The following is a 72,089-nucleotide window of genomic DNA, read 5'->3' on the forward strand; positions in this document are numbered from 1 at the left end:
CTTTTGTAACAGAAAATTCGGTCCCTGCCCGCCCAGTGCTGAGTAAGAGTAATGAGGACAACCTGGATATGTTCCAGTGTCTCCTGCTTTATGGTCTATGGAAACCTGAATAGAATTTGTATCCTACTGTGTGTGAACAGCTTGTAAATCTTTATTATGTTGAATTGGTTCATAGTGCTTTTCATGTCTACTAGATCCTTCAACTGAAATGGCAACCCACTCTACTTGCCTGGAGAATTCCTTGGACAGACAGGCCTGGCAGGCTGCAGTCCATGGGGCTGCAAAAAGTCAGACACAACTGAGCAACTAAGCATCAACAATACCCTTCTACTTTTCTGTGTGTCCATTCTATTAATTTTTGAGTGTTTGATATTGAAACTCTAACTAAAAATCTTAATTTATCTTCTTAAAAAGATAATTGTAATATATAGTGGAACTAAATGTAACTTTGTTCTGTATTTTCCAAGTCTCTTATAAATGTGTTATCAATACCTTCGTAATTTAAAAAATAACAAAAAAAAGAGTAATGAGGATAAGGTTGTGAGGACAAAGGAAAGAGAAATTCATTAATTTGCTGGCAAACGAGGAGGGTTGCAGACTAGTATCTTGAAAACTACCCTCCTGCTCTCTGAAAGAGGGTAGGTCAATTAAGGAGAATTATGAGGGTGGGGGTGGCAGGGCTATGTGACCAAGGCTTCACTGAGCAGGTGCAACTCTTCTTAACATTCCTGTGATTCATGGCCATTGTGGTTGTCTGCCTTCAGTCAAGACACTCCGAAAGTTTTTCTGCCGACCACTTGGTCCTAAGCACCTGTGACTCAAGATAAGAACAACTAGAAAAACAGGAAAGAATTTGTCAGCATAGTTAGCAGAAAAATCAGCATATGTACATTATTTGATTTAATGCATGAGTTAAAAGAGGTTAGTTATTAAATTTTTAACTCTGTAGTCAGATACACCTTCTGAATGCCGTGTGACTAAGTACACCAAAGGCTTAGAAAACTTTCTATTCTTTGATTCAGTAATTCTTATTCTAAAACAGTAACCTCAAATAACTGAGTCAAACAGAAATGAAAATACAAGGCAGTTTCTTATTTTGTTTAAAAAAGCTATTAAAATATAATTTAAAATATTGGATACAAAAATAGAGTGTACTTTGAATTATATTTAATATTTTATAATAAAGGCACTTATAAGTGATTAAAAACAAGGCACAAATCTTTATTTATAATTGGAACCCAATTTTGTAAAAATGCATATGCATAATGAATAGAAATACACCAAAAAGTTAACAGTTGTTATATGTTATTTATAGAATTATGGATAATGTTTTTCTTCTATATCCATTTAGGCATTTTTCATGATTTTTAATATAGAATTATGGATAATGTTTTTCTTCTATATCCATTTAGGCATTTTTCATGATTTTTAACATAAGATTCTGTTACTCTTATAATTGGGAAAATAGTCATTTATAAGAGGAATCTGAGGCTCATATAAATTTATTTGACAAGTAAACTTTCCATCATCACACTGATGATGTTTTCATGTTTTTTCCTAAATTCTTAATGTTTTTCCTAGATTAACACTTTTGTTTTGGTTACTTCCTCTCATCAAAACTAGATTTAATGCTTTAAAATGTTTTAGATAATTTCAATGGTGATAAGGAGAACTAAACACGTGTTACTTATTCCAGGAACAGCTATAGATTTAACAATATTAAAAATGCCTTTGCTTTCAACTAAATGTTGAAGAAGAGAAAGAAAGTTCTCTGGTGGGCAGGTTGCTTATGAACAAACACAGGTCAAGTCACATCAGAACATAATGAAACAATTAAATGTATATACTGAGCTTGGCATTGTTGAGAATGTGAACAAAAGTTTGCAACTGCATTTTCTTGTCTCCTTTCATTTGTACTCATTGTCACAAATCATAGAGAAAACTAACTTGGAACTCCAAAGGAAGGGACTTCCCTGGTGGTTCAGTGGTAAAGAATCTGCCTGTCAATGCAGGAGACACAAGAGACGCAGGTTCAATCCCTGAGCCAGGAAGATCCCCTGGAGGAGGAAATGGCAACCCACTCCAGTGTTCTTGCCTGAAACGTCCCATGGACAGAGGAGCCTGGTGGGCTACAGTCCATGGGATCACAAAGAGTCAGACGTGACTGAGCACCGAACAAAAGGAAGAGTGTTGAAATGTTACCCCGTTGGGAAGAAGGCTCTGAGGTGCTCATCGGTCCTTTCCGTTGAATGACGGAGTTCCCCCAGTTACCTTCCTGAATATATTTTAGCTGAATGTAATGAGCTCCTCCTTCTTATTAATAAATTATTCCCTTAAAATAAGACTCTTTGCATGAAGATACTAGATTCTGGAATTAGAACATTGAGTGGAATATCAGTGCATCATGAGTCAGATCATGGGACTGACATGTCAATCAATGATGTTTTCCTGGAGAAAATGATGGTTCCCCCTCCCCCACACACCCCGCCCCCATCTCCCAGCCCCCGTTAACAAGGCAGACTCATGGTAGCATAAGTGGAAGTCAGATTTTGCGAGATTATTTTAGGTTTCCTCCGCTTTTCCTCTCCTGCATCTTCACTGCTGTTTTCAGATTTCTCCTTCTTTTAAAGCCCTGCTCATCATTTTCATGTTCATCCTTCTGGGTTTGTGAGTCTGTCCTTGGTATCAAATGACCTACAGAGAAGTACTTGCCCAGGAGGTACACTCCCCTTCCGCTGGCATTCTCTGACTATGTCTGTCTCATCAGAATTTTACTAAAATGCAGTTTACCACATAATATAATTGAGTAACCATGTGATTCCACTGTGAATCAATAAGCACATTGTGGCCAGAACACAGGACAAAAATATCACTACTGTGTTGATACAGCGGATTCTTCCAACCCTTTTCGTACAGTTTTACCAGTGGATGAGAAAAAGGACTAGTTAGAGCAGTGGGAGTGGTGCTTCTAGGTGAATATTCCTTCACAGCGTCTCTCCCCCTTCTGCCCCCCCAAAAATTATTTATTTTTAAATCCAAAGTCTGAAAAAAGGCAATTGAGAAATCAGGAAAATTGAGAAAGTTACTATCATTCTGCTGCAGGAATTAAAGCATAATAATCACCCAACATCACTAATTACTGTAAGGTATAGTTCGGGCTGAGGCAGAAAAGAAGGAGAGACGACTTCAATGGAAGTAGGCAACCTTTATTCAGGCAAGGAGGGGCAACAGTCGGCCTAAGGACCAGGCTGAGCCCCAAGAGAGATCAGGGAGGCTCCATATTTATAGGGAGGTTTGTGGAAGCGATAAGGGAAACGTTAACCAGGCGGGATGTTTTGAGTATTCTTTAGTTGAGATGGCATTTGTAGCTGGGCAGGGGGTGATAAGTCTTCTGGGTGGGTGGAGGGGGTGGAAGGTTTCTGGACAGGGGATGATAAGTCCCAGAGAGATGCAACCGGCCTGGAGCATCAGGGCAGGACTAAAGTTCGGTTTTGTTTCCTCCGAAGTTAGATGATTCAGCGAGGGGCCTTTGAGACTGTTGTTCTCTATTCTAGGCCCAAAGACTCCTTCAGTTATCAGGAAGTGCAAATCAAAACCTCCAATGAGATAGCACCTTACAGCTGTCAGAATGGCTATCCTCAAAAAGTCTAGAGAAATTCTGCAGAGAAGAAACCAGAGGTTACCAGCGGGGAGAGGAGAGAGGAAGGGCGAGGCAGGGAAGAGGAGTAAGAGGTACAAAATATGCGCCTTTTATGCATAAAATAAATCAGATGCGAGGATATATTGTACCACACAGGGAAAATAGCCAAAATGCTATAATAACTTTAAATGAAATACAGTCTACAACAATCACTGAATCACTATGTTGTATGCCTAAAACAAATATAATGCTGCAGATAAACTACACATTAATTTAAAAAATAAACAAAATATAATTTAATTTAAAAATAAAGCATAATGATCAATGCAGAGAGGTTACCGGTTCAGAGGGATCCACTCAGGTCAGGAAGAAAGTGGGGACCAACCAGGAAGTGTGACGTGCAGAGTCGGAGGTTACGTCTGCATTTCTGACACCAGAACTACTGGGAGAAGCACAGTCATGATCTGATCAGTCCGTCTTGATGGGAGCTTTCCCCGCGTGTGTGTTCACGGCCCCCTTTGCTGTCAACAGTGAGTCATTCTTGCAAGTAAAGGAAGCAGTCATTAGTTTATATGCATAAGATACTTTATACAAACCCTGTGAGAGATGTTCCAGGAAATAACAAATTATAGAAAAACAAGTCCTTAACCTGGAGGTTTTGACACGATTCTGCCTAACGCCTCTATTTGTACTGGGAGACCCGAATGCGCACTTATCCCACTACCGCCCAGTCGTGTCCCTGGAGCGTTTTCCAGTGTCTGGCTGTTGTCTGTAGTCAACAATAGTGGTGGTTTAGTTGCTCAGTCGTGTCTAACCCTTACTACCCCAGGGACTGTAGCCTGCCAGGCTCCTCTGTCCATGGGACTTTCCAGGCAAGAAAACTGGAGTGGGTTGCAATCTCCTTCTCCAAGGAATCTTCTTGACCTGGGGATCGAGCCCAGGGCTCCTGCACAGAGGGCGGTCCTGTGCATCGCGGGTAGATTCCTTGCTGATTCAGCCACCGGGTCATCCGCTATAGCCTACAGTACTTAGTATACACTAAAATACCTAACATTTGTAGTTATTAAGCAAGTTTTAGGTACCTGAACTAATGAGTAAATAGCACTAAGAATGCTGAAAATATTTTAAGGATGACTTATAGCCTTATACTTTTCCTAAAAATTCCCAGGAATTTCAGTTTCCCGTTCCCGTGTGTTGAAGACCAAGGAAACCATACAGGGAGTGTTTGCCCAGGCACGTCTGTGTTATCCAGTTACAACCGCTGCAAGGGGAGGGGGCGCCGGCTGGATAAGGAAGTCATTGAACGCAAGAGATTATCATACAGCAACACACCTTGGCAGTTTGCTTTATGGGTGTTGGCTGGGTTCGAAATAACTGGAGTACACCCTCAAGAATCAACACAAGAGGTATTTTTATAACAATTATCTCTTTCTCTCAGCAGTGACTTTGAAAACCACATAAAATCACGGATTCTGCCAAAGAATGTTCAAGCTACCGTATAATTGCACTCCTTTCACGCGCGACTAAGGTTATGCTCAATATCCTTCACGTTAGGCTTCAGCAGTATGCGAACTGAGTCATTCCAGATGGAGTAGCTGGGTTTAAAAAGCAGAGGAGCCAGAGATCAAATTGCCAACATCTGTTGGCTCATAGAGAGAGCAAGGGAATTCCAGAAACAACATCTACTTCTGCTTCACTGACTGTGCCAAAGCCTTTGACTGTGGATCACAACAAACTGTGGAAAACACTTAAGGAGATGGGAATACCAGACCAACTTACCTGTCTCCTGAGAAACGTGTATGTGGATCACGAAGCAACAGTTAGAATCTTACATGTAACAATGGACTGGTTCAAAACTGGGAAAGAAGTTAAGCAAGGCTGTATATTGTCACCCTGCTTATTTAACTTATATGCAGAGTGCCGTGTGCTTAGTCATTCAGTCACGTCCAACTCTTTGTGACCCCATGGGCTGTAGCCCGCCAGGCTCCTCTGTCCATGGGACTCTCCAGGCAAGAACACTGGAGTGGGGTGCCATGCCCTCCTCCAGGGGACCTTCCCCACCCAGGGATGGAAGTCAGGTCTCCCACACCGCAGGCGGATTCTTTACCGTCTGAGCCCCCAGGGGAGCCCTACGTACAGAGCACGTCATGCAAAGCCCTGGCCTGGATGAGGCACAAGCTGGAACCAAGACTGCCGGGAGAAACAGCAACAAACTCAGACATACAAATAAACCACCCTTGTGGCAGGAAGTGAAGAGGAACTAAACGGCCTCTTGATGAGGGTGAGAGAAGAGAGTGGAAAAGCTGGCTTGACACTCAACATCCAAAAAACTAAAATCATGGCATCCAGTCCCATCACTTCATGGCAAATAAAAGGGGGAAAAGTGGAAGCAGTGACAGATTTCATTTTCTTGGGCTCCAAAGTCCAAAGTCCAAATTCCAGATGGTGACTGCAGCCATGAAATTAAAACACACCTCCTCCTTGGAAGGAAAACTATGACAAACCTAGACAGTGTATTAAAAAGCAGGGACATCACTTTGCCAGAAAATGCCCGAATAGTCAGAGCTATGGTCTTTCCAGTAGTCATGTACAGACGTGAGAGTTGGGCCATAAAGAACGCTGAGCACTGAAGAACTGATGTTTTTGAACTGTGGTGTTGGAGAAGACTCTCGAGAGTCCTTGGACCACAAGGAGATCAAACCAGTCAATCCTAAAGGAAATTAACCTTGAGTATCCATTGGAACGACTGATGCTGAAGCTCCAATACTTTGGCCACCTGATGTGAAGGGCCAACTCATTGGAAAAGACCCTGATTCTTGGAAAGACTGAAGGCAGGAGGAAAAGAGGGCAGCAGAATATGAGATGGTTGGATAACATCACTCAGTGGATGTGAACCTGAGCCAACGCCAGCGGGTAGTGAAGGACAAGGGAACCTGGCGCGCTGCAGTCCGTGGGGTCACAGAGAGTCAGACAGAACTTAGTGACTAGACAACAACAACGGAAAATAGTACGTGTTTTAAATGTGATGGTGACCATTGCTTGGGCTTCTCTCTGCCCACTGGTTCCAATTTGTGAATTGCCCTAGTTTCCTTTTTTTGGTTTTAATCCAGTCCTCATGAGAGGGAAAGGTATGGCACTCACCGCGTTGAGCAAAGGAGGCTATTCAGCAGAGATGGATACAATCTTCAGAGACATAGACCACACACTTGGCGGATCTTTATGAAGCAACTTTAGAAACACCATGTTATGCCAGCACACAATTCCATCATTTAGGATTTAGAGACGGCGGAGGGAAAGGAAGAATATTAATCAGTCTCAGCATCAGCTACAGACTCGAGGACTGTGATGACATTCTTGTCTTAGTTTTTCCCTGAGGTGACTGTCCACCACCTTGAAGCGGGGGAGGTCTCAACCATGGTGATACTGCCCCCAAGTGGTCAAAAGTTAGTGCTTCAGGATTGAAAAAGAGAAACCTTTTAACTGTGCCTCTCCAAAGCTCAAAGCTGACTCATCGGAAAAGCCCCTGATGCTGGGAAAGATTGAACGTGGGAGGAGAAGGGGACGACAGAGGATGAGATGGCTGGATGGCATCACCGACTCGATGGACATGAGTTTGAGTAAACTCCGGGAGCTGGTGATGGATGGAGGCCTGGCGTGCTACGATTCTTGGGGTCGCAGAGAGTCGGACATGGCTGACCGACTGAACAACAAAAAGCTCGGCCCAGTCTGACAAAAATCTTATTTCGTAGTATTTGATTACATGGGAGTAGAGAGAATTGAGAATAAAACATCTATCAGTTCAGTTCAGTTCAGTTCAGTTGCTCAGTCGTGTCCGACTCTTTGCAACCCCATGGGCCACAGCACGCCAGGCCTCCCTGTCCATCACCAGCTCCCGGAGTTACTCAAACTCATGTCCATCGAGTCGGTGATGCCATCCAGCCATCTCATCCTCTGCCGTCCTCTTAAAGGCTCCTTACAGGGATCCCTGGGTGATGACGAATAAAAGGATGAGGATCACTGCTCTCGACGGACTGGACTTATACTTCCCTTATCAGTATTTTCATTGTTTTACAAAAAACGATTCCATGGAATCTAAAGACATCGAACCTGGAGATCTATATTGAGAGGGCACGGACAGATGTGAAGCAGCACAAGAGGCGGACCGTATTGGACACAAGCCTTATGTTCCCTCTTCTTTCTGACGACGTAGTTCTCCTTCCAAACGCGGCTGCCTCTTTCCAAGCTCTCCCGCTGACTGGCGCCCACACTGAACCTGGGCCACACGTGATCACGCCAGTGCCCCTCAGCTTCTGGACTCAGATCAACAGTCGTGCTGAGGAATATGGTTCCCGACTTTCTCTGTGGCCACCGAAGGGCCAGGTGATGCAGCGTGAAAGTTCAAGAGAGTGAGGTCCGCGTGGGGCCAGCCTTGGCCGACGGGAAGCAAGAGAAGAAAAGAAACAGGGTCTGCAGCTGTCCCTCTCTGCTCTCCCTGGACTGATCCTAGCTGTGCTTTCTCCTCGCAGAGGAGTCTACCTTAATAAAGTTTATCTGATGAGTAATTTTCTCCAGCTCTTGCCCCTCACTGTGAACACTCACCCTTGCAGTAATTCATTTCTCTGCATTATACTGCATCTAGCCCAGGCTCCGTTCCTTCTCTTGTCCTCTTCTTTACATCATGGGATTTCATCTTCCAAATAAAATTTTAAGACTTAGATTCTTCCTTCAGGCTCTAGAAATGAGAAGATCCATGCTAAGATAGAAGTTATCATCGTCCCTTCAGGCTGCTGTAACAAAATGCCATAAATCGGGTGGCTTATAAACAACAGAAATGCATGGCTTACAGTCCTGGAGGCTAGAAGTCCATGGCCAAGGCTCTGGCAATTCAGTGTCTGGTGAGAGCCTGCCTCCTGGTTCACGGACTGCCATTTCCTCGTTGCATTGTCATGAAGTAGACGGGGCAAGGGAGCTCCTTCAGACCTCATTTATAAGGATGCTAATCCCATTCCTGAGGGCTCTGTCCCATGACCTAATCAGCTTCTAAGACCCTATCTCCTAATGCCATCACCTGGGGTCATGCTTCAACATGTGAATTTTAAGAGGACACAGACTTTCAGACCATAACATTACTGGAGAAGGAACTCAAAAATATGCCTCATGGACAAGTTGTAGAAAAAAGGATTCTGGTTCCACACACATTTCTTTCCTAGTCATAACCAGACAGATGATAGATAGGTAGATAAAATAACTTGCCTTTGCCTTTTTCTCCATCACCCAGTTATTTTGAACATTAGTCATGAATTCAATCAGTCTATAGGTTAAGTCATTTCCTGTTAAGGGGGAGTGAGTGTTCTTGCTTAGGGTGAGAAATCACTGAATTATATTATGAAGCAGATGCAGTCATTAGAAGTAGGAGTCTATGAATTTTGGTTGTGTCTCTGGTTATATACCCTCCCTTTCTCCTGTCTATCTCAGGGTCTGTATTTCCAGCCTTCCCACTGTATCTGTGAACAACTGAATATCAGTGCAGTCTGTTTCTTCCAATCCTAAAAACCCAGAGTTTATTTCTTTAGTTTGCAACTGAGAGCCCCGAGTGCTGAATCCCTTCGTCCCCAGATACCCTTCCAACACCAACCTTCACTCAAGTGGGAAGGAGACTGTGGTCTACCCCCTTCCACGAGAGATGGCGTCTCTTTGGAGTCATAATCCCCAGTGCAGGAATTACCCTCAGTTCTCAAGGTATTTACTGTTTCCCCTCGATTAGGCACTAGAGAGGAAACAGAAGGAAATCTCAAAATGCTGCCAGTTCACTGGGAACATAAGACACGCAGCAAACAGTTCAGTTGCTACAAAGAGCAATAAGCACCTAAGTCACAAACAGGAAATCACAGGTGGGAAGAGGCGCCTGAAGACAAACAAGAAAACAGGGCGGCCGGCCTATTCCCCGTGCACCTCACCGAGCCTGGGATGCGAAAACAGCCCTCTGTTCTGAGGAAAACCCTCCAGGGACACTGTCCCCAGGGACCTAGGAGGAGCTCACTGTCCCACATGAGCCCGGCGCCGTGACTGATCCGCGCTGCACTTGGGGAAAGAGCCTGGTTCCGGGAAGAACACGGGACCTGCTGTCTGTCTCCCCTGCAACCCTGCCCCCAACAAGCTAAGCTGCTGGGTCTAGAGCCCAGTGGCGTCCTGAGGTCCGAGCCTCTTCCAGAGGTGAGCCTGGTTAGACGGCAGCATTGCTGCTCTCGACTAGTTAGGCAGGCGCCCCGGGGACTCGGGGCGGGTTTTGCAGGACTTCTGGTGGCAAGACAGGTAGGGCAGGAAGAGGAGGTTAGAGACTGTCGCTCAAAATACACACTTGCTCGTGCTAGTCAAGCGCAAACCAGCCCGCGGCTTCACCCTCCCAGGACCCTCGAAGGCTGCTCCGTGTCTGGCCCTGAGGTTGGGTAGAGATGCCTGCTGGTCCTCTGTCTCTCTTTAGTTTGGCCTTGGCTCCTCTCTCCTACATCGAAGCCTCAGTCTCTCTCTCCCTCCATCCCCTCCCTCTCTTTCATCTCCAAGTCACGCTTCTATGGGCCAGAGAGGCGTCGAGACCCTCTGCAGTCCCTGCCCCCTTTCAGTCTTCCAGGGCCCTGGGGTGGAGGCTTCTTTCTTTCTTTCTTTCTTTCTTTCTTTCTTTGTTTTCCGGCCTCTTCATGGAAAGAAAAGCTCGTGGAGACTTGGCTCTCTCTCTAATCTTTTAAGGACAAGAATTTCGGGAATAAGTGGAAGAGAGGGAAAAGTGAGAAGGAGGAATCAGGAAAGACAAGAGCAGCACGGCTTGGCTCTCCAGGCAGTATTCTCCCCGGTAAGCCGCAAAGAGAGCCGCATTGGATCCAACCTCCCTTCCCTGACCCGGGGTGGGACCTCGGGAGGTCTCAATGTCTTTCTGCTTGCTTCTAGTTTTTAAAAATTAGTTTTACCTGGTACTAAAGGCCTACTTCACCAGGGATCCAAAAACCCAACCCGATTAGAAACTTCAGTTTCACGTCCTTCGCAGCCTGCGTCCTCCCTTCGGAGCCGAGTCGGCGCTGCAGCGTGGGGTGTGGCGCGGGGAGCCGTAAGGAGAAGACTGGCAGTGGAAAGGGGGCGTCTTCTCTCCGCTGCCGTGGAGTACTCGGGGGTGGCGAGGTGTGGGTGGCAGGCCGGCTCCATCGTGAGAACACTTGGGATTCTTCAGGGGCCTTTCAGGGACTGGTCCACGAAGCATTTCCTTGACAAGGGTGATGAGTGTTCTCCCTGATCTCTCTCTGACTGCCGTCTCCTAGGACAGCCCCTCCCTGACCCCTTATTCTATAACCTCCTCTACCCCAAAAGGCTCCTTGCTGGTTGGAGTCCCCGCAAGGAGGCTTGAGCTCAGCGACTTCCCGCAGCTACCACTTGGCCTGTGGGCAACTCACGCTGTGTCCCGTGTGAGGACAGATGCAGGACGGTCCTGCCACATAAGCAGTGAGCTGATGCACGGAGCCCCCATCTTCCGACAGAGAGGAAAGCCGAGACTGTAGGTTCTTAGGTGTCCCCTGAGCTTCTCCATCCACCTGACACCTAAGCGCGAACGAGGTGAAAGTCTGGTCTCCCCTCCATGTACACCTCCTCCAAGAACAGTTCTTTTGGGGGAGAGTCCCCCTAACTGGAATGGGAAGGAGCACCCACACGACAGTATATTCCCGTAAGGGTTCCTAACACTTAGCTGTTTCTACTTTTCCAAACTCGTCACTTTAATGACTCTTCAAAAGGATGCAAGTGAATAGTGGGAAAGGTCTTGGGACCAGTTAGTCCATTTTTAAGTAATTCCTTCAGGGCTAATCTAGCACCTTCGGAAAACAGAGCATACATCGCTTATTGTCTCCAATTCAGGGCATCTAACCACATTGGAGCCAACTGTAAAAATCACATTCGGAACCATGTTAGAGTTTAAAACATATTCATCGAGAAATATCTATCATGTCCCAACTTTTCTTTCTAAGGCATTTTCTGAGTCTCTGCACTGCTGATGGAGTTCCTTATTAAATAACCTTTCTCCTTCATTCCCCTTCAGCCTAGAGGGAGTGTCCACCTCCCTGCCATGACCCCAGTTGAATGGTACCACACTGGGTTTTCGTGTGGGGGTGAAGACTTTGCGGACCTTTCTCCAGATCAGCAGAAATACGCATGAAGGAAACCAAACGAGCATCTCCGAATTTCTCCTCCTGGGACTCTCCAGCCAACCTGGGAAGCAGGAGCTCCTCTTTGCACTTTTCCTGGCTATGTACCTGGTCACCGTGGTGGGGAACACGCTGATCGTTCTGGCCATCAGCTTGGACCCTTACCTTCACACCCCCATGTACCTCTTCCTCGCCAACCTATCCTTGGCTGATGTTTCCTCCATTTCCACCTCAGTCCCCAAAATGCTGATGAATACTCAGACCAAGAGTCCATCCATCTCCTATGAGAGCTGCATCACACAGATGTATTTCTCCATTGTCTTTGTTGTCACTGACAACTTCCTCTTGGGGGTCATGGCCTGTGACCGCTTTGTGGCTATCTGCCATCCTCTGAACTACACGACCATCATGGGACCCAGGCTCTGCCTTTGGCTGGCCGCCATCCCCTGGGCCCTCAGTAACGCCGTCGCCCTGACACACACCCTTCTGCTCCTCCGATCTGTCTTCTGTGACGGCCACGCTCTCCCGCACTTCCTCTGTGACTTGGCCCCGCTGCTCAGGCTGTCCTGCTCGGACACGACGGTCAACGAGCTCGTGCTCTTTGTCGTGGGCTCGTCGGTCGTCACCCTGCCCTTCGCCCTCATCCTCGTCTCCTACGCCTGCATCACCCGGGCTGTCCTGAGACTCTCACGCCCAGAGGGGCGGTGGAAAGCCTTCTCCACCTGTGGCTCTCACCTGACAGTCGTGTTCCTCTTCTACGGGACCATCGTGGGGGTCTACTTCTTCCCCTCGCCCTCTGACCCTGACAACAGAGACAAGATCGGGGCGCTGCTGTTCACCGTGGTGACCCCCATGATGAACCCCTTCATCTACAGCCTGAGGAACAAGGACATGAAAGGGGCCCTGAGGAGACTCCTCTGTGGGAGAAAGGGCTCTCCCTGTGATGCCCTGAGCGTCTGAATGCCTTTCGTCCCCACTGCAAAATGGATGATTCTGCTCAGAGTCCATAGCATAGACAGGATGGTTTAACTTTTGATGAGCTTTCAGAAATCTGTCTCCTATTCCGAACTCTGAGGGTTTGGGGCTTTTCCACACAGCACTGACTTTTCTAAACAAGACCCTTAACCCCCATGGTAACTCACAAGAGTTCTACACATCTTGATTATAGTCTGTGTTACTACTAACTTTGGAGCAAACTATTTATAAATTAAAAAACCGATTTGTAATTTTTTAATAACAAGCACATGGAGTACCTACAATCTAGTTGTTCCATCTTTGAGGACTGTTATCATTAATTCCTTTGTTCAATCTAGCTTTCTCAGTGCCAGCTTTCTCATAGTTTGTTTCACCAAATTTGCTATTCACACAAGATGTTTAATAGTTATAAAAATGAAGAGGCCCATGTTCAAATAATTTGGGGCATCTTTGAGGTAAATGGAGCAAAATTTCTTAACTAGATGATTTCTCAGAGACTTTAGTACAGTATAAATCCCCAGGAGGTTAGGTACGCAGCATTTCTCCAAACTAAACTCATGCTGTCATATAGGATACGGTTCATCACAGAGATAGATGGGACTGGTGTTGTGAAAACCACATTTTGGGGAATGCATGCCAATAGAAAACCAGACAGCGTGTGTACAGAAGACCTGATTCTAGTCTTGACTGTGGCCACAAGCAGATGTGAGACTTTAGGCGTATCAGCTCGCCTTCTTGACCCTAGTTTCTCATCTGCAAACTGAGGTCACTGATCACCGTTGCTTCCAACTGAGGGTGCCTACAGGGATTTTCCAAAGTTCACACTGTCAGACGCTGCAATGCCTTCTCTGCTCTATCGCCTGCAGTGGTCTTGGATTCAGATTCCGATCAAACTCACAAGATGCACGAAGAGTTAAGCTTTAAGCAACCATCAAGACAGGATGCAGGACAGCCATGCAACACACAGTGACAGCCAGGTAGAGATCTCGTGAGGCACAGACCTGCCTTCTACATACCTCACTCACCCCACACTTGGAATAATGATCATGAGAGAGAAGGCAGTGGGAATGGACCATCGTGAGAAAGAGCTGGAAGTCAAGGAAACTTTATTTATTTGCTTATCGCATAAAGGCCCTCAGGGGTGTGCACCTAGGCCCCATTTTCTGGCATACAGCTGCATCTCATCAAATAAGGTTGCTCATCAATCACAGACCCCCCCCATGACCAATTTAAATAGATGCAAGTGCCCTTGTCACCTCAAAGCCATTTCAGCAGGACTTTCGAGTGTCTTGGATCCAATATAGACCTTTACAATTCTCGAGTTAGTTGCAAGAGGGATTTGATGGCATGTCAAAGCTCAGACTTCTCCAAGGCTGAGAGGAGACTGCAAATCATCTTTGACAGCTTTCCCTCCGAACCCTTGCCTGGATCTATTAGCCCAGACTCCCGGGAAGGAACCTCAGTTCCCTTGTATTCCGAAAATGCCTAAGTTGCACTCCAGCTCCAGAATTTTATGAATGTAGATGCCTACTGCCTAACGGACATGTCCATCAGACATCCATCTTAAAAACACCTTGTGGCCAAGGAGGAGAGTTAACAAAACATGAACAGCGGCCGTGGCAGGCTGTGTTTTCCAAGAATGGACGCGACAACATTTCCGTCCCACGTGCTCTTGAAGGACTGGCCACTTCCTCATCAAGAGGTGGAGTCTGAGGCCCTCCCCTGAAGCTGCAGGACTGTGGGGGTGGCTTTGACCAACAGAGGATCCCAGAGTGGTGCTGCGTGATCCCCGAGGCTCTTAGAAAACCCAGTGCACGCTCCTGTAGAATGCACTCTGGGGCCTGAATCAGCACGGAAGAAGCCCCTCTATTCTGAGGTCGCCCTGCTGGAGAGACCGGAGAGTCAGAGCGAGATGCGCAGGGTGGACCAGATGTTCTAACCAACACGGCTCTGAGTTTCCCTGCCAGGCACCCGCCACGCGAGGGCGTGAAACTCCTGCTGACCCCGGCCTCAGCTCTGATGGCAAAAATGTCATTGCATTTCACAGCTCTGAGTGAAAACTGCCTGGCTGCACTGGCAACTCCGAGAACTCTGAGGGATAACAATAAAACGACGATTATTACTGTAAGTCCCTTACTTTGGGGCTTTGTTATACAGCAGCATGTAACCAAAATGTCGGTTTTGTTTGATGGGATAGAGTGATTAATATCATATCCTATATCGTTTGGGGGTTTCCCCAGCGGCATGGGTGGTAAAGAACTCGCCTGCCCTTTCAGGAGATGTAAGAGACATGGGTTCAGTCTCTGGATCAGGAAGTTCCCCTGGAGTAGGGGAAACCTATTCCAGTATTATTGCCTGTAAAATTCCATGGACAGAGAGCCTGGCAGGATACAGTGTGTGGGGTCACCAAGAGTTGGACGTGACTGGGTACACACATACCACACCCCCGCCACACACACACACACACACACACACACACACACACACACACATTATTTCATTTTAACATTTTACTGTAGCCACCATTTTAGGAACAAAAAGTGCTTTTTTTATATTAAGGAAGATAAGCTGTCTTGCCTATTAAGTCATCGTGGATACCATGGTACCAGAATCTTCTCAGCTGCATAAACATCAATAAGGCAGAGCTATAACTTTGTCTCTTTATTCTGGTTTCATCGAGCCCATGTTTGATGGAATAAGTACCAAGATGGTCAGACCTCCGTCATTTGGTTTGAATTGGGCCTCATCCCCACGGGCCTGTCCTGGACCTCTATAACCTCTGTCTTATAGGTCCTACAGAAGGTGCGTTCATTCTAAGATATCGCTCCATCTGCAGTGAGTAATGGAGACGCTGAGTTGGCTAGAAACAGACTTGAATGCAGGTTGGAAGCTTGCCTGAAAAATTAAATGAAGATTAAGTTTGGGACACAAAAGACAATTGATTAAGGAAATAAGGAATCACAAACTTTTATGAAAACCTTGACAGGTTTTCACAGAAGAAAGGCATAAATCTGTACTTAAATTCTTGTATTTCCCTGAATCATCCCTCTATTTGTCATTTTCAGCAAACATCTATTATAAACCTTCTTTTCACCAGGCTCTGAGTCTGGCCCTGGGACAAAGAATGAATAATTCAGTCTATACCCTTAACACACGCACAAACTAAAGAGAGGAACTGACAAAAAATTTAAATGATTTTTAAGATTTGATAAACAGACACAATATTTAGTCAATAATCCATGTCATTAAATTTAGAAAGCATACAGATTTTGTTCAAAGCACAGATAAACTGAACTTTATGCCGTAATTGTTCTTTTGTGTTAGTCTTACTTGAGAAAAGCTGACTTGTGGTTCTATGAATAAATTAATAAAAACCTCTGCTATTTAACTGTAGGTAACAGAAATGCCTCAGAAATGTGTAGGAAAAATTCATATATGGAGGAAGAATAATTTGAAAAACCTACTGTATAAAGTGTCAGTAAATGTCCATATATTTATTCACTTAACAAATAATTTTAGTATTTAGTGAGAGTCAAAATAAGGCAGCACCACTGCTTTCCCAGCTCTTACTTTATAATGCATGAGACGGACAATGAACATATAAATAAATGGCCATACTATGAGGCAACTAGAAGGCCTGTGATAAGAAGTGAAGTGGGATCAGGGGACAGACAGTGTCACAAGCTGGAATAGCTGTTTTAGGGAGGGAAGTTCAGGGGTGGAGGAAGGTTTGTCTTAGGTGTTTGAGCTGAGACCTGAATAAACTTAAGGAATAAGCCATGAATCATCTTGAGGAATAACATTCCAAGAAAAGGGAAGAGCAGATCCTCTAATAAATAAAAAAAGATCCTGATATGAGAGCATGTCTGATATGTTGAAGGAACAGTAAGCGCACTGGACCAGGGGGAACGGAAGGCACATAGATACAGTCCTGGGGGTAGCTGGGTACCCAACCTGGTTGAATCTTGGAGTCATGGCAAAGAATCTGCATTTTATTCAAATACCTCCAGCACTTAAAGCCACGAGACGGGATGAAATTACCCAAGGAGTGACCTCAGTGGGAGAGGAAGACCTATGACTAAGTCCTGGCTGACTCTGATATTCAGAAATAAGGAGCCGGCAGAGGAGGCTGAGCAGCAGCCAGGAGGCAGGGAAACAGCAGAGTCAGGACGATGGAGGAAGGAGGCGGAAGCTCCTCCAGAGAAGGGGGTCACCCGCCTCAAACACCGCAGGGGCCACCATCGCGCCCGAAACCACGCATCCCCATCTGCGCTCCCCAGTCCACACTGCTCTCATCCTGAGCCATCTCCCCACCAGATCCACATCCTCAGGGCTGGATTCAGATTGGGGATGCCTCCTTCAGAACATATTCCTCAGAAGATGGAAACACCTCAGATTTCTCATTTGCCTCTGTCTTCCTTCCACGGCTTATGCCTCTCTGTAGTTTCTTTTTAACAGAGGAATTTAGATGACTCAGAATGACGAATCCCATTTAAACTGGCCTATGACTTTAGGCAATGCCCTTGGTGACCTTTTTAATGAGCTAAGAATACTCTGGAACATCTTCTACTTTCTTTGATAATCAAAGGATTTCTCACTGTGATCAAGTACAGTTCCTCTTAGAAACACAAGAATTGTTTAACATTTCAAAAGCAATCAATGTAGCTCACCATATTAAAAAGCAAAAAATAAAACTGTGATCATGCTAATGGATGCAGAAATTGATTGTGGACAAAATCCATTATTCATCCTTGGTTTTAGGTGGGGGAAAATCTCTCAATAAACTAGGAATCAAAGGGAGCTCCCTTAACCTGGTAAAAGTCATCTGTGAAAAATCTGCATAATGAAAAGTGAGAGACTAAAAGTGAAAGTGAAGTCGCTCATTCGTGTCCGACTCTTCAGGAACCCCCCCATGGACTGTAGCCTACCAAGAATGTTGGAGTGGGTTGCCATTGCCTTTTCCAGTATGGATGCGCGAGTTGGACTATAAAGAAAGCTGAGCACCAAAGAATTGATGCTTTTGAACTGTAGTGTTGAAGAGACTCTTGAGAGTCCCTTGGACTGCAAGGAGATCCAACCAGTCCATCCTAAATGAAATCAGTCCTGAGTGTTCATTGGAAGGACTGATGTTGAAGCTGAAACTCCAATACTTTGGCTACCTGATGTGAAGAGCTGACTCACTGGGAAAGATCCTGATGCTGGGAAAGATTGAAGGCGGGAGGAGAAGGGGATGACAGAAGATGAGATGGACTGACTCAATGGACCTGGGCTTGGGAAAATTCCAGGAGTTGGTGATGGACAGGGAGGCCTAGAGTGCTGTGATTCATGGGGTCGCAAAGAGTCGGACACGACTGAGCAACTGAACTGAACTGAACTGAGGTGATGGATGTTAACTAATAGTAGTAATCATTTAAATATATATAATCAAATCATTATTTTATACACTTTAAACATATACTATATGTCAATTACATCTCAATAAAGCTGGAAAAATTACAGAAATAAAAATAACAAAAATATATAAAATAAAATAATATGCCACAGGCTCAGAGAACAGTGCTCAAGGAGAACTTATGGTAGCAAATTTGGAATTAAAACACAGAGAAACATTGTATCAAAGGTTCTAGCCAATATAGTAAGGCAAGAAAAAGAAAGTCACTTAAATTAGAAAGGAAAAAAGTATTATTTATATGATTTTCTAAGTAGAAAATTCATTGGAATCTGCAAAAAACTACTAGATTTAATAAGTAAGTTTAGCAGTGTTGTCTGAGCAATATAAAAAATCAATAGCATTTCCACAAGCATGGAACAGTTGAAACTGAAATTTAAAAATCAATACCACTACAATTGCATCAAAAGTAATAGAATATTTAAGGATAAATCTGACAAATGAATTGAAAAATCTATACACTATAAAGTACAAAACACAGAAATTAAAGAAGGCTAAAATAAAAGGAGATGCATCATGGATCAGAAGAATCAGTATTGGTATTATATCAATTGTCCCCAAATTGATCAATCAGATTCAATGAAATATCAATCAAATTGCAAAAGACATCTTTGCATAAATTGAAAAATTGGATTTTGAAAATGATATGGAAATTCAGAGGGCCTAAAATAGTTAAAATGATTATGAAAATGGCTGAAGTTGAAGGACAAGCACTGCCTCATTTCTGACATTAGTATGCAAGCCAGTGTGGTACTGGAGTAAAAGCATAAACTTATATCACTGCAACAGAAGAGTCCAAACATGGGCCCACATGCACGGACAACTGATGCTTGACAAAGGCGCAGAGGGAATTCAGTGGAGAAAAGACAGTCTTTTCAACAAACGATGCTGGAACATCTGAGTGTCCATATGCAGAAGTGTTCATTTCAACCTAAACCTTGTTTCATATACAGAACTCAACTCAAAATGGGTCCTGCACATAAACGTAAAACCTAAACTATAAACTTCTAGAAGACAAAGGAGGAAATCTTTGTGACCATGGAGACAGGCAAATATTTCTTAAATATGATACCAAAAGCACAATCTATAAATGACAAAATTGATAAGTGGGACTTCATCAAAATGAAAAGCATTTACTCTCTGAAGGACACTGCTAAGAATAACACAAGCAACGATGTAGGAAATGGGAGAAAATATTTGCATATCATATATCTGATAAAGGACTTGTATCTAGAAGTATAAAGAGCTCTTACATATTAATTATAAGAAAACAGAAAGCCCACTTAAAATAGGCAAAAGATTTGAACAGACTCTTCACCAAAGACTTACTAAAGGCAAGTGACCACATTTAAAAGTTAAATATCAATGTAATTACTCATCAGAGAAATGCAAACTAAAATCACAGTGAAGTTCCATAGAAACCCACTAGAAGGCTGACATTAAAAAAGGATGGCCATACCAAGCACTGAAGAGGATGTGGAAGGCGTGGAAATGCGAGGTGATACGACCACTTTAGAACACAGTCTGCAGTTTCTTAAAAAGTCAATGATACACCTCCCATATGGTCCAACAATTCTCGCCCCAGATAGTTACCTGAGAGAAGTGAACGTGTGTATCCATAAAAGGACTTTTCAGGGATGCTAACAGCAGCTTTTTAAAAAAGAGCCAAACCAGGAGCAACCAAAATGCCGATCAATAGGTGAAGGAATAAACTAACCGTGGTATATTCATGCAATGAAAAAGCAATAACAACGGATGAACTGTTGACACTCAGAACAATACTAATGCATCTGAAAATAATCATGCTAAGTGAAAAAAGTCAGGCATTTCATTTATATAAAATTTATATAAATTTTAAGACATTCTAACTAATGGATAGTGAAAAGAGCAGATGAGTGGTTGCCTGGGCTCATGAAGGGGTGGGTGGTGGGAAGCGGCACATTCAAGAAAGTGGGATGGGGCAAAAGGAACCTTGAGGAGGAATGATGTGTCCATTATCTCTATTGTGGGGACCGCTTCCTGAGTGTATTCACATGTCAAAACTTACCAAACTGTACACTTAATATGCAATTTATTGCTTGCAATTCTGCCTCAGTGAAGCTGTTTTTAAAAAGTTTTGTAAATCAGAAGGGATTTCAGGCACATCCTTTGAGTCATATCTGATGAAATGATAGATGAATAGGTAGATAGATATAGAAAATAGATATAGATAGATAGATATAATAGATAGATGATAAATAGATAATGAATAGATGATGATGATGAAGATAGATGATAAATACAAGAAAATAATAAATTACATTTTTTAATGCTGTTAAACGGTAGGAAAGAGCAATGATCCGTGTTTCGATCATTCTGAAAGGAATCTTGAATTCTTGGACAATCACTAAAGACTGGAAAAGAAGATATGGAGATAAGTTTGGCGACTGTTTGGAGACCTCATGAAAGTGAAAGTGAAAGTGTTAGTTGCTCAGTCCTGTCTGACTCTTTGTGACCCCACTGGCTGTAGCCCACCAGGCTCCTCTGTCCATGCAATTCTCTAGGCAAGAATACTGAAGAGCTGTCATCATTCCCTTCTCCAGGGGATCTTCCCTACCCAGGGATCGAACCCAGGTCTCCTGAATTGCAGGCAGATTCTTTAGTGTCTGAGCCATCAGGAAGATAGTTCGGAGACCCCATGATAATGAACCACTTATTGGAGGAAGCTTTGACTCCAGAGGTGCTCTAGAAGGTCTTTAGAAGTCAATAGTTCATCTGAGTCAATCCTGCTCTTTCTGAGGGGGCTGCAAATTCTCCGATTCGCATCACTGCCCTACAAGAAGGCAAACATCAGTTCCCTGAATTTCATATCTATGTCAGTCCATTAGACGCATCCACACCAGCCCAGACCTACCAAACATTGAGACCAAGAAAGCAACTGAAATTCAGATGCCTCTGAAGCAAATTGCAACTGAGTACTATGGCCTGGAAGAAAGAGGAGGGAAAAATACAGAAGGGTGAATATCATTTAAGAGGACAAAAATACAGAAGGGTGAATATCATTTAAGAGGACATACTTTGGACACTTGAGATCACATCTTCCCTGGTCTGTCAGTTTCTTGATACTTGGGCAAGTTACACAATCTCCTTGGGTCTTAATTTCTCCCTTTTGGAAATGAGGTCAGTAATAATTACTTTCCATTAAATTTGTTGGGAGGACTAAAATAAATGATTCATGTAAAGCTTTTAGCCTAGTGTCTTCTGTTAGCTTAAGTGTGCATTTAAATTTATGCCAGCTTGATGGCTAGTTTAAAATCTACTAGTGAACTCTTTACCTCAGAAGGTGTCTGGATCCAAGGCTAATCCTGGCCCAGGAAATACTGTTCCAGACGGTTCTGAAATGAAGATGTCCACTGATCAGCTGTGGATCCCTCCACCCATCGGTACACGTGCACTGTGAGGTCTGGGACAATCACCATGAAAGTGCTGTTTATGAATTCACGTTTATGCTTATGAACGACACCCAGCACTTTCCCACCCTCAACATGCGCCAAGCTGTGAGGACAAATGAGATGCACGTGAAACCTGGCCCACAGTAAATGCTCAGTAAGTCTTACTTCACAGCTGAGAAAGAAGGCTGATAAGCCTTAACGAATCTGAAGCCATAATGGGCTAAGAAGTGACAGACTAGACACTTTGGTACCAAATTCTGAGCTCTTTCCACAATACAAAAATGCCTCTTAGCACCTATGAGAAAAGCTGATGGGTCAGGGAACATCACATGGCAGCTAATATTTGAAAAATGATCAAGATGCCCTCCATGGAGTTGCGTCACCCCAAGTGAAGTGATTTGCACAAAAGCGCGAGCAAAGGCTGATGTGTGAATTCAAATCTCTTGGCCACAGCTGTAATTTTCTCCCAGTATCTTCTGAAACATGTCCACCCAACTCTTTTCTACAATTTTTGTTATTATGTCCTTAAAATGAAAGGTCCTAGAGTTCAGAAATCACCACCTGTTTAATCTGTGCACTTCATTTTCTCATACACAACTGTATGCACACACACACACAGCCCACATTGACACATACTTCCATATTACAAAGTACCAGCATATCAGGGCTATAAAATAAATGTTGCTGACTGCCTTCTACCTCTACAGACTGGCCTTTTATCTTTTCTTCACCAGGTAAGAGGAAAAAGAAAATGGCAATAACAATAAATTCCAGACTGAGTAATTACAGAGGGTGGGAAATAGATCATAGTAGGAGACTGTGTGTGTGGCAGTGATGGGCTCAGGTTTTGGGTGGGGTGTGAGGGAACCTCACTCTAGCCTTTGCTTGCCGACTTCGGCACAATTACTCAACTCTAAGTCCCCAGGTGCCTCCTACACCTATAAAGAAGGAATAATAACAAAACATGCTTCACAGTGTTTTGGAAAGAATTAAATCAAATAATTCCTGGAGCAAACATCACAATTGCTGGAAGGTGATAAATGCCTAATAAATCTGGATCATTGCTATCTATCCATCATTATCATCACTAATATTCATATTATTATCATTCAAAACCCACAGAAACAATAAGAAGAGAAATAGTGAAAACATAAATGATGGGGTTTGGAAAATCCCTTTGGATCAAAACATAGTTGCATTGGTAGATAGGTTTTTTAATTTGTTTCATTCATCAGTTGTGCCAGGCAATGCATTACAGTCAACAGATGCTAGGGAATAAGATCGACATGGTTCTTACCCATTCATGCATTGAGTACTCAAAATTATGGTCCTTTACATTAGGTAAACTCACTTGGCAGATAAGAAAACTCCGACGGAAGAACTTGGAACTTAAAGGTCGACACTGGAACCTTAGATAAATTCATCCACTCAACAAATAGTTACTGAGAGCTTTTTGTGCGGTGGGAGCTTTGCTAAGCCCCAGGGGCACACAGAAATGAATCTCACAGACAAAAGCGTTTCCTCTCACGAGGTTCACTTTCTAGTTCTGAGGACCAGACAGTATCAAATATTCATAACATAGCGCATCAGATCCGGACTAGTATTATGTGCGTGTGTAGTCAGTCACTTCAGTCGTGTCCCAGTCTTCTGGACTCTTTTGGACCCTAGGACTGTAGCCCACCAGGCCCCTCTGCCCATGGGGTTCTCCAGGCACAAATACTGGAGTGGGACAACACCATGCCCTCCTCCAGGGGATCCTCCTGACCAAGGGGTTGAGCCAGCATCTCCTGCATCCTTGCAACATCACAGGCAGACATTTTTTACCACTGAGCCACCGGGAAAGCCCTGACAAGTGTTGCATGACACAGTAAATCAGAAAATGGAGATGGAATGTTAGGTGCAAGTTTAATAAGGTTATCTGGGGAAAATCTCCCCAAGTAGGTGATACTTGAGGGAAGACGGAAAAGGTGGAGCAAGTAAGGAGTGACATAGCTGATGAAGGCCCTTCTAGAACCTTCCGGAAACCTTCGATCGGCCCAAGGATTTCAGGACCGCCTCCTTGACCTCCTTGTTCCGCAGGCTGTAAATGAGAGGGTTCAGCATCGGGCTCACCGCCGTGTAGAGCACGGACACCACCTGGTCGGCCTCCGAGGACTGGCCCGCGTTGTCCCGCAGGTACATGAAGATGAGCGTCCCAAAGAAGAGCGCCACAGCGGCGAGGTGGGAGGCGCAGGTGGAGAAGGTCTTGGCCCGGCCCGCGGGGGAGCGCATCCACACGACGGCCAGGACGATGAACAGATAGGAAACCGAGATGACCAGGATACAAGCGGGCATAACCAAAACGGCGAACACAATGATCACCACCTCCTGGGTGTAGCTGTCCCCACACGAGAGCTTTAGCAGAGGCGGGAGGTCACAGAAAAGAAAGTCGATCTGGTTGCTCCCGCAAAAGGAGAGCGTGAAGGCGGTGACCGTTCGAATGAAGGCGCTGGAGAAGCCCGCCGCGTACGCCGCCGCGACCAGAACCCAGCGGGCCTTCTCGGTCACGATGGCCACATAGAGCAGGGGGCGGCACACGGCCACGCAGCGGTCGTAGGCCATGATCGCCAGGAGGTAGCAGTCCATGGACGCGAAGAAGGTGAAGAGGAAGAACTGGGCGGCGCAGCGCGCCCTGCAGAGGACCACGCCGCGTTCCAGCAGGACCACCAGCGCCTGGGGGACGACGGTGGACGAGTAGCAGATGTCCACGAGGGCGAGGTGGCCGAGGAAGAAGTACATGGGGGTGTGCAGCCGGCGATCCTGGCGGATCAGGAGGATCATTCCACAGTTCCCCAGCAGAGTGAGCAGGTAGAAAGCCAGAAAGGCCGCGAAGAGCGGAAGCCCCCAGGCGGGATGGTCAGCGAACACCGTCAAGAGGAATTCCGTCACTACCGTGAAATTCCTCCCAGGCATCCATTCAGCGGTTTGCGGGTGAAGGCGGAGACCCCAGCGCTCCATCGGGGGATCCCTGAAGAGACGTTCAAGCCATTTTAAAGAAAGAGATTTAAGCTGAGTGTCCAATAGGTAAAGCTCTGGACATCAATAAACTTGGCAGCCTACTGTGGAAATGGACACATACAGAGCTCACTACCGTATAGGATAAAAAGTCACGAAAGCTTCCATCACATATATTGACCACAACTTATTTGTCCTTTCATCAGCCCATGTACATCTAGGTTGCTCCCACGCCCTGGCTATTGGAAACAGTGCTGCCATGAATACTGGGGTACATATCTCTTTTTGATTATTGTTTTCTCAGGGAATATGCCCAGGAGTGGGTTTGCTGGGTCTTAGGGTAGATCTGTTCCTAGATTTTTAAGGAGCAGAAATCAACACAACAGTGTAAAAAAATTTTTTAATTTAAATTTAAAGACTATTGAATGCTTCCCTTATACTAAGAATGAAGATCAAGTAATTAATCTATGTCAGCTCTTTTTTTAATTAATTTTGATTGCAGCATAGTCGCTTTACAAAGTTGTGTTAGCTTCTGCTGTACGGCAAAGTGAATCAGCTCTGTGTATACCTATATCCCCTCTACAAGCCAGCTTCTATTTATTTTTAATTGGAGGATAATTGCTTTACAATGTTGCGTTGGTTTCTGACATACAGCAAGGTGAATTAGCGGTAAGCATGCATTTGTTCCCTCCCTCTTGAACCTCCCTTCCACCCCTCACCCGATCCACCCCTCTAGGTTGTCACAGAGCACCTGATTAAGCTGTGTTATACAGCAACGTCCCACGAGCTATCTACTTTATTACATATGATCATGTATATGTTTCAATGCTACTCTCTCAACTCATCCCTCCCTCTCCTTCCCCACCCCTACAAGTCAGCTTTTGTATTTGCAACTCTGTCCCCAATTAGCTGTTTGATCTTTCACAAGGCACTTAACCTCTCTGAACCTCAATTTCCTCTTCTCCCAAAAGGAGATCAATATATCAGCCCTGCTTATGAGATAATGTTAATGCAAAGATTAAAATAGATGCAGAAGCACTGTACATATATACAGTGGCTATTTAAAATTTTAAGTGAACATTTTAAGGAAAGGCAATTTATAATCTATGAACAAAAAAAGCATAAATAACAGCAAAAAATCCATAGCAATCAGCAGTGAGCTGTGCTTATAGGAATATTTCTATTTTCAGTCTGACAACATGCATCTTTAACAAATAGCTGTTGTCCTAATTAGAGTTGGCTGGCTTATCAAGGGTTTCCTGTTTGGTTTGTTTTTTTTTTTTTTTTTTTTTTTTTTGGTTTTTGCAAGTACTTGCATTAACCTTTGACTCCAAAGAGCAAACATAAGCTCCTTTTAGCACCTCACAAAGCTCCATAAGCATTGTTGGTTGTTCTCACAGTCCCTGGTAAAAGCAGCAGTGATAATAAGTGAGTGAAAGTCACTTAGTCCTATCTGACTCTTTGCAACTCCATGGACTATGCAGTCCATGGAATTCTCCAGGCCAGAATATTGGAGTGGGTAGCCTTTCCCTTCTTCAGGGGATCTTCCCAACTCAGGGATCAAACCCAGGTCTCCCACATTGCAGGAGGATTCTGTACCTGCTGAGCCACCAGGGAAACCCTTGATAATAAACAGCATCCAAATCTGAAAGCAGAACTATTTCTGCAGCCTGGCGTTGCCCAAGCACTGTTAGAGGAATCTGGGTTAATAAATTTGAGGGCTCTTAATAGAGTTCTAGAATAGGGCTGTAAAGGAGGGTGTCAGTCATGTTTGCTTACCTGATGTACCAGCAGCCAGGCCAAAACTAAGCTGACCCATTAGACATAATAACAAAGAGTAAAAATTAGATTTGGAAGCACAAGCAGAGGCGTGAACCAAGCTTACCTGATTTCCACTTCACTGGTGTCTTTTCTCTTTGTTTAGTGTTTCCTCTGTCAATGACGGGCTGATCTAGAGGAGACCTGGGTTCTAGCTCACTCACATTAGATGTATGACCCAGGGCAAGTCACTTTTCTTCTTTGGACTTCAAGTATTTTGTCTTCATTCTCTTTAAATGGACAAAAATGCAGCGTGAGTCCATGATCCCAGCAACTTAGTTCATGGGGGGTTGATTCCAGAACCACTATGTCTTATTCTAACTTCATGGAATTCCTCTCACCCTCGACAAAACAAGACATCCCTGACATTAGAGTTACCCAGGATGTTTGTAGACTTAGCCCAGGATATCAGGGCCTGGGGACCCGCCTCTGTTTCTCAGCTTCTGATCCTGCACTAGACCTTTCCAGTGGTGCTTTCTGTACTTGCTGCCCTAGCATCATGCCATAATTGGTCCCCGGGGTAAGTCTCCAGGGAAAGACAATTTATCTTCCCACCAAAATGTCTAATATCTTTGAAGTTTTCTCTTTAATTTCAAACTCCCAAAGCCCCATCCTACATCTTGCCACCAGGGTCTGATGGAGCTGATTCCTTGTTTCATTTCTACCTTGTACCAAAAGAAAATATTTCTCTGAAGGTTTTCTGATCTCAGTTGAGAATTTCACCAGGCGTTCTGCACAGTGACGCCCTAGCCAACTATGTGCTCTGCTTAGTCGCTCAATCATTTCCAACTCTTTGCCACCCCATGGATGGTAGCCCTCCAGGCTCCTCTGTCCATGGGATTCTGCAGGCCAGAATACTGGAGTGGCTAGCCTTTCCCTTCTCCAGGGGGTCTTCCCGACCCAGGGCTCGAACCCAGGTCTCCTGCATTGCAGGCAGATTCTTAACCATCTGAGGACCTGATCCCCAAAGGAGGCTGTTTTGTAAACACACGCTTTTCCCTGCCATGGCCAAGAAATGCTGTAATTGGTGACTCTGATAGTTCACCATTTGACAGGAAAAGAATCTTCGGAGTGGAAGGGTCAAGATGATAATTGCAAAGGCAGATGGCAGCAGGTCCTGAGCAGACTTCCCCCAGCAAACTGAGCACACTCTTAACGGTGACCTGCCTCTGCTCCAGGGCACTGCTTCTCAAACTCAGGGCGCGTAAGCATTACGCAGGGAACTGATTTAACACGTGAATACTATTGTTCCACATCTGTAGGTTCTGGTGCAGTGTCTATGCCAGAGGGCACAGGCATCTGCATTGCTAACAGGCACCGCAGGGGGTTCTGATAAATTAATCTTCAAAAATTAGATCTAGACACGGTGCCTTGGGAAGCATTCTCAGGCGCTCTAATCCTGCTAGATCCGCTGTGCTGTGTGTGTGTACGTGGGCGTGATCAGTCATGTCAGACCTTTTCAACCCTATAGACTGTAACCCACCAGGCTCCTCTGTCCATTCTCCAGGCAAGAATACTGGAGTGGGTTGCCATTTCCTCCTCCAAGGATCTTCCCACCGCAGGGATCAAGCCCATGTCTCCTGAGTCTCCTGCCTTGACAGGCAGATTTTTTACCTCTTGAGCCACCTGGGAAACCCATACTGTGTACCATAAAGTAAAATAACAAAGGCATATCCTTGAAGAGCATCATTTTTCTGAAGCCCCATCAGTACGTTCCTTCCTTTTTAGAGGTCTAAGACCATCAGGGTGGGTTATTGTTTCTTTTTTGTCACATAAATTTTAAAAACATGCTACAGAGAAGGCTATGCAGCTACTTGGTGGCAAAACAGTGATGTGAGCCAAGTCAGTACTCTGCTGACTAAGCCCATTTGGAAGACGGCACAAGAGAAGAGGATCTGGGCTAATGATTCTCAACTTCACTGCATAATAGAATCACCGGGGAAGTTTTTAAAACCTGAGGCCCAGAGTGTATCCCCAAACAATTAATCCAGAATATTTGAGTGTACAAGACAGACATCCATATTTTTTAAACCCCCAGTTAATTACATTGGGCAGCAAAGTTTGAGAACCACTGCCAAAGGGTTCTCCTACTTTATAAAGGCTTATGTTTACCCAGGTGTCTCAGTAAACACGCCAGGGAAGAAAATAGGCTTACCATTCTCATAAGTTTGGAAATCACTGCATACTGCATTCTCTTAATGGAAAATCTTATGGCATATCAGCATGTTAATGAATCTATATGGTCCAATTACTAAGAAATCTTGTCAACTTTCTTTAACCCACTATTTCCCGAAAGTATTTGACCACAGAACTTTTTCACTGAAAGCAGATTAACACCCTGCAGAACTAGCGTTCCTAGGGAAAGGATATCCTTAAGCAGGGCAGCTCTAGAAAAGCTCAGCAATTGATCCAAACAGCAGAGCAGTAATCATTCCAAGAAAGGCATCTCTTGATGACTCATCTCAGGATATGGCTTCTTTAAGTCTCAGTCAGACTGGCTGCCCCTGAAGCAATCACTCCTACTGGGAAAGGAATTTGGAGGGCAACAGGAGGAGAGCCACATCCTTCTAGATGGATGTCTCAAGAGCTATGGAAGAGGAAACCATCATGCCCTTTAAGAAAGACTATTCCTTCAGTTTTTAGGTGTGTCCAATGGCGGAGCCTCCTTGGGTTTTCATGAAAACAGGACATATCATCAGCTTGTTACCATGTCCACACTCACTCTGCTCACTGCACAAGAGGCCAGTGAATCCGAGGGATAAGGTATTGAGGCAAGGAATCCAATCTTATTCAGAAAACTGCTGATTGTGAAGATGGCAGACTAATGTCTCAAAATAACCATCTTTTTGGGGTCCGGATGCCAGGTTCTTTTATAGATCAGAGATGGGGGGAGGTGAGGAAACAAATTGAAAGAGGTCATTTAATCTTGCATGAATCTCCTAAAATGGCAAGCCTCGGGAAAGGGAATGTGTTAATTTCTTCCTTCCTGCCATCTACAGGTGGATAGGGTTCTGAACAAAGGCACTTTAGCTTAATGATCAGGCAGAGGGACAGGATTCTCTGAGCCAGGCCATTATATGTGATTATAATAACAAAAGTAGCCAAAGAAACAGATCTAGCCTGGAAGAGTCCATTTTGACTCCTCCCTGTTTCAAACTCTTCCCCTAGGATCCTTCTCTACAGTCTTCCCCCATCCATACTTGGGTGGATCTCAGGCTAGATCAAGGCAGAGGATAGCCTACATGCATGTGAGCTCAGTTGTGTCTGCCTCTTTGTGACCCCATGGTCTGTAGCCCAGCAGACTCTTCTGTCCATGAGATTTTCCAGGCACGAATACTGGAATGGGTTGCTATTTCCTCCTCCAGGGGATCTTCCTGACCCAAGGATTGAACCCCTGTCTCACCACTCCTGCATTGGTAGGCAGAATCTTTTACCACTAAGCCAACCAGGAAGACAGAGGATAGCCTATCCCCCGTAAGTTTGCTTTGGAAAAACTCATCTTGCTGTAACAGCTTATCTTGGTATCTCTGCCCTCACTTTACATATTCTGGAACTGCAGAATTTTTATACTTTTTTATAAGATGCCCATGTAAAGTATAGAAAGTTTGTCTCAGGCTATTCCATCTTCCTTAGTCTTGACACCCATTTCCATATCTCTCAGTTACCTGGTTCTCAGGCACTCACTTCCCATCCTAATTCATGCTCAGAGACATCTCTGAGATGGTCCTCTTCTAAGAAAGTGGCTGACAATGCATAATGTGGATTCTCTGAAGGGTAAAAATCATTTACACTTGAACAGAATTAAAGCCTGGCTATATAGAATGTCAGATCATAAAGGGACTCAAAATGCTGTCATTCCAACCTCTCCCCAATTTTGCAGAAGGAGAAATTGAGGTCCAGAATGGGAATTCTCTTATGGAAGAACACACAGTTGATTAGCAGCAGTCACCAGTCAGCATTCTTTCTATTATATCCTACAATCTCCAGAAAAGCTTGCCAACTTAAAAAAAATATTAACAACCTAAAAGATGGGTTATGTTTTATTCAGTGGGAATTTTAGTACTTCAAGCCCAGGAGACAGCAACTCATATAAGCCTGAAAGAACTGTTCCTAGGAGGCAAGGTGGGGAACTAGGTTATATAGAAGTTTTGCAACAAAGTGTAGGTACTAAAAACATCAAAAGATTGTCATAAATTAAAGAAAACCAGATAGGCCAAGTTAAGGAATTTAGCACTTCTTTATATATGAGAAGATGCAAGAGTCTGGGCTCACAGAAATCATTCCTTTGATGTGCACCTCAGCTATCTGGGGCCAGTATCCTGTATTTTCACATACTGAGCTTCCCCTGGGCTCACCATAGGAAGTGACAGCAGTCTGATGGCTGCTAGTGGAAGGCATTCTTTTCCTTCCTTAGTTTCCTCAGGCTCACAGGCTCACACTGGAGGAGACTGTGACATCCTTTGTTTACTGACATGGCAAGAAACAGTCCATTTCTCAAAGCTAAGCAGGCTAATTTCAAGCAAAGGAGTCAGAAGCTAAGAAAGCGGATGTAAGAGGGAGTCCGGCCGCATCTCGGTGCCTTGAAAAGCATGCCATGTTGCCAGGTCTGCTGCAACCAGTGTAGGCAGCACCTGCTCTCGGGTACCGTCCCTGGAGAGGTGGTGGCTTTTCTTCTCCCATCTCCGCTACTAAGCAGTGTGGGCCCCAGGACTCCTCTTTCGGGTCTGGGGCAAAGGATGGTGGGATGCTCTCCTGGAGAGAGACCATAATACCAACGAGTCCCTTCTCTGACGGTTCCTGAAGGAGCTGGCTTATCATATGAAGTCTCCTTGGAGGAAATCATTTGTCGGGAGGCACTTGAGAAGGGTGATGGGAGGAGTCCTGTTACCAAGTCCAGACTCTCTCAGTTCACCTCATGACATGCCAGTAAGTCAATAGATGAGGTGTTGAGGCAAGAAATATGACTTTATTCAGAAAGCCGGCAGGCTAAGAAGATGGCAGACTAATATCTCAAAACAGCCAACTTATCAAGATCTGGAAGCCAAGAACAGGGAGAAAAAAAGGAGTTTGAATTCCAAGAGTGGGGATCACAGGAAAAATGTATAAGACTAATAAGTAGGTGGTGCCTGTTCCTTCCTAGTGCTTTGGAATTGACTCAGGTACCTATAGTCAGACAAGTGAAGAGCAAGACCCAACAGATTCTGCAAGGCTTTGGATACAAGTGGAGCTACTGCAGAGCCCAAGGACCAGTGCAGACAAGGATTCCCTCCTGCGCACCCAGGCATGGAACACAGCAACGCTCTGCCTCCCCGAGGTCAAAAGCTTTAAGAACATAGAGAGTCGACATCTACGATACAGATTCTGCAGATACCATTATGGGCAGTAGAAATGGAAGAAATCACCAAGTGGATTCTTGGGCAAATGATGTGAGGAATGGGAGCTGTAACAGGGGAAGAAGAAGAAAGAACAGGGCATATTTCCAGTGGTGACAAACATATTGGGAGCACATAGAGATCAATGTGAGCATCTAGGAGACTACGACAGGAGTCTGAAGAGTACTAAGAGAAGGGTCCACTCTATTAACTGAACTATCAAGTCACTGCCTTAATTTACTTATTAAAAATAAACATAATCTGGGACTTCCTTGGTGGTCCAGTGGTTAAGATTCCATGCTTCCACTGCGGTGCGTAGGTTTGATCCCTGATTGGGGAACTAAGATCCAGCATACTGCACAATGCAGCCAAAAAGAAAAATAAAAAAATAAATAAATAAAACAAAGAACATAATCTGCATTTCTCAAATAATTAGTTAAATTTTGCATCTTTTCACATGCTCATTTGTATATCTTCTTTGAAAAAATGCCTATTGAGGTCTTCTGCCCTTTTTCATTGGGTTGTTTGGCTTTTTGACATGAAGTTATTTGAGCTGTTTGTATATTTTGGATATTAATCCCTTATCCATCATATTATTTGCAATTATTTTCCCCCATTCACTAGGTTATCTTTTCATTTCTGTCAATGGTATACTTTGCTGTGCCAACATTGTTAAGTTTAGTTGGGTCCCCTTTGTTTATTTTTGCTTTTATTTCTTTTGCTTTAGGAGACTGAGCCAAGAAAATACTGCTATGCTTTATGTCAGTGTTCTGCCTATGTTCTCTTCTTGGAATTTCATGGTTCCCATTCTTATATTTCGTCTTTAAACAATTTTGAGCTTATTTCAACAATGAGCTATCACCTCATATCTGTCAGAATGGCTATCATAAAAAAAAAGTCTTACAAATAACAAACATTGGGTAGGATGTACACTATCAGTTGGAATGTAAAGTGGTGAGCCATTATGGAGAACACTATTATGAATTTCCTTAAAAAGCTAAAAATAGAACTACCGTATGATCCAGGAGTTCCATTCCTGGGTATATATCCAGAAAAACTGAAAATTCTGATTCAGAAAGACACATGCACCCTGGTGTTCATAGCAGCACCATTTATAATAACCAAGACAGGGAAGCAACTCAAGTGCCCATCAACAGATGACTGAATTAAGAACATGTTCTATGGAAACTTCCTGGACAGTGGTTAGGACTCTATGCTTCCACTGCAAGGCACTTGGGTTCAATCCCTGCTTGGGGAACTAATATCCCATGAGCTGCACAGCACATCCAAAAAAAAAAGATGTGCTCTCTCTATGTATATAAATGAATATTACTCAGCCATTAAAAAGGAAATACTGCATTTGCGGTAACATGGATAGACCTATTATGCTTAGCAAGTCAGAGAAAGATGAATACTATGTGATATCACGTATATATGGAATCTACAAAGTAATACAAATTAATGTACATGTAAAACAGAACAATCTATGGCTACCAAAGGGGAGCGGGAAATGGGGAGGGACAAATTAGGAGTATGGGATTATCAGATTCAAACTACTAGGTGTAAAATAGATAAGCAGAGGCTATATACTGTATAGTACAGGGAATTATAGCCATTTCTTGTAATGAACTGTATTGGAGTAAAATCTACAAAAATACTGAATCACTATGCTGTACAACTGATGCTAACAATATTTTAAACCAACTTGGACTGTGAAGAAAGCTGAGCGCCAAAAAACTGATGCTTTTGAACTGTGGTATTGGAGAAGACTCTTGAGAGTCCCTTGGACTGCAAGGAGATCCAACCAGTCCATCCTAAATGATATCAGTCCTGGGTATTCATTGGAAGGGCTGATGCTGAAACTGAAACTCCAATACTTTGGCCACCTCATGCGAAGAGTTGACTTAATGGAAAAGACCCTGATTCTGGGAGGGATTGGGGGCAGGAGGAGAAGGGGACGACAGAGGATGAGATGGCTGGATGGCATCACCAACTTGATGGGCATGAGTTTGAGTAAACTCAGGGAGTTGGTGATGAACAGGGGAGCCTGGTGTGCTGTGATTCATGGGGTCACAAAGAGTCGGACACAACTGAGCAACTGAACTGAACTGATAGTTCAATTGTAAAACATTTTTATATAAACATAATCTACATGTTGAATCCTAACTGATGACATCATTCTTGCCTATACAGGATAGAAGAGTATCAATACTGATGTCTCTCACTCACTCTGAAATGCATCAAAAGAATAATGTGGATTAATGGATGGACTGATGGATGGATAAATGAACAGATTACACAGGCTTTAATTTCAGATTTTTTTTTGTCACTGTCCTGGGAGTTAGAGTTCTCACTCCAATCTCTTCCTATGCTGCCTCTTCCTTTCCTTCTTTTCTTTCCCTGGAACTAGAAGTTCTGGTTCTTTTTTATGCCTTATACCATGACATCCTCATTTAAATAACATAGAGCATGCTATAAATAAATGAGTTCCCAGAATGCTGGCAGTGCGCAGAAAACGATTCTCAGGAATTTCCAAGTTGGATGGTCAGGACACCCTGGCTCTGTTGAGAATTTTCCTCAGGGCCTCCAGCACGTCCTCGTTCCTCAGGCTGTAGATAAGAGGGTTCAACATGGGGATCAGCGTTGTGTAAAACACAGCCACCACCCGGTCCTCCTCCGAGGACCGGCCGGAGCGATCTTTCAGACACGTGAAGATGAGGGTCGCAAAGAAGAGCGACACCACAGGGAGGTGGAGGCTCAGGAGGAGACGGTCTTGGCGCGGCCTCCCGCGGAGGGAATCCTCAAAACGGCCACGACGGTACGCAGGCCGGACACCAGAATCGCCGCCCGGCAGGCAGGGAGGACGGAAACGGCAGGCACAGTGATTACCCCTTCCTGGGCAGAGCTGTCCCCACAGGTCCTCTGTGAGAGAGGTGGGAGCTCCCGGTAAACCAAGGCGGTCTCACTGCGTCCACAAAGGGAGAGCGTGAAGGCCGAGCCGGTCCTCAGCAAGGCGCTGCGGGCGCCCGCCACCTGGGCCCCCCTCACGGACGCGCCCGGGCCTTCCGCGTCATGGCGGAGACGCCGAGCGGGGCGGCGCACGGCCAGGCCGTGAGGTGAGGGCCGGCAAGGGGAAGTCCACGGAGCCCGGGAAGGTGACGCGGAAGAGCTGGGCGGCGCGGCGCGCGGGAGGGCGCGGCCCCGCGCTCCAGCAGGGCGGCCGTCGTCTGCCGCACGGTGACCGACGAGCAGCAGACGGCCGGGAGCGAGCGGTGACTCAGAGGGAGTACATGGGGCTCCGGAGCCGAGGAGCCACGCGGGTCAGGGGGATGAGGCCACGCGGGTCAGGGGGATGAGGCCACGCGGGTCAGGGGGATGAGGCCACGCGGGTCAGGGGGATGAGGCCACGCGGGTCAGGGGGATGAGGCCCACGGTCCCCGACAGGGTGACCGGATGGCCGAACAGGAGCAGGCGGAAGAGAGGCAGGGCCCCTTCGGGACGGGCAGTGAGGGCGGCGAGGAGGAACTCCGTCACAAAGGTGAGCTTCTTCCCTGCCGTGAACCCCGGGGTACCGAGAAGGCGAGGATGAGAAGCAAGTCATGCAGCCTCGCACGGGATTTCAGTCCCTTCCTGGTTTACAGTGCCGAGCATGTGCTGTGGGCAAAATCCAGGTGCTACGTGGGGGCTTCAGAGAGGGCTGGTCTGAACTCCTCATCCGAGGGAGTTCTGTGACATGGCGCCATCTTGGTATGTCAAGAAAACCGGTACTGGTGAATCTTTCCAGGAAAGCAGCGCTTGTTCGCCCACCTTCATTCCCTACTAGCTGTGTGAACCTCTGCACCCAGACAACCACTCAACCAGAAGTTCCCTGTCTCTCCAACAGGGCTTGATGCGTGGGGCCCTGCCTCCCACCGAAATATCTGTCTCAGGACTCCTTCCCTTTTTTTCCCTCTGACCGTAGCTCCTCTCTGATTTCAAACCCTCTTCATTTCTTGCCAGGATCAAAACAAGAGCCTTGTAACTAACAGCTGCCCCTGCCCTCAGGCCCCCTTCTTGCCAATTCTTCCTCAGTGTAGCCAGAGTGACACTTCTAAGACTTTAATATGATCCCACTTCATTCCCCTGTTAAAAAATCGAGAGGTGAAACTTCGCTGGTGGTTCAGTGGTTAAGAATCCACTTGCCGAAGCAGGAGACATGAGTTCAGTCCCTGGTCTGGGAGGATTCCGCCTGCCACGGAGCAACGGAGCCCATGAACCGCAATTACTGAGCCTGAACTCTGTCACAAGAGGAGCCCCCGCAGTGAGGGACCCGGCGCCACGCCTGGGGAGCACTGCCCGGCTCGCCACAGCGAGAGGAAGCCGTGCGTGGCAACCAAGACTCAGGCAGCCAATAATCGATTTAAGAACTCCAGGCCTGGCGGCCCGTCAGGGACAGGATGTTGTTTGGCTCCTGGGCGTGTCGGGGAAAGGCCTCCACGAGGTCCCCTACTTACTCCCGCCTGCCTCTTTCTCCCGTCTCACTCCTGGCGCCCGCAGCCACAGCGCACCCTCGCCCTTTCTCCAGCCGCCTGCGTTACCTGCGGCTTCTCCAGTCCCCCGCCTTCACTCACACCTCTGCGCTTTCCGCAAGCCATCGCTTCTGCGGCAGCACCTTAACTTTCCCATCCTCAGGGTCCTGCCCAACTCTCACACCGCCTTCAGACCCCAGCTCAGAGCCTGCTTCCCGCAGGGAGTCTCCTTGAGACTGTCTTCCCTGGTCAGTGTATGTGCCCCGGAGCTCAGCACACGGTAAACCTCAACATGCGAAGTTATCAGTGAGATATAAAGCACACTGCAGAGAGAAAGACATTGTGCAGATCTTCAAGTGATTATTTTTATGAAAATATTTAAAAATAAAAGCTAAAGTCTTAAGAACCCAATAAAATTGATGAATATTTGCAGAGATCATAAGCCATCCTTGGACTTAGCCTACCAATCTCAACATAACAGTGTGCTTACCTGCCAGAAAGCTGTTGTCTTAATTAGATCCTCTTAGCTTACGAAAGATACATTTTTTTTGCTATTTTTTAATTGAAATATAATTGCTTTACAATGTTGTGTTACTTTCTGCTGTACAATATCATAAATAAGCTACATGTATCCATAAATCCTCTCCCTTTTGAGCCTACCTCCCCCTCCCTCTCCTCTGGGTCATATCAGAGGAGGAGGCGGCATGAATTGGGAGAGGAGCATTGGCGTGTGTACACTACCATGTGTAAAACAGCTAGCGAGCAGGAAGCTGCTGTAGGGCACAAAAATAGGTTTTAAAGGGACAGATATTTTCTTTAATAACAGAGTGCACATATATAGACACTATTCTAAGTGATTTATATATTGAGTCACTTAATCCCCACATTCACTTTATGAGGCAGGAATTTTATTATCCCCACTTCACAGATGAGGCAACTGAGACCGAGTTTAAGTAACTCCATCTTGCCTCCAAGATTGCACAGCTAAAATGGAACTGCCATTAGAAACCAAACTGCACACAGAAGCACTATTTATCTTAAAGCAGGATTTTACACGCATCACAAGTCGACTCCAGCAGCCCAAGAGGACCCAGGAAATGTCTGCCTTTATGCAGACAAGTATGAAAAGCAGCTCTGCAGTCTCTGTATCTGAAAGCTGATGGAGACTCTTGTGCTAATGGACAGAAGTCCCTTTGGCAGAATTGCAGTGCAGGGGAGTAGAGAAGGTGTTTGATCATCTTTGAAGCTTTAGACTTTGGCAGCGAGGCCAGCGTTGCACTGACGTATTGGAGAGAATGATGGATCCAAGCAATCGGATCTGGTGCTCTGATCTGAGCATGAACCAAGGGGACCAGAACAGTTTCCTCACCTGAATTCCACTTCGCCTTTTCCTTGCAGTCCTCATCTCTCTTTTTCACTATTTTTCCTTTGTCTCTAAAAAGTCATTTATCTTCCACTGCTTGAGAATCTTAAGGGTCTGGGGAGAGACCACTGTGCTGGGGTGCAGAGGGTCTGGGTGGATCTTATCCTCCCAAACCTGCTTAGTGATGACCCTAACCAAATTACTTTCTCTCTCCAGGCCTCAGTGTCCGTCCCCCTCCTCCTACACTCTCCACACACACACACACACACACACTCCCTCTCTCACACACACACACTGAATCAACTTGGGGACAGTCATGTCGTAGCTGCCTGAAAGGTGGTCCCTGCATGCATCACCCTCAAGTTCCTTGCCAGTTCTGGTCCTCAAGCACTATCTTCTCTCTCTTCCCTGAATCCTTCTGTTTCCATCATTTGCTAACCCTGGTTCATTATATACGCCTCATTCCAGTTTTTGTTCAGTTCCAGACTTGGAGAGGAAAGATTGGAGAAAAGCCTCTTTGTTGGGCTCCCATCTCCAGTGCAAATCAGTCTCTTTTGGTTAAGACACCGATAGTCTCTGGAAGTCTGAAGTCCCCAGTCAACAGCTGCTTTGGTCTCTAAGGAAAAGCAGTCATTTCTCACGTAGATTCATAGCAAGGCTCCTGGTCCGAGTCCCAGCTTCACAAAGCCCTTCAACACACCCACTCAGTTGAGTCTGAAAAGCCCGAATCCAAGTTCTACACGGTCCCTGGAGAAGTGAGATATCTCTGGCTTTAGCTTCTCTAGTCAAAACAATGTCAGAAACTGTGCCCTCATCGGTGTGGCCACATCCTAGAAGGAATAAGGTGTTTTGTAAACATGAGGCTTTGATCACATTATTCAGAAGGACACCATGGGGACTCAACACAGTGACCTCACCAAGATATATCATATCTTCTAAGTTGGCCCTGTCTGGAAGTCAGGGGTTTCACTGTCTTCCCCCCACCCTTGCTCCCTTTTTTTCCTTTTAAAAACAAATGAAATCACATGGAAAACAAAAGCCTAGCGTGTTGCCCAGAGGAGAAATTGGCACATCCTTTTTGTTGGCATGGCCTTTGCCAACTCTCTGCATCTTTAACACTGCAGTATTTCTTTAGCTCCAAATTCAGAGGCATTTTGATTTAGTCACTGAATTTCAAGATGTTTCAGTTCAGAAAAGGAACTAAGGAAGATGAAGAAGATTATTCTGAAGAACAGAATAATTACAAAATAATTGTTCTCTTGAACAATTATGAGAACCAAGAGAAAATGATACCACCTCTATCATAGATTCATAACTGTGCTAAGCATTCTAAATAAAGAGCAGGAGATACATAATGAAACAAATCCCTCTTAAAGAGAAAACACAACGGCTGTCTACAAGGACTAGGCAACCTAGTAGGTTACATAACTATTCATCCTACGGGTAACAAGTACTAAGCTCCTAAGAGAGGCATAAATAAGGTGCCAAGGGGAGTCAGTGTAAGGCAAGGTTGCTCACAGTTGGGGTAGATCAGGGATGGCTTCCCAGTGGAGGTGGATTTCGGCAGGCAGTTTGGATGCAAGTGTTGGTACGAGAATGATGGGCAAGACTCTTCAGGAAGGGGGACAACATGAGCAACTTCACAGGGTCCAGAAAGCCCAGGGACTTCTCCTGGGACAGGGAGAGGCCCCGTGGCAGAAGTACAGGATGGTATTAGGCGAGCCCAGGACTAGTGTGAGGAGTGAGGCACTCACCTCGGAGGCCAGAGTTAAGGTGGCACCCAACCTTTAGCAAACAAGATTGACAGTCATAAAATATAGCTAAAAAGTAAATTCCAATGCAAAAATCTATAACGAATAAAATATCAAAATTTTAAATAAAGAGAACCGGTATTACTCACTTTCCTCTTTCTCAGTCTCGAATAGAGTTCAAATTAGCACTGGTGCTAGGATGTGTGCTTGAAAAGGCGGGGTGAGACCAACGGCTTCCAGGGCACAGGCTTAACAAGGGCCGTTTACTCCCCTAAGGATAGTCCATTATCTTGCTTCCCTGCCCTCCACTTAGGAAAAGAAAACGGAGGGAAGTCAATCAGATCTAATCCTCGCAGAGTAGCTCTAACCGTTTCAAAGCGCTCCCTTCATCGTCACAAGATCCCTGTGGGACTGAAAGGGGGAGAAGACTGCCCGCTGTCCCTGATGAGGAAATGTGGCAGAGGAGCCCACCGTCTTAGAGCTACCCAGGGAGTAGGCCAGAAGTCGAGTCTGCCCTGGGCTCACTAGCTGCTAACGGATTCTGCCTAAGCCACAGTCCCTTCTGCCCAAGGCCACGTATTTTTAGGATCACACACAAGACACATCCATGCCAGAGCTCACAGGGTGAAGAGGTGAGTCCTCTGGGTCATGCTGTACTAACAAATTACCTTAGAATCACAGTGATTTAACAGAATAAATTCATATTTACCCATGGAAAATCCAGTGTGGGTAGAGTCGTTCTCATCTGCCCTGCAGCTAAGCCATTTAGAACAGGCGGACATCAAAATTGCTAGTGCAGGGGAAGTCAGGGAAAGATCACCAAGGATGCCGCTAAGGACCAGTTCTGGCCTGCCTCCCTCCCACCCACATCCCAGTGGCCAGAATCTGGTCACGTGGCTTCAGTGTTCCTGCTTACATAATCTAGAAAATGTAGAGAAGCACACAGGTCTTTGTGCCAACAACTGCTTGGCTAAAATCTCTGCTACGCCCCTGACCCTTTGTGCATCCTTTGTGCAGCGTAAGGTCCAGAGCTCCCCCCAGAATTTCCAAGGATGGGCAAGGGCTCACAGTTGCATTCATGAGGCTCTGCTTTCCTGCTTCCGCTCAAGTGTTATTTACACTCTCACCCACTTCCTGTTACTTCGCACCCACATCACACCAGGGTACAGCATGGCCTGTTTTCTTCATCCTGCACTCTCTTAAACAATATCAACATGGTGTGCTTGTTTGGGTAACGGATTTTTAATATAATTTATTGCAAGAAACTTAGGTTCATAGTACTACACAGAAAAGGGAGAAAATTAGAATTAAATAATTGTTGTCATTGTGCTACAAATCCCCCAGTCATGCCCATCGCAAGAAATTAGTCACCGGCTGCTCCCCACCCCGACCTGAAACCTGCCTGCTACCATATGACCCATATCTTTCTCTACTGAGATCATCTTTTATTTATATCTGTCTTCTCCCAGTTCCCCCATCTTCCAAATCCCAATCCAATCCAATCCACTAAGAGAACACTCAGAATTCTTGGTATATTGTTATGCATGATAATCTAAATCTTTAATACCCAAATACCTTCCACTTAGACCATACATTAGAGGTTCTTAAATTCCATAATCCAGATGCCCTTTAAGATGTTTTCCTCAACAAAAGGAAATATCTCTCCTAAATAGAAAAAAATTAGGTCAAATTCCAGCTAGCATTTAATTTTTTTTTTTTTTTTTACTTTTAACATAACAAAAAAGGATTTAGTGCTCAAAGATGCCTTGGAAACTGGGTTAAATGACGTAAACTGTCTTTACTAAATAATTTCTCGGATACTTTAGTGTGATAATATGCTTTATAAATCTCCAAAATGAAGCACGTTTTGTGCAGCAATTCTCAAAAGTATATGACAATAGAATATTTACTAAGCTACGCACAAATTCAGTGACACACAGGAATAAGAATTTATTCTCACACTCATGGGCTTCCCAGGTGGTACAGTGGTAAAGAATCCATCTGCCAATTCAGGAGACCTGGGTTCCATCCCTGGGGCAGCAAGATCCCCTGGAGGAGGAAATGACAATTCACTCCAGTATTCTTGTCTGGAGAATCCCCTGATTCTACAGTCCATGGGGTGGCAAAGAGTCAGACATGACTGAGCCACTAACACTTTTTTTTTTAAAAGAATGTAGAACCCACCAATAATAACTGATGCCATGGAACAGCCCACATCCTTGCGGGGCCACGAAGTACCAGGCATGAGGCCAAGCACTCTGCATGTAACTTCTCACTTAAAAATAAAATTACAAACAGCTCAGACAAAATGCAACATTCCCAATCACATAAGGAAATACCCTCATAGATGATAAAGCCATCTTTTGTTAGTAGTTCTCATAAATCCACATGCAATTGTCATCTCATCATCCCTCATTCCGTTTTACTCTTCTCTAGCTCAATATTCATGTTACTGCTGATGTCAAGCTTCCCTGTTGCTGCCGTTACTCAATTTAATTTCAAATCTTTATTGGTGTTTCTCCCCCATTAAAATACGGGATTTCTTTGTTGATATTCTGCCTCTGTCTTACACTGCTTTCCCTGGAGGCAGGCTTCATGGGGAACTCCTTACCAGAAGATCCCTGACCTCTGGGGGGCTGATTCCGTGTCTCCTGTGGGGCAACCGCTGGCAAATGATAACCAGAGCCCAGACGGTTGGTAGAACAGAGGCGGGTTTTGATGGGCACTTTGCAGAACTGTGAAGATAATTAGAACAACTTGGCTTTATGAAGAGCTTTCCTCAGGGCCTCCTTCACTTCCTTGTTCCTCAGGCTGTAGAATCAGAAAACGCAGCCTGGGGCTCGTGGTTGTGTAGAATACGGTCACAACCCTTTCCCCTTCTAGGGACTTGCCTATATCATTGCATACGTAGATTAAAGCTCAAGTCACAAAGACCAACCCTACTTTAGTTACACGGGAGGCGAAGGTAAAGCAGGCCTTTGCCTGGCAACCTGATGTGCAGACGTGTAGACAGACTTGCTGATGAACAGGTAAGCGAACAGGATCACAGTTAGTCTGGTCAGAGTCATACAGAGAGCATTTCATATATGTAACAGAAATTATGCAGAGAGAAACTATATATATAGCAGCAGCCGCTAGGGGAAGCTGTCTCTCAGGACTGTGCCGATAACAATGGGAAGTCACAGAAAATAAAACCAATTTATAAGGGCCATGGAGGGAGACAAAGAAGGTGAAATGCGTAGACAGAATTGTGTTTGTCAAACCCTCTGAAATGTGCTGTCACCAACTTCTGCCAGACCTCTTGGGAGTCCTGATGGGCACAAAGCACGGGCCAACAGTGGCCACAAAATAATCACAAACACGTCTGACAATATAACTAGTATTTCCAAAGATGAGGGCCTAATTTCAGCCCAGTTAAATGCTTGGGGATTTTAAGCACTGGATTTTCACCACCACCTTCCATTCCCATAAAAAGAGTGAAGAGAAACCGCAGAGTTGGGAGACCAGCAGGGGGCGCTCTCGTGCCCTGTGATGAGCGCGGAGGCCGGCAGGAGGAAGGAAGCCTCCTCTCTCCTGGAATTTAATACAGTCATTCAAGGTCATCAACCTCCTTTCTCTGATTCATATCAGCTAGTCATATGCTTGTCGGGAGGGCCAGGCTCAACACTGGATGAAACCTGCTAATAGGAACAGCCCTGAAAAGTTTCTAGAATTACAGCCGGGAGACCAGTCTACTAACTTTTTATACCCAGAGATCGAACCTGGGTCTCCCACACTGCAGGCAGATTCTTTATCATCTGAGCCACTAGAGAAGCTCTATTATACAAACAGGCGTAGGCAATGGCTAGGGGACTTTATCAAGCAGTTTCTGGGCTTTTCCAAATGCTGTTGATTGCAACAAAATTCAGGCTTGCACGCACAAAAGCTCTAATGAACTTATTCATGGTTATTACAATTGACTTAAAAATTCTGATCTTCCTTCAGATGTTAATTCCACCGGAGCGGCTTTTAACTCAATGTTTATAAATGGGCTGAACCAAGATCTTTCTCTTCCAGTAAAAAGGACCAGGATGGACCAAGAAACTATGTCCACTCCAGATTTAGGTAATCCGGCAAATGAGTCCGTTTGCACTCTAGATGAGTCATCTCAAAAGAAGATGTTAAAATTCTTAATCTTCGACTCCAGTATATGAAGGCTTCTAAATGGAACCAAAACACCTCTAGTTTCTGCTATTGCCGAATCAGGACACGGCCAGGGAGGCGGGGGGAGGGGGAGTGGAATGTCACAAATTTAAGTGCTTTAGCACCTTCAACCCTCTAAGCAGCCAGCCTTTCCAATGGTCTCCCAATTCTCAATGACAAAATTCCAAGAACTACAGGCACTCTTCACATTTGCCTTGGAGAACACTTCTCCAGATTGGGGATGAATCTTTTCCAGTCCTAGTTGACACCAGAACCACACTCACAGTGCTCAAGCCTGCTATTGTAAAGCAGCCCCCGCCTCAAATAGTGGAGATCTCTAATGAACCTCAAGAGGTTCCTGTCTCTGAATTTTTACCTTTTTGTTTAAGCCCTTGGAGAGATACCTACCGTTCTCCCCTTAGTTCCACTACCTCTATCCACTTATTAGGCCAAGACTTTTCAGAGAAGTATCATGCCAGAATTTCTTTCTCCCAAAGGGGAAAAATGATTCTAGACTTTGACAGTTATCATCAAAGTAACCAACCAGATGAATTAAATGATGCTTTGACATTTTTATTTGTTCTGTTTCTGACAATATTAGCACTTCCTCTGCTTTAAACACTGAGCATTTATTCTTATTAAGTCAGCGACCACATTTCTTAGGGGCAAAACCTCCAACTGCTGATGGCAAAATTCACAGGACATCTCCCATCAAAATTCAAATAGACCCCTCAGTATTTCCAGACAATCATTTAAAGAGGATGAGATGGTTAGATAGCATCACCAACTCAATGGACATGAATTTGAGCAAAGTCTAGGAGATAGCGGAGAACAGAGGAGCCTGGTGTGCTGCAGGCCAAGGGGTCACAAAAAGTTGGACCTGTCTTAGCAACTGAACAAGAGCGGCAACAAGTAAAGAGGCCCTTCAAGGCGTAAATCCCGTAACAGAAGATTCCAAGTGTCAGGGCCTTACCAGCCCTTGTTCTAGTTTCTGTGACATCCCCATTTTAGGTGAGACAGCCTAAGGACTGAGTTTGGAGGTTTGTCTGGGACCTTCAAGCAATAAACAACACTATTATCCCTGGACACCCCGCTTTCCTTATCTACATGCATTATTAACATTCATTCCCACTAAAAATAAATTATTTTTACTATAAGTGATTTCTGCAATGCCTTCTTTAGTATTCCAGTACATGAAGCTAGAAAATACCTTTTTCCATTCACTTAAGGAGAGAAACAGTTCTCCTGGACAGTCATGCCTCAGTGTTGTACTGAGAGTCCTTATTTGTTCTAATCCTGAAGGCTGATGTGGATAATATAAAGTTCCCCAGAGGTTCTACTTTGTTGCAGTATGTGGATGAATTGCTTCTCTGCTCTCCTCACCAGGCCTCTGTAGAGCCCTATACCAAAGTCACAGATGTGGAGCTCTATACCAAGGTCACAGGGAAAAAATATCTGGAACTGAACCGAGTCTCATAGCCACTGTTGCTGTGAGCCTCTGGATCTAAATCTGACCATTCCCTGACCCCATGTTAGGTAAATACCCACCCTGTTATCCACCCTGTAGCATCCTAACCATCACCTATGGCACCCTTCCAGTAGGAATTTTCTCCATCTCCAGGTTGTAAAAATTAGCCACTAACCTGGGCTTCCCCATTCGTTTAGCCAGTAAAGAATCCACCTGCCATGCCAGAGACACAGGAGACCTGGGTTTGATCCCTGGGTCAGGGAGATCCCCTGGAGAAGGAAACGGGAACCCACTCCAGTATTCCTGCCTAGAAAATCCCACAGACAGAGGAACTTGGTGGACTACTGTCCATGGGGTCGCAAAAGAGTCGGATACCACTGAGCACATCAATGCAGCCTGCAAAAGGGCTCGGCTCTCCCTGGAGCCTGCCCGCAGTTCTGACAGCTTTTCCCACTCTAATAAACTTCTTCCCTTTTTCATTCTGCCTCATGTTTGGAAATTCTTTTCCAACCTGCACACAGACCATGATGGCCTCCTCACAGGATGACAGCCTGCCCTTCCTTTTAAAGGGACAGAAGGTCACCGAAGAAAAATTGCCTTTTCCAGATAAAATTTTAATTGCAACCACATTTTTATTTATCCATTCACAGTTGTTGGACACTTGGATTATTCCTAGTCTGTTCCTATTGTGTCCAACAACTGTGAATGGATAAATAAAATGTGGTGGCAATTAAAATTTTTAAAGATAAAATATCTGAAAAAGGCAAATTTGTAGTGACAGAAAGCAGATTCGTGGTTGTCTGAGGTTAAGGGTGGGAGTAGAGATTGGCTGCAAATGGACATGAGGAAACATTTTGGAAGGATGGAAATGTTCTCAAGCTGGTATGTGGTGATGGTTATACAATTTTGCAAATTTACTAGAAATTATCAAAGTGTACATTTACAGTGAATGAATGTACAGTATGTAAGTTATCTGTCAATAAAGATTTTTTAATCAAAAAATTTTTAAAAAAAAAAAGTAAACTGGGGGGGAAAAAGAAATGAAAAATTGCAGTTTGCCCAATCCAAGTTCAGTGTTCAGAGCATCTGATACCAGAACAAGGACTACATCTAGACCCAAATAGACTTCATGGTACCCCAAGTTTCCCCAAACCCAAAACTAAGCACTAACTATGAGGTTTGCTCAGCTGATCTGTTATTGCCAAAGCTGGATTCCAATTTCTCTTTCATGACCAAACCTCTCCCCCATGTGTTTATTCAATAGAAACACAACCTTGACTCAATGTTATGGGAAGAGCTGAATGATGTCCACTGATGAACCCACCTGCCCTTGAACATCCCGATGATCAGGTTCCCTTTTCCCTTTCTTTTTTCTTATAAAAAGGGAGGAAGCGCCCTTGGGGTGCTCATCCAGAAAAACGGAGACACCACTGATCCATAAATAGTCAGCGACAGGGCCGAGGGGCACAAAGGCATGAGCCTTGCCGGGGGCCCCTGAGGCCACGGCCCTCCAGTGAAGGCCAGCGGGAAACCACCGAGGGCTCTCCCGTAACCGTTTCTGCTCCTCGTGCAGGAGAAGCTCTCCTGAAGTTTCATCATGTCAACATTTTCCAGCCAATCGTCTCAGCTATGAAGTCCTTCCATTAACTGCACCGCCCAGAATTCTTTGACATTTTAACGCCCTTAACCTGGCTACTCTTCTCCCCTCCAGCACTGACAAACTACCTATGACTGCTCAGTGCCGACGGACCACCTCCTGACTCCTGATGATGGACTACAGGAAATCCCACTGGGTAATCTGGACTCTGACTTCTCCTGATTCACTAACGGTTCTTGTGGAAAAGGGGAGAGTAGCAAGTACTGTGCTGGAGGTGCTATTAGAGCTCTTTCTGATGCTGTTGAGCAGCATCTTTATCTACGGCTACTTCGGTCCAATGGACTAAATTATGTGCTCTTACACAGACCGGTACATTAGCCAAGGACAAAACTGCCAATATTTATATTGACAGTAAATATATTTTTAGATTAGCTCATGATTCTGGAATGTTTTAGAAGCAATATGGCTTCCTTACTTCCAGGGGAAATAAAATTAAAATTAGCCCCTATGTTGAAGAATTATTGAATGCAATACTTTTATCTGCATTAAGTAAAAGTATTACTTTACTTAATACTTCTATTAAGATTCTGGGGCATCCTAAACTCAACTTTCTGGAAATGTGGGGAAATCACCTTGCTGCTATTCCCGTACCTTCTGCTGTTTCCCTTAAAGAGGCCTACGGTAGCCAAACCTCCATCATGGTGCAAAGAGATAGTCTCCTGAATGATGATCTAGAAAAACTGGCTCAGTAATTGGCCTCAAAAAGGGAAAAGCAAAATTGGGAATTCAACAATTGTCGGTTTGATGAAAAGAGAAAGCTGTTGCTTAGATCAAATAGCAACAAAGTCCTACCAGACACTCTATAAAGTCCCCAGTCCTCAATGCTGCACATACATTAAACAGATGGTCTACTGACAGATGATAGTCTTCATGAGTCAGTGTTGGTGGGGAAGTATTAATAAGCCCCCAAAGTGCCTACCTTACTTGTCCCACTTGTCCGAAGTACAACCCAGGAAGCCTGACCATACTGACCAAAAGCCTTCTGGACTTTTTACCTGCCTAACAGACCTTTCAGGGTCTGGCAAATGGATTTCACACAACGTCCTCTGAATAATAGATACAAATATGTTTTAGACAGAGCCTGTATGTTTCCACACTGGACAGAGCCCTCCATTGCAGACAAGCCACTATACTCCTCGATGGTTAAAGTTCTTTCGGAAAAGGTCACCTCTCCCTGGTGAACTCCTCTTGGACTCCATAGTGATTAAGGAACCCACTGTAGTGGCCAGGTGCCTAAGCCAGTCTGTGCTGTTTGGCCAGTTTTACAACATTTCATTTCACCACTCTCAATTCTCTGGTTTAGCTGAACACACCAATGGCATTGTTAAGACTCAGTTGGCAAAATTTGTAGAGGCCCTCAAGATTCCTTGGCCAAAAGCATTGGGTTAGTCCTAAATCTTATATCTACCTCTCTAGAAACTCATAAACTCTCACCTTTGAGATAATCACAGGATGCCCAATGTACTGTGCTCCTAATTCGTTTGACCTACAACTGATAAAAGGAGAGATACTCTAACATTGCAAAGCCCTAATTGCTTCTATTAAAGATCATCATGTTTTGCTAGGGCAATTTTTTACAGGGTGACCTTGGGAGAAAGGGACCTTAAGCATCACACGTTGCAACCTAGAGATTTTGTCTACTGGAAAAGACAACTGCAGGTGAATTCTCTTCAACCTGATTGGAAAGATCAGTAGCATTAGATGGTGCTAACCAATTCTTGTGTCACCAAATGCCAAGGAATAGATTCATAGATTCCTGTGACATCCCTCAAGAAAGCACCAGATACTGACTGGACCTGCATATCATCTAGTGAGCTAAGAGTAAAGATTTTCTGGAATTGAAGCAGCCATCTCATGAAGCCACTTTCCCATGATATCCAGACCAGGCCTGTGGGAAGTTCCTTCCCAAAGCTTTGAGGGTGAAATAACACTTCAGATGATCTCTCATGTCTATCATCTTGATAACATGTAAACTTAACAGATAAAAAGTACCTTAGAGTTCTCCTTCCTACCCCTCACAGAGGATGAGATGGTTGGATGGCATCACCCACTCAATGAACATGAGGTGAGCAAACTCCAGGAGTTGGTGATGGACAGGGAGGCCTGGCATGCTGCAGTCCATGGGGGTGCCAAGAGTCAGACACGACTGAGTGACTGAACTGAACGGAACCCATCCCTGCTGACTTGAATAGATTTCCCATCTGTGCATTTTCCCTCCAACATGAGACACTACACCCAGAAAAGATCTTTCATGGAACTGGGAGGGAAAGCCTATGAAACTAGAAAGCCTGATTCTTGATGAGTAATGTTTTCAGAGAAAAGCCTTGATCAAAAGGGGGAATGGCAAAAAATAGTAATAATAATGAGCAGAAACTTCAGTTAAGTAAAGCTGGGAGCCACGCAGGGGGGGCTCTCACATCCTGCAGCAACAGCGGAGCCCAGCAGGGAGAACCAAAGCTGCTCTTTTCCCTGGCGGCTCAGCTGGCAAAGAATCCGCCTGCAATGCCGGAGGCCCCAGCGCAGTTCCTGGGTCGGGAAGATCTGCTGGAGCAGAGAGAGGCCACCCGCTGCAGTGTTCATGGGCTTCGCTGGCGGCTCAGCTGGTAAAGAAGCCCCTGCAGTGTGGGAGACCTGGGTTCGACCCCTGGGTTGAGAAGATCCCCTGGAGAAGGGAAAGGCTGCCCACTCCAATGTTCTGGCCTGGAGAATTCCGTGGACTGTATAGCCCACGGAGTCGCAAAGAGTCGGATGGGACTGAGCAACTTTCACTTTCCTCCCTGGCAAGGACTCAGCCGATGAAAAGTCATGGGCTCTTTGCTTGCTGTAACCCTCCCAACTCCCTCTTCCCCTCTATGAAAATATCCTCCTTGTTGTGTGGGAATTTGCACATGCTCACCATGGTTGGAGACCCTGAATTGCAATTCTCTGCTAGTCCTAAATAAATCCACTTTTGCTGGAGAAATAGCTGGCAGTCTGTGTTTCAGACCAGCACCACAATTCAATACCTTATGTTCCTTATAGCCCTGTTTTATCCCCATGATTCAGAAAGCACTGATTATTTGTCAAAATGTTTCCCTGAAACATCCTGAACTAAAGAACCAATTAAATGTCTGAATATATTTGTCTAATGCCTTAAAGAAAAATAGTGTTGACGTTAAGCTTTTAATTGCAAGAAAGGCTATGTTAAAAATAAACAATTTTCCTTGGAATGCCCCAACATGGATCTTTTACTATGAAGACCTTTACTAATAATCTTTTACTATGAAGACCTGGAAGATATCAAGAAGCTAAAATTCACACTATGAATAAAGAGTCATTTTCTTACCTAAAAGGAAAAAAAGATTGCAATGTAAGCCCTGACAGTTACCTTTTCTTTTTGTAATACAAGTGTCTGACCTGAAGGTTTGGTTGCTGAAGCATCCACTTCAAAGATGCATCTGCTTCAACACATCTAGGAAGGCCATCTCGAATGTCTGCTCTGCTCCCTACTCCATAGGTTCCTTTGTTTTAGAGACACTGGTTTATGTGGTCATTTGGGTACTTTTTTCTGTCTTTCTTTTTTTCTCTCTTCCCTTGCTTTAAATTCCCACTCTTACATTTTTAATTCACTAATAAAGAGCAATCCAGGGAAACCCTAGACCCGACCCTCAACCTCAGTCAAAGCAGATTCCCAGGCCTGTAGTCAGGCTCTCTCCGTGTGTCTCTACCAGAGGCTTCCTTGTATGCCCCCTGGCGTGCCTTATACACTCTTGGGCTTGTAAGTAATAAACTCTTTCTGTCTTCAAAGTTCCCTAATGGTTATTGCTAGAAGGTATCTTCCCATAATAATAAGAACCACATGAGTTAGTCTAGTTACAACATTAGTTTGCAGAGAGCAGATGTCAGTGGGAAGGTCCCTGGGCCCCTAGGCATTTCTAGGGATGGCATTACTATCAATAGACTGACACCAGCAAATAACAAAAGGCATGATCAGTAGGCAAGGGAGGGCAGGCTGAATATGCCTGATTAGATTATAGGTGCTGGCTGCATCTGAAGAAGGGCCCCAGTACCCCATCAACCTCCAACCCCAAAGCTGAGTCCCGAAGAAGGTCAGTATAGGTGCTAAAAGGCCTCATTTTGTAGAGGAATCTGAAAGAGAAGAGACCTGTGCCTCACTTCCTAGGGTCATGTCAAGACTTCTAGGGATTTTTTGCATCCAACATGGCAGCAAAACAATATGCCAGCAATGGATGATGAAGGCAGAAGGGCCAAGAGTGACTTCACAGAGTCCTGACACCTCAGGAGAAAACACGGATAAGCTACGGATCAATTATGAAACAAACATTGGAAAACTGAAGGCCCCTCTCCCATTCCCGTTCCCCCCTCCCATCTCCCTCTCCACCCGATCCCTCTGGGTCTTCCCATTATCCAGAGTGAAGTAAGCCAGAAAGATAAAGACCAATACAGTATACTAACACATATATATGGAATTTAGAAAGATGGTAACGATAACCCTATATGCAAAACAGAAAAAGAGACACAGATGTACAGAACAGACTTTTGGACTCTGTGGGAGAAGGCGAGAGTGGGATGTTTCGAGAGAACAACATCGAAACCTGTATGTTATCTAGGGTGAAACAGATCACCAGCCCAGGTTGGATGCATGAGACAAGTGCTCGGGCCTGGGGCACTGGGTATGCACTTCTTAACAGAGACGCCAAGACTTGGCTACGAGCAGCAGCGGTTATGAGCACGTGACAACAGAAACCGGAAGCGCCAGCTCGGTCCGCACAGAGCCGGTGAGAACAGAGGAGCGCCTTGTACTAAACGTCCTCACTTCATAGCGCATCTGCTAAAGGTCCTACCTGCAGTGCCAGGACGATACCGAAACGTCCTGGGGGCTTGGATCCCTGCCAGGGGGACGAAGGGAGTACAAAGGAGAGAGAATTTTGAACTGACTTGAGTTGTTTAAATCCTGAATGGGCCATATTTACAACTGAACGTGACTTAGTTGCCTTAAATTGGAAAGAATTCCTTTTTTTTTTTTTTTTTGCCCTCAGTGGAAAAAATATTGAGTTCAGTTATAATGAAATATTAAGAAGTTATTTTTGTTTCACACTGGTGTTGAGACTGTAAATTATAAAATTATTAGAAATGCCAGCAGCAGGAACGAGAATCATGAACCAAAGTTAAGAGACACAAGAAATAAATACCCGTTTAATAAAAGCTCAAGACAATAAACAAGAGGATGATAAAATCTTTTAAACAACAGAAGGAAATTTCTTTGGGCTTGAAAAAGTATCTTAAGCTTTAATATCCAAACAGCTCGCCAAGATTTTGCCAACAACACTGAAAATTAGACATGCTTCTAGCCACAAGGGTAGAATGAATACATCACACATTAATGGAAGATAAAGAAAAAATACAAGTGATCTATACGGAACCAAGAGGTAGACTGCCATCAAATTTTGCATCTAAAGAATACCAGAAGTCAAAGGAAAGAAAAATGTCTACCAAGATCAAATTATTTTGAATCTAAAATTCAATTTCCAACCAAACTATCGTTCAGATATGAACTAATTATACAAGACACATTCTCTGACATCAATGTAAGGACCACAGAAATTAACGAAAGTCTAGTCAAAAATATCAACCATTCTGGCATATTGAAATAGCCTGTGTATTTATACTTGAGATAAAGTAAAGCTCATCCTCAAATTTCAAACTATTAGAAATAACTGACACTAAGTATGCATCAGGATCTGTGAATGGCAGCAACAGTGGTGAAGGAGAAAACTATCTTTGTGAATGCACGGTTTAGACTGTGTGGACAACTGAAATAAATGAGCACTTTGCAAGCAAATACCAACATACACACACATACACACACACACACACAACCAAAAGAATCTAGAAAGAAATTAAAGATAAATACAGCCAAAGTAGAAAGTAATGATGTATAAGACAAATTCTTTAATGGATCTGATAAATAAAACCAGGAACTGGATCTTTATTGACCAGTATAATAGAAAACATATTACCAGTCCTTTGGGTAAAAAAGATATAGAAAACAAAACAAATAAATGTCATTGGGACTGAGAAATGAGGGGGAAAAGTTCTTAGAGGTAATTTTAAATTATGAGAAAGAGCAGTTAATTTATATCTGATCAAAAAAAAATTAAATGTGACCAGGAATTCTGCATATCAGTACAGATGAATCTCAGAACCATTATATGGAAAAATTGCCAGAGGTGTGAATGTTATGAACATTAGGACATCCTAGATGTGAAGCTTTAAAATAAATATAAATAAACTATGGGCTATAATGGAGACATAAGTATGTAGTAAAAATAGAAAAATAGATATGGGAATGTTAATGACAAATGTGAGTTCTCTGGAGAGAAAGGAAATGAGATCAGAGATGGGCACACAAAAACTTCAAGAGTATCATTATTGCTTTTTTAAAATATTAAATAAATATAGTCAAATGTTGATAGGTGCTGGGTGAGTGCATATCCATCAGATATTCTCTATGTTCTAGGAAATGATTAAAATATTGTGTAATAAAATTTACAAGAGAGTATCCTATGTAATTTTAAACTTAAAAATGTAAATATCATGCTTTATTTCTCAGGAAAACATATATTATTAAACTAACACACGGGCTTCCCAGGTGGCTCAGTGGTAAAGAATCCGCCTGCAATGCAGGAGACACAGGAGACAAGGTTCAATCCCTGGATCGGCAAGATCCCCTGGAGGAGGAAAAGGCAACCCACTCCAGTATTCTTGCTGGGAAAATTCCATGGACAGAGGAGCCTGGAGGGCTGTAGTCCATGTGGTTGCAGAATCAGACACGACTTAGCAATTGAGCGCATATACACACACAAGCTAACACAAAAGAAACAGAAAAAAAAAGTAAATACATTATCAGAGATGAAAAGTAGCCTAAGCTCCATCTGCCATCAATGACATCAGAATATGATGGTTTGTATGTTAATGTTCTTTGGAACCTGCCAGGAACTGATAATTCCTGTGATATTTAAACACTCTTGAGTACACAATGGATATAACACTGATATCAAAGCCAGAATCAGATAGCACATGTACACACACCAAAATAAAATCACAGAAAATTCCATTTAGTCAATTGCAAAAGCTTTGAAATAAAAGATTAGCCAAGTGAGTCTTTTTTATTGGTATAAAAAACTAAAGTTGGAATTCCTTCCAAGGTTAGAATGTCTATTAATGTGATTTATCTTATTATATATTAAAAGAGAAAATCATATGATTATCATTACATATGCCCAGAAAGCGTTTAGTAAAATATAACACACTTTAGGGACAACGAAAATAACAAGTTTAAAATTAGGAATAAAAGTAGATTTCTTTATGTTGGTAAGGAAAGGTATGTTCCAGAAATTAGCAGTGAACATCATCCTGAATGTGAAATACTAAAGTCATTTCCATTAACATCCCATATGGAGCAAAATAGTTGTCCCTAACAGTAATCATTTAACATTTTTCTGATAATCATAACCACTATGGCAGATTTTAAAAATTAAATAAATTATTAAATATTTAAGTAGAATAAAAAAGTTACAGTTGACAGGTTGTTATATTGCAATGTAAAAAAAGAGAGAGAGAGAGAGAACCAACTGAAAAATTATCATGACCTAATAAAAGATTTTAGTCTGATGTCCATGGAAGAAAAACATAAAAGGTAAGTAGCTGTAACTGACCAATGCTGAACTGTCCATCTGGGTAACAGCTAACTACACCTGGCATTTAGCATTCGATATGTGACTGAGTCAGGCTTCTCTGGTGGCTCAATAGTAAAGAATCTGCCTGCCAATGCAGGAGACACAAGAGATGGAGCCTCAATCCCTGGGTTGGGAAGATCCCCTGGAGTAGAAAATGGCAACCTACTCCAGTATTCTTGCCTGGAAAATCCCATAGACAAAGGAGCTTGGTGGGCTGTTGTCCATGGGGCCGCAAAGAGTCAAACATGAGTGAGTGAGCACAATAGAAAGACATAACAGAATAAAGGGATAAATTGGGGGAAATTGCCATGTTAGATGTGAGAAGGCTCAAAACTGTGAAAATGTCACTTCTCAGAATTAAATCCGTTATTTTAGTGCAAACCCCACCCAGTGAGCTTTCTGCTCATGTTGCTTGGTTGTGTCACGACTGTATCAATGACCCCGATCAAGGGCTTCCCTTTAGCCCACCCTTAGCACTGTGACTGCAGTTCCAGCCTCCCAGAGACTGAATCCGTTTCTCCCCTCTTCCCACATTCTCCTGTTTTTTGACTTTGTCCAACAGAACGTGGCTGAAGGGGCGCCGTGGATGCTGACACCAAGCTTCAGGAGGCTTTGACCTGGGCTTCGCTAATGGCTCAGTGGTGAGGAGCCCGCTGCCACGGCAGGAGACGCGGGTTCAGTCCCTGGTCCGGGAAGATCCCACGCGTCGCGGGGCAACTAAGCCCGTGTGCCGCAGCAGCCACTGAGTCCGCGCGCCCTAGAGCCTGCGCCCCACGGCTAAAGCCTCCACAGTGAGAGCTGTCCCCCGCAACCGGAGAGGAGGCCCACCCCTAACCCGCAACCAGAGGGGAGGCCCCGCCCCCGCAGCCAGAGGGGAGGCCCCGCCCCCGCACCCAGAGGGGAGGCCCGCCCCCGCAACCAGAGGGGAGGCCCCGCCCCCGCAACCAGAGGGGAGGCCCCGCCCCCGCAACCAGAGGGGAGGCCCCGCCCCCGCACCCAGGGGGGAGGCCCGCCCCCGCAACCAGAGGGGAGGCCCCGCCCCCGCAGCCAGAGGGGAGGCCCCGCCCCCGCACCCAGGGGGGAGGCCCCGCCCCCTCAACCAGGGGGGAGGCCCGCCCCCGCAACCAGGGGGGAGGCCCGCCCCCGCAGCCAGAGAAAAGTCCTGTGCAGCAGCAAAGACCCAGCAAAGCCGAAACGAAGTAAATAGATAAAATAACTTAAAAAGAGAGAGAAACGCTGGCTCTTAGTCAGCCCCTGTCCTCTGAAGTCTAGGCTACTCTGTGGGCGTCTGTGGCATTACGTGGAGAACCCAGTCGGCGTGGAGAGCCCAAGGGCTCCCCCTAGCCAGCCAGCCCCAGATAAAGAGGCGAGAGAGAGCCAAGCTGCGGCACATCCAGGATGCACTACAGGTGCATAAGCCTCCCCAGCTAAAGTCAGAAACACCAGCTGGCCGACCCCTGGAGTGTGAGAAATAAAAAACCTTTTCGTCTTCACCCACTGAGTTATTAGGAAGTAGATGCTGATACGGGCTCCGCAGGAGGCACTAGCGTAAAGAACCTGCCTGTTGATGCGAGAGACGTTAGGAGACGAGGGTTCAATCCCTGGATCAGGGAGATCCCCTGGAGGAGAGCATGGCAATCCACGCCAGTATTTCTTGCCTGAAGAATCCCATGGTGGGCCACAGTCCATGGGGTTGCAAGGAGTTGGACTGAAGGAGTCACTGAAGTGACTTAGCATGCACGCGTGCACGTAGATACTGATACATTTGATAGAACTAGTTGATATTAAAGCTTATTTAGAACTTTAGACACATAATAAAAGCCAGGAAATTTCTGAAGAAGAATAAGATGTTTCACCTTCTCTGATATCAAAGGACAATTCAAAGCTTCAGGAATTGAAATTAAGTTAAAACTATTATAGGGTTAAAATGCATCTGTGAAACAAAAAAGTAAATACGGAAAACAAACTCAAGTAAATATAGAAACGTGATATAAACACAAAGCGTAAAATTAATGAATAAAGAAAATAAGTAACAGCGTTTAGGAAATTGGCATACAACATCAAAAATCAATTCTATATGAATTAAGATTGCTCGTTTTTTATTTACAAAAATATGAAAGCATATTTTTATAAGTGTTGGGTAGATGGCAGCAGGGAAGCTTGTAAACCCTGCACTTGGCCCGGGGGGAGATGCTCCTGCAGGGACCTGGCAGAAGCTGGAGTGGTAAGTGGTTACCGTGACAACCAGGTAAGCCATAGTGTAAGCAACACGGTGTGTGCTGCGCTCAGTCACTTCAGGGGGGTCTGACTGTGACCCCATGGACTGTAGCCCGCCAGGCCCCTCTATCCTAGGGATTTCCCAGGCGAGAATAGTGGAGTGGTTGCCATGCCCTCCTCCAGGGGAGCTTCCCCTTAATCCAGGGGTCACACGGACATCTCCTGCGTTGCAGGCGGATGCTTTACCACTAAGGCACGGGGGAAGCCCAAAGGACAAGCTACGTGAGCTTTGACAGCCTCTCTCTCCCCAACCCCTTGGTGCCCTGCACAGCCCCTGAAGCCTAAAGGAATAGGGCTTCCCTTTCATTCCCTTCCTTCTACCAAACTCACGCAAAATGACTCTTGTGGCCCACACTGAACCAAAACTCTGTAAGGAGAGAAACTGGGGAAAGAGGCTCCGGTTTGTGCAACTGACACAGGACACCCGCCAGCAATTCTGCTTTTACCCAGTTATCATCAGAACGCTGAGCCAAAGTGCGTAACTGCCCATGACTGAAGATGCTTGTTCCAACGTCCCACCGAAGACATTAGGAGAACAAATAGATAAATAAGACTATCTTCACACAAAGGACCCTATACAGTTTTCAAATGGGACAAAAGCATACTGCAATTTACAAGTTATTAGAATTTCCACAACAAAACTAGCAAGTTGCAGAAAATGGTATAAAACATACCATTTTTGTTTAAGTAAATAAATGCTTATTGAGCATAAAAAGATTCATACAAAAGTAGCAAGTTACCTCTGGGTGATGAGATTGGGAGGCAGAGGGAAAAGGAGCCACTGCCTCCTTTTTATTTTATGTATTTATGGATCTTTTCATTTTATTACAGCAAAATGTATTCTTCATGATAAGAAACCCAGTTAAAATCTTTAAAAGAAAGAGAGTACCTTAAAACAAAAATCACAGAAATTGATAAAATGTTAACAAAAATATTTGAGAATCTTAGATTCTGTACCTAATGCCTTTAATCAGATCTTATCTGTTAAGATAAATGAATTTGGTATCCTTATTATTGACTAATGAACTAATGAATAGTAATAAGTTGAATATTTTAGTATTAGCTATTATTATTTGATTAACCCAAGTAGGCTTCTGGGTGACCCACCATCTCTGCCTCTTCCTTGCAAGTTGAGAGACTTCAGAGGATTCTTAAATATAGAGAAATCTAGGCACTTGATTTGTGATTTTCCCATGCTGAATAAACAGCAAGAATCCCCATGTTCAATCTTGGAACCCTAGGAGGTGCATAATTTTGTAAATGTTGACTCCTTAGATGAAGGAATTTCCCTAAAGATGTCTGTACTTAAGCATTGAGGGGTGGGGATTTCCCTAAAGCATGACTCACGTGGGTGCCTGAGGTCAAGACACCTATTCTTTGCTCTCCTTGGCACTTGGTATTTTAAGCTCTCCTTGGCACTGCTAACAATACCTGGCCCCTTCAGTCAACAGACACTCATTTACTGTCTAGCGAGTGTCAGCCGTGCTCCGGAAGCGCAGGCAACAGCAGTGAGCAGGGTTCACGTGGGCTCTGCCCTGATGGAACAGGTAAGGTCCACTGGGGAAAACAAGACGTTAATAATCAGCTGCTTTATTTCAAAGGAAAGTTGAGAGGGAGCCATAAGGACAAACGTCCAGCCCCAGCGGTCCCTTCACAAAAGGGATCAAGAGGCACGAAGCCCAGGGGGTAACAGGAAATGATCGAGATAGCTTTAAATAGAATCCCTGGCAGGAGCAAAGGATGTTGTCTTTCATTCCATACACATCGAGCCTGTGCCAGGTGCCAAGAACCGTGATAAGTGTGTCCCACGAGAAGAGGTGCACACGCCAACCGGCCGTTTAGTCCACAAATATTTACTGGGTACTTACAGTAGGCCAGGGACCATTCTAGGTACTAAGGATACAGCAGAGAACCCTGCCCTCACGAACTGACACAGATGTGGAGCGAGAGAAATCAAGAAGAAAAACATGTGTCAGTATTATGTCAAATGTGCATACACGATTGCTGAGTGAGTTAAGTTGCTCAGTCACATCTGACTGTTTGCAACACCGTGGACTGTAGCCCACCAGGCTCCTCTGTCCATGGGATTCTCCAGGCAAGGATATTGGAGTGGGTAGTTGTTCCCTTCTCCAGAGGATCTTCCCAACCCAGGGATCGAACTTAGACTATATATAAAACCGATAACTAATGAAAACCTACTGTATCGCTCAGGGAACCCTACCCAGTGGTCCAGGGTGACCTGACCAGGAAAGAAATCCAAAGAAGAGGAGCTAATCTGTGTATGTATAGCTGACTTACAGCACTTCTCTTATAGCAGAAACTAACAACATTGCGAAGCAACTCTACTCCAAAAAAAATCAATTTAAAAAGTTTTATGTCAGATGGTGATAAGTGCTGTGCAGAAAAACACAACAGAAAAAGGATATTAGGGGGTTATTTGCAATTTTAAATAGGGTGAGCAGGGAAGGCGTCATCAGAAGGTGATACGTGAACATTTGAAGGAGTCACGGGTGTAAGTTATACAGATGCCAGGCGCAGTTGCATTCTAGCAGAGGGAACAGCAAGTGCAGACGTTGTGAGGTCATCCCTGGGGTGTTCTGTGATCTGAATTTAGCAGAAGAAATGAGCATACAAAAGGAAATTTTTTCTTTACTCTTAAAAAATTTTTTATCATAGTATAGTTGCTTTTCTCCTTTTGCCTTCAATCAAAGGAGAAGAGGGCGGCAGAGAGTGAGACGGCTGGATGGCATCACTGAGCCAATGGACACATCTGAGCAAACTCTGGGAGATGGAGAGGGACAGGGAAGCCATGCGGTCGTAGAGACTCAGACACAACTCAGCAACTGAGCGACACGGCTGCTCTACAAGGCTGCATCAGATCTGCTGCACGGCAAAGTGAGTCAGCGGGACATGCATGCACGTGCAGTCAGCATGTATCCCCTCGTTTTTGGATTCCTTCCCAGTTAGATCACCACAAAGCCAGGAATTATTTTTTAATTCAACGTGACCCGTGATGATGCTGGGGATCTTTGCTAACTAATCGAGGGGAGTCTCGGCAGACTTCTGGTGCTGGGCCCCAGAGAGAATGGCTGATACTGCTGGAGGCAGCTGGGCAGCAAGACTAGTTAAATGGAACCATTATGCACATGACAAGTGGAAGAAAAAGACTGATTCGGCCGCACTGGGTGCGGACCGGACCCACCTGATCCGTCTCCTCACCCGAAACCCGCTTCGCGTTTCCCGGGCAGTCTCCTTCCCTCCTTGTTCACTGGCCTTTCTTTGCTCAGGACCGTGTGCTCTCTGCCTGGCTGCAGGCTCGGGCTGAGGGTGCAGAAACACAGCTCCGACCAGGGCACCCAGAAGCCTGGACCTTCTCCCTTCCCTGCTCCATCCCCACCGCCCTTCTTAGCCAGCTGTGTGGCCTCTTTCTCTTACCTTCTCTGAGCTGCCTCCTCCGCGCTTGTTTTCCTGTATCCTTCCCAGCAAAAAACACACGGATCTGGGCTTCCCAGGTGGCTCAGTGGTGAAAAATCTGTCTGCGGTGCAGGAGACCTGGGTTCAGCCCCTGGTGGGGAGAGCCCCCTGGAGGAGGCCATGGCACCCCACTCCAGGGTTCTTGCCTAGCAAACCCCATGGACAGAGAAGCCTGGTGGACTGCAGTCCATGGGGTCACAGAAGAGTGGGACACGACTTAGAAAAAACACAGCGATGGATTGATCCATATAGATAGACAGAGAGATAGACAACGAGGACTTTCTGTCTGTGGGTTTCTCTCTCCAGCACAAGACTCTCCTAGTAAGTTCTGCCCCAGCCCTGTTGCATTCAATCAACGGCTGACCTGGGTCCCCAGGGAGAAGTTATTGATCATACTGGGGTTCCAATATGACCATTTACATTCAGTCATAGTGTAAATGACTGTTCCCCATTTACATGATAAACGGGGCTCCCCAGGTGGTGCTAGTGGTGAAGAACCTGCCTGCCAGCATAGGTGATGTAAGAGAGGTGGGTTCGATCCCTGGGTTGGGAAGATCCCCCTGGAGAAGGGCATGACAACCCACTCCAGCATTCTTGCCTGGAGAATCCCATGGACAGAGGAGCCTGGCGGCCTGTGGTCCAGAGGACACGACTGAAGCGACTTAGCACACACGCACGTGATAAATGGCACCTTTAATTAACAATAGAAAAGGCTCCTCTTCCATGTATCCCCATTTCTAGCAGCATTTGCCCTGCTGGGCCATCACTTAACAAGCACTGAGGAAGCCTGAATTCTAGTTCTCACTTGTCCCTTGAGGAGTCACCCACTTTCCAAGGTCCGATTTCCTGGGACCCTGAATAATTATGGCTCAGGTCATATTTGGGTGAAAATAATTATGGGCTCACCCACCCTCCCCAGCTGTGACCTGGGAGAAACAAGTTCTGTGAACACTTTCCCCAGCAAGAGTACAAGGGAACCTATTCACCGAGGGAAAGACAAGGCGCATTGTGGCCACCTCCCAGGGTCAGGAGCTTTATCAAGCTTCCCCCTTTCATCTTTAACCCCAGAGAAACCTTGGGGAAAAGAGAAGTAGGACGTGCCCATCGCCTGGAGAAGCAGTTGGCACAGGCTGCAGGCTGGCGTGACCTTCGCCAGCTCTCTGCAGCTGAGAAACAGTGCCAATTATTCTTAGCATCTGAGGCACAAGCATTTTTTATGAGTCTCAAAATGTCCAGGCAAGACAGGAAAGGAGCAAGGTCAGGAAAAAGCGCCTTTAGTAAAGGCGGAACCAGGAAGCGGACGGATGGGGATGCCCTGCACATCACATCATCTTGTCACTTCATGGTGGAAGGTGTTCTAGAGGCCAGAAAGAACCTTACACACACCCACAAGCTCACACACGCAAACACACCCCATGTATATATGTGCATACACATCCACACATAGATACACATTTCCTGCCTTCAGGAATTGCATAGCCTACCATGAGAAGCAGATCATATCCGTAATCAATCATTTCAACACCGGGACAGACATTCCAGGGACCTGATTTCCAAGGAAGTGACATTTAAAATGAACCTTGACACTTAAAATTGCAAACTCTTGGTTCCCCTTGCCCTGCCTTATTTTTCTCCAGGGGAATTATGACCTTCTAAAATAACATGAAATTATTCATTATATTTATTGTCTCTCTCCTTCACCTTTATATCAACTCTGACCAAAGCTCTCCTTTCACTTTATTTCTATCACTTCCCTCCTAATAGAGAAAAAGCAAAGAAAGAAAAACTAATAGGCTCTAATATCTGCTGGGGTTTCCCTGGTGGCTCAGTGGTAGAGAATCCACCTGCGTGCTGGAGAAGACTCTTGAGAGTCCCTTGGACTGCAAGGAGAGCCAACCAGTCCAGCCTAAAGGAGATCAGTCCTGGGTGTTCATTGGAAGGACTGATGCTGAAGCTGAAACTCCAGTACTTTGGCCACCTCATGGGAAGAGTTGACTCATTGGAAAAGACCCTGATACTGGGAAGGCAGGAGGAGAAGGGGATGACAGAGGGTGAGATGGTTGGATGGCATCACCAACTCAATGGACATGAGTTTGAATAAACTTTGAGAGTTGGTGATGGACAGGAAGACCTGGCATGCTGCGGTTCATGGGGTCTCAAAGAGTCGGACACGACTGAGCAACTGAGCTGAACTGAATGCAGGAGATTCGGATTCGATCATGGGTGGGGAAGATCCCCTGTAGGGGGACATGGTAACCCGTTCCAGTACTCTTGTCTGGGAAATCCCGTGGACAGAGGAGCCTGGCAGGCCACAGTCCGTGGGGTCGCAACAGAGTCAGACACACCTTAGGACTAACAGCAATAACAAAATCTGCTGAGCACCTTTGACCTTCCAGAGAAATGTCACATCCATTTTATGCTCAGAAGGACTCTGTGAAATACAGAGGTGATGGGACTGTCCCTGTTCTCACCAAGCAGCCACACGGCCAGAGGATGGGGCGGGGAGGGTGGCAACCTACACACCATCCTCCCTAACACCCACCAACCTTGTAAAGATGTCATGCAGTCGCCCGTGATGCATGGAAAGCTCTCAAAGAACAGAAATTATGTTTTCATTTTTCCCATACCCTATGCTTCAGAAAACACAAATTACCTCTTAGTACTACTAGCTGGCACTGTGAGAACATTTCTGAATCCTCTGCATTTCTTGCCTCCTTCTAGGGACAGTAAACAAGATCAGCCTTCATGTTAATGCCCCAGCTTGCACAAAGACGCAAGAAGAAGTTCTTTTCCCAACTACCAGAGGCTGGCACAGAAAGCTTCCCTAGTGCAAGCTTTCTGCCTATTCCTAACACCTGAAACAATTTTAACAGCATGTATTCACTAACCACATCCTCAGGACAGTTGCAAGTTACACAGCCTGAGTTTAACCACCCTGACAACCCATTATTAAAATGATGCCCTTCGTAAGTGTTATCATTACGTAATATTATGGTAGGTAATATCATTACATAAAACACATTCGAACTAAATATCATAGTTCTAAAAGATGAAAGGTGATTTTCTCCGAGAGGTTGGAACAGTTTTCCTCCCTAGGACTTCCTATTCCTGGCGGCTGATGACCACAAATGCGTGTGGGCAACTCACATGTTTTCAAAGACAGAATAACTGTCTGAGTTTTCCTCAAGGACTTTTTCTGGTTTCTCTGGGATATAAATGCAATCAAGGGATTTCATGTAGGAACTGAAAAATCCATGTCGGAATTCAAACTCTGTGGGGCTCATAATGAATTAGGCTCCCAGCCTGCTGCCTACGAGAAGACACACAGAGAGAATCAGGGTGAGGCTGAGCTGGATCAGACCACGGCACCCCCGAGACTTGGGAATGAAGCTTTGACTCCCCAGGTTCCAGGAGGTCTAGCTACAGTTTGACTCCTCTGACCGTGATATTGCCCGTTTTGTCTTTACAATACAACATTCCACTTTGTCTTGAGTGAGTGACTGAAAGTCCATGGCATTCTCCAGGCCAGAATACTGGAGTGGGCAGCCTTTCCCTTCTCCGGGGATCTTCCCAAACCAGGGATGGAACCCAGGTCTCCCGCATTGCAGTCGGATTCTTTACCAGCTGAGCCCCCAGGGAAGCCCAAGAACACTGGAGTGGGGAGCCTATCCCTTCTCCAGGGGAGCTTCCCAACAGAGGAATCGAACCGGAGTCTCCGGCATTGCAGGCGGATTCTTTACCCACTTACCCTGGTGAGAAAGGGTGGAGAGTGAGTAGAGTGGTTGACTGGGCAGGCCCTGGACTGGAACCAGCCAAGGTCATGCATTTGAGAGACTAGAAGGACCCAAGGTGACCCAGGTTTGGTAACAGGGAACTTGATCCGAGGGAAGCAGAGAGCAGCTGGTCAGGGCCAGTTTATGCAGGGTCTTACGAATCACGTTCAGTTTGGTTTTCACCCTGAGGGCAACTGAAACCTTACGCGCCTAAGCGTCAGGCTGACTCACAGGCTATTGGAGGAAAATGCCGTTATTATAGGGAAAGCCACTCTTTCCTGTTCTCTAGCATCCAGTCTCCCCTGTTTTTCTTGTGTTGCTAGTTCAATAACTATTCTGCAACCAAAATTGCAAAGCTTGACTCTGCATCTATAGAGGTCTCTGTTATACAAGATGTTAACCAAAAATGATCAAATATATATTACACATATACTTTATGCATACATATATATATATAGTATTGGTGACTCAGCTGGTACAGAATCGGCCTACAATGCAGAAGACCCAGGTTTAATCTCTGGGTTGGGAAGACGCCCTGAAGAAGGAAATGGCAACCCAATCCAGTATTCTAGCCTGGTATAATCCATGGACAGAGGAGCCTGGTGGGCTACAGTCCATGGGGTCACAAGAGTCAGACACGATTTAGTGACTAAACCACCAACATAGATATCATAGACAGGCAGACAGATATAAACTAGATCTAGATAAATAGATATTTATATGCAGAGACAGAGAAAAGGGACACGGAGTCCAGAATGGCACAGGGGAAATCTCAGAAAAATGTCCTTGTCTCCCAAATATTTGCTTTGAAATGTTGTTCCACTTGTTAAGTGAAATATTCATCATTTTTTATTTAAAATAAAACATACTTTTAAGCCATAGGGACATGAGCAAAACACCTTCCATATAGCAGAGAAACTGAGTGAACTTTTCCTCAAAAGCTATAAAATCTCACTAACCAATAAGACAAATCTGAATTAGGGAAAGGACTGAATTGCAGAATTTCTATTTTATTAGCTGCACATCAGCTTATAATTTGAACTAATCACTATCAAGGAAGCCTGCACTATACAATGCAGCCACTGATTACAGACCACCTCCTGCCACTATTCCATGGGGCTCAGGCCCCTTTCCTCTGTACTAGACTTGAGGACCTGACTATGCCTTCATTTCCTTGAATTTTCCAAAACAGATTTATTCCAGAGGTGGGTACAGAATAAGATGACAATAAATGCTTGGTTTTTAAGAAATAAATTGGAATCCTTTTCAAATCACATCAATTCCTTGTAAAGAAGACAAGCTAAAGCACCAAAACAAAACAAAACAAATAGTCAAATGTCTTAAATATTATCTTCCGGATTGGGCTATTCAGACACATCCCTCTACAAGGCCCACACTATCTTCTTCTTAACAGTAGAGGGACCATCATCCTGAAACAGCTGTCAAAATGAAGGAGCATCCGTCCTTTCCCAGGTTTCTCTTCAACTGGAAAGTCAACATTCTTTTTTTAATTAACTTTATTGGGATGTAGCTGCTTTGCAAAGCTGCGCCAGCGCCTGCTATACACTCACAGCAGCGGGTCCGCCCCGTGTACACACGCGCCTCCTCCCTTAGGATTTCCTTCCTTCCCCTCAGGTCACCGCAGAGACTTGAAAACAAAAGAAGGTTGTTTCAGTGCATGTGAAAGTCATGACTGCACCACACTTCGCTCATGCTCTTTGTGGTTTAGTGACTAAGTCACGTCCGACCTCTGCAACCCCATAGACTGTAGCCCACCAGGCTCCTTTGTCTGTGGGATTTCCCAGGCAAGAATAGTGGAATGGTTGCCATTTCCTTCTCCAGGAGATCTTCCCAACCCTGTACTCTACAAAGTGTTCAGTAGCACTGTGTCTGAAAATAGCTATGCATTGAAAAGAGTTCCCTGAGTTATAAAGTCGGTTCTCATTGGCTATCATTTTTATATAGTGTCAACAGTGTACATACATCAGGCCCAATCTCCCAATTCATCCCGAGCCCTCCTTTCCTCCTTGGCATCCACACATTTGTTTCCTATATCTGTTCTCTATTTTGCTTTGCAAATAAGATTGTCTATACCATTTTTCTAGATTCCACGTATATGCACTAATACAGGATATTTGCTTTTCTCTTTCTGACTTAGTTCATCTGTATGGCAGTCTCTAGGTCCATCCACATCTTTACAAATGACCCAATTTTCTTCCTTTTTCTGGCTGAGTAATATTCCATTCTGTGTATGTACCACATGAACATTCTTATGCAACCTTTCCTAAGCCTTTCTTTGGCATACAGCAAAGAAGCAATTACTTCAGGACACACCTTGCTAACAGATGCACCAAGTGAGCTGGAATAAAGCACAGATGCTCAGAGACATGGTCCAAAGCTACGGCAGCTTGATGCTGAGCACATTTCCCGTGGAAGGAGTGTGGCGGGGCCGTTCTCTCCGCTGGGTGTGTCCTGCTTCTGGACTGGCTGCTGTAAGACACACATTGGACACTAACTTTGCTTGTCACTTTTTTCTGTAAAAGTAAAAATTCTCTTCAAATTTATTTTGGTTAGTGAGAACAAGTACTAATGTAAGTCTTCAGTCAAAGTGGCATAAAGCAAATTTTCAAAACACAGAGCACATATGTACAGGCACACCTCGGGTATTGTGGGTTCAGTCCCATACCACCACAATAAAGTAACGATTGCATTAAAGCAAGTCACAGATTCTTCTGTTTTCAGTGCATATGAAAGTCCTGTTTATGCCATATTGTTTAGTCACTAAGTCATGCCTGACTCTTTTGCAACCCCATAGACTGTAGCCTGCCACGGTCCTTTGTTCATGGAATTTCCCAGGCAAGAATACTGGACTGGTTGCCATTTCCTTCTTCAGGGGATCTTCCAAACTTAGAGATCGAACCTACACCTCCTGCATTGGCGGGTGGATTCTCCACCACTGAGCCCCCAGGGAAGCCCATGCTGTAGTCTACGAAGTGTTCAATAGCACTGTGTCCAAAGATAGATATACATACCTTAATTTTAAGACCCTTTATTGCTAAAAAATGCTAGCCAAGATCTGAGCCTTCACCAGGTTATAATCTTTTTACTGGTGGAGGGTCTTGTCTTCATGTTGATGACTCTGATTGTTCAGGGTGGTGGTTGCTGACAGAATGACTGTGACCGTCTTTTAAAAGACAACAATGAAGTTTGCCACAACAATTGACTCTTCTTTTCACAAATGGTTTCTCTACAGCAGGCAATGCTGTTTCATAGCATTTTACCCGCAGTGTAAGTTCTTTCAAAATCGGAGTCAGTCCCCTGCAAACTCGCTGCTACTTTATCAATTAAATTCATGTAACATTCTAAATCCTTCGTTGTTGCTTTAACAATCTCCACGGCATCTTCACCAGGAGTAGTCTCCATCTCAAGAAACTGCCTTCTGTGCTCCTGCATTAAAGTTTTATCATGAAATTGCAGCAATTCAGTCACATCCTCAGGTTCCACGCCTAACTGTAATTCTTTTGCCATTTCCACTGCATCTGCAGTCACTTCCTCCATTGAAATCTTGAAGCCCTCAAGGTCATCCATGACTATTAGAATCAACTTCTTCCAAATTCCTATTAATGTTAACATGTTGACCTCTTCCTATGAATCACTGATGTTCTTAAAAGCATTTGGAATGATGAATCCTTACTTTGCCCAGATCCATCATAAGAGCCACTATCCAAAGCCTTATAAAATATATTTCTTAAATAATAATCCTTGAAAGTCAAAATGACTCCTTGATCCATGGGCCGCAGAATAAATGCATTAGCAGCCGTGAAAACATCATTAACCTCATACATCTTCATCAGTGCTCTTGGTGCTTTATCAATGAACAGTAATATTTTGAAAAGAATCTTTTTTTCTGAGCAGTATGCCTCAACAATGGACTTAAACTATTCAGTAAACCATTTTGGGGGGCTTCCCTGGTGGTGTAGATGGTAAAGAGTCCACCTGCAATGCAGAAGGCCCAGGTTCGATCCTTGAGTTGGGAAGATCCCCTGGAGGAGGGCATGGCAACCCACTCCAGTGTTCTTGCCTGGAGAATCCCATGGACAGAGGAGCCTGGTGGGCTACAGTCCCTGGGGTCCCAAAAGCCCAGACAGAACTGAGCGACCAACACTTTGACTTCGCTTTTTTCACACGGCTTTATTAATATAAACAGATGTGCAGTCAGTCGGGCTTCACTGCTCCATCAGGAGAGCATGGGCAGAGTAGATCTTGGACAACCGCGAAGGCCCTGGGGTTTGCAGAGTGGTAAATGAGCGCTGTGTCCGACTTGAATCACCGGCTACACTGGCCCCTAACGAGAGAGCCAGCCCATCCTCTGGCGCTCTCAAGCCAGCCGCTGACTGCTCCTCTCCAACAACAGAAGTCCATGGCATCTTCTTCCAACACAAGGCTGTTTCGTCTACTCTGAAACTCTGTTGTTTAAGGTAGCCAGCTTCCTTAATCATCTTAGCCAGATCTTCTGGGCAACTTGCTGCAGCCTCTACATCAGCACTTGCTAATTCACCTTGCGTTTTTATATTGTGGCGATGGCTTCTTTCCCTAAACCTCATGAACCAACATCTGCTAGCTTCACTGCTCTCAGCCTTCCCAGAATTAAGGAGAGGTGCGGCCTTGCTCTGGGGGTTTGGCTTGAAGGAATGTTTTGGCTGGTTTGATCTTCCATCCAGACCACCACAATTTTCTCCATACCAGGAATAAGGCTGTTTTGCTTTCTTATTATTTCTGTGTTCACTAGAGCACAACGTTTAATTCCATTTGTGTTCATGCCTTGGCTAACGGGTGCAAGAGGCCTAGCTTTCAGCCTAGATCAGATTTCAACGTGCCTTCCTCACTCAGCTTTATCATTTCTAAATTTTGACTTAAAGTGGGAGACATGTGACTCTTCCTTTCACTTGAGCATTTAGAGGGCATCATAGGGTTATCAGCTGGCCTAATTTCAAGTTTTCTGTGACAGGGAGGCCCAAGGAGATGGAGGGAGACAAGAGGACAGCCGGTTGGTGGGACAGTCAGAACACACAGAACATCAGAACACACACAATGCTATCAGTTAAATTCGCCATCCCATACAAGCCTGGTTTGTGGTGCCCCGAAACATTACAGCAGTAACAACATCAAAGACCTTTGATCACAGATCACCATAAAAAGTATAATAACGATGAAAAAGCTTGAAATATTGTGAGAATTACCAAAATGAGACACAGAAATGAAGTGAGCAAATGCTGTTGAAAAAAATTGGCCTTGATAGACTTGCTCAACATAGAGTTGCCACAAACCTCCAATTTGTTAAAAAAAAAAAAAAAAAAGAAAAAAACTACACTGCAAAGTGCAATAAAATAAGATATTCCCATCTTTAGAGACACGAGTTTGATCCCTGGGTCGGGAAGATCCCCTGGAGGAGGAAATGACAACTCATTCCAATATCCTTGCCTGGAGAATTCCATGGACAGAGGAGGCTGGCGGGCTACAGTCCACGGGGTCACAAAAAGTTGGAACAAGACCAAGCGACTGAGCAGGCACAGACAGGTGGCTTGAACAACAGAAATTTATTTCCTCGTGGTTACGGAAGCTGCAAGTCGAAGGTCTGAGTGCCGACATGGTCGTGATCTGGTGACAGGTCTCTTGGGCCTAGAAGGTCACTCTCACTGTGTCCTGATACCGTGGGGGGAGGGGGGAGAGCCCCCTGCTATCTCCTCTTATAAGGACACTGATCACTCATCAGGGCCCCACCCTTCCGACTCACTTACCCTTACTACTTCCTTCCTCCAAATGCATTCTCAGTGGGGATTACAGCTTCAGCATATGAATTGGGGGGAATGAGATTCAGCTCATGGCAGTATCCTTCTTGTCTTATCTTAATCTGGAAAAATGGAAATAGTAATATGATAAAATTTGAATTATCCAGAAGGTTTAGAGAGACTCACTCTTAGCTAGGCCTAAAACTAAGAAATTAAAGTGAACCCAAAGGACAGAAAGTGTTTTTCTCCTACATAAACATCAACTCCAACTTTATGTTTTTTATTGTACAAGTTTGACTATATACGCTTGTGTTTGTTTTTCTGAGATGAATACACATAGTTATCACCAAGTTATCAAAGTCTTGGTGCAAGAAACGCCTCTAAAATTAAGAACCCCTGGTGATTTGAGATGACTATTTTATGTTGAGAATAAAAAGCTCTCCCTCAAGAAATCATCAGTAAATGTCTAAAGACAGACTCCTTCCGACTCAACAGGACCTCAGTAAATATGTATCCAGCTGAATCACAAGAGTTGCATACCACCCGTGCAACAGCTCCTTCAAGAAACAGGCCAGGATGTCCCAGGCGCAGAGGCTGGTAGCAGTTCCCAGAGAAGGGCAGGAAAAGCGAACCTGACTTCACTCAGTTAATAGATATGTTACTAGTGCGTTTACATCATGCAGAGATTGTGTCAGGAGAAGAAAATCACTCCAGGCGTGAGACAGACGCATTACTCAAAAATACAGTGGAAGGTGATACGCAGCAGGTGGAGGCATGGATGGACAGTCAGCACAGCGTGGGAAGGAAGCGCTCAGTCCTGCTGAGCCCCTGGAAGTTGGGGGTTCTTCTGCTCCTTCGGCAGCAGAAGGAGACTGTGGCAGTGGGAAGTGAAGAGAAGCCCACAGACGGGCTGATTGGGCTCTCCTGAGTGGGCGGACTAGAGTGGGACGGTGGAGGATACGGCAGAAAAGGGCACAACAGGCTTCCTGGGGCAAGTGACTGCTGGGTTACACACGAGTGATCAGAAAAGTTCCCTGAACAGGAAGGCGGCAGTGATGCTGTCCCCATGCCAAGACCGCCCTGAGCAAGATACTAGATGACGCGCAAGCGCAGCATGCTTTTGCAGCCAGTAGGTAGACTTTGGGGCCCCTTCCGGCATCTCCCCACTTCCCAAATCTGAAGCTTCTCATGTAACTCCCCAACATGTTCACCGGTTGCCAAGTGCGTCACCCCCTCCTGCCTCAGCAACCACGGGTCTTTCTCTCCTAGAAGTACCCTGAGATCCATGTTACTCGTGACGCTCCCCTCGCCATCACCACCACCTTTATCAAAACCCTCCTGCGTTGGCAGGCAGATTCTTTACCACTGCACTGCTATAGTTTACACGGATAACCAACAAGGACCAACACATAGCACAGGGCACTCTGCTCAGCGTTGTGTGGCAGTCTGGATCGGAGGGGAGTTTGGGGGGAAATACACATGTGTATGTACGGCTGAGTCCCCTCACTGTTCATCTAAAACTATCACAACACTGTTAATCGGCTACACCAAAATATAAAATAAGAAGTTCAGAAGAAGAAAATAAAAAAGCCTTCCTGTTCTCTGGTTTGCTAAAGTCTTTCTTTTCTCTTTAGAGACCATGTAAAGGAATCAACAGCTAAAAGATTTTCTTTTTTATTAATTTTTTGGGCCATGCCATGTGGCTTGTGGGATCTTAGTTCCCTAATCAGGGATCAAAACGTGGCCCTCAGCAGTGAAAACGCAGAGTCCTAACCACTGGACCTCCAGGAAACTCCCGGTAGCTAGAAGTTTTATTCTTGTACGTAAAGATATGTTGGCCAAGAATTTCATTCTCTCTTGAAAGTTGGTGCATATTAGCCAAGGTTCTTGTGGCTTGACTCAGAGGAGTAAGGGCTTCTGTAAGAGTTTCAGGCACCATGACATAGCAAACGGGACAAACATTTGGATGCAGTCCCCAGATCATGGCCGTTCAACACCAGTTTGGGCAAAGAGAATGGTGTCAAAGACAAAAGGCGCCGGTTCCTTTTAAGGGCTCTAAGGGAGGATCTGGTCCAGGTCTCTCTCCTTGTCTTGTACATCATCTCCCTCTGAGCCTTCATATTATCTTTTCTTTACGCATGTCTCTCTCTCTATCCAAACTTCCCCCTTTAATGAGGACACCAGTCCTGTTGGCTTGGGGCCCCCTCCAATGTTGTTATTCCATGGCTAAGTCGTATCTAGCTCTT

The 72,089-nt window shown here is 44.9% G+C and overlaps 2 protein-coding genes and 1 pseudogene across 2 annotated transcripts; 1 reads left to right on the forward strand and 2 right to left on the reverse strand.

Moving 5' to 3' along the window:
* Window positions 1-7,822: 7,822 nt before the first annotated feature.
* Window positions 7,823-12,775, forward strand: LOC110124000 (olfactory receptor 1S1-like). Its single transcript, XM_070473713.1, is given in 5 exon segments — window positions 7,823-8,020; window positions 10,385-10,487; window positions 10,680-10,810; window positions 11,815-12,750; window positions 12,752-12,775. Coding segments are annotated over 5 exon segments (1,392 nt in total).
* Window positions 12,776-23,564: 10,789 nt separating this feature from the next.
* LOC110123999 (olfactory receptor 9Q2-like) lies at window positions 23,565-24,742 on the reverse strand. The gene has a single exon (XM_020872294.2). The coding sequence runs from the start codon at window positions 24,673-24,675 to the stop codon at window positions 23,686-23,688; it is 990 nt and encodes a 329-aa protein (XP_020727953.2). The 5' UTR covers window positions 24,676-24,742; the 3' UTR covers window positions 23,565-23,685.
* Window positions 24,743-34,031: 9,289 nt separating this feature from the next.
* Window positions 34,032-35,577, reverse strand: LOC110123998 (olfactory receptor 9Q1-like; annotated as a pseudogene).
* Window positions 35,578-72,089: the final 36,512 nt, after the last annotated feature.

The sequence above is a fragment of the Odocoileus virginianus genome, chromosome 10 (genome assembly GCF_023699985.2).
Source record: "Odocoileus virginianus isolate 20LAN1187 ecotype Illinois chromosome 10, Ovbor_1.2, whole genome shotgun sequence".
In the NCBI taxonomy this organism is placed as follows: Eukaryota; Metazoa; Chordata; class Mammalia; order Artiodactyla; family Cervidae; genus Odocoileus; species Odocoileus virginianus.

Excerpts from the sequence above, each read along its gene's own strand:
- LOC110123999 (XM_020872294.2), bottom strand. The coding sequence starts at position 24,675 with ATGGAGCGCTGGGGTCTCCGCCTTCACCCGCAAACCGCTGAATGGATG.